The sequence below is a fragment of the Meleagris gallopavo genome, chromosome 3, assembly GCF_905368555.1.
Source record: "Meleagris gallopavo chromosome 3, MGAL_WU_HG_1.1, whole genome shotgun sequence".
Lineage (NCBI taxonomy): Eukaryota > Metazoa > Chordata > Aves > Galliformes > Phasianidae > Meleagris > Meleagris gallopavo.
This window is the reverse complement of record NC_139406.1, coordinates 58,196,306-58,259,739: the sequence shown is the minus strand read 5'-3', so window position 1 is coordinate 58,259,739 and position 63,434 is coordinate 58,196,306. Positions and strand designations below refer to the sequence as shown.

General features: G+C 39.2%; 1 protein-coding gene across 1 annotated transcript; it reads left to right on the top strand.

Annotated features, from left to right (window-relative positions):
* Positions 1–8,010: 8,010 nt before the first annotated feature.
* Positions 8,011–61,425, top strand: CA8 (carbonic anhydrase 8 (inactive)). Its single transcript, XM_085221162.1, has 9 exons — positions 8,011–8,253; positions 8,474–8,665; positions 12,423–12,547; positions 33,733–33,828; positions 36,688–36,750; positions 38,100–38,148; positions 41,503–41,615; positions 46,677–46,849; positions 60,949–61,425. The coding sequence occupies exons 1-8, from the start codon at positions 8,175–8,177 to the stop codon at positions 46,809–46,811; spliced, it is 852 nt and encodes a 283-aa protein (XP_085077288.1). The 5' UTR covers positions 8,011–8,174; the 3' UTR covers positions 46,812–46,849; positions 60,949–61,425.
* The last annotated feature ends 2,009 nt before the right edge of the window (positions 61,426–63,434 follow it).

Below are 63,434 nucleotides of genomic sequence, written 5' to 3'. Positions count from 1 at the left end.
AGAGGTTAAAGCCAGATAAACTCAAATTAGAACAGAGTACCTATTAGTTAAGAGTGATGGGGATTAACTGCTGGAACAAACTGCCAAAGGAAAGTAATGAATTCTTCTTTTCTTGGAATCTTGAGGTCATGCATTTCTGGAAAATGTGCTCAAGTGGAACACAAGTTGTTATTTATTTATATCAAATAATTAACTTGATACATAAGTAACTGTGAAATGCAATCGTGTGTGATATAGGAAGCCAGATTACACTCTCAGTGCATGATTTCATAGCTTTACCAGAACTGGGCACGTGAGCACTTTGTCAGCCACAGATGTTTACATATTGATAAGCAAAAGCGAGTAGAATAAATGAAAAATTGACTCTCCTTTTGCCGTAATTTCACAGAATCAAATACACTGTTATACCCCTGTACTCGATCCTGCTCAATGCTTCCATATGCTCATGCACTTCCCAGATGAAGAGCCAACACTTCTAAGTCAACATCTGCCTCTGCTCCTACAGTGAAAAACTGTTCAGGCTCATTATTTAGCTCATTTTCTTCTTTTATTTTGAAGAGTAGAACAGTATTATGCATTTCCCTGATTCATGTTCCGTGCTTCCTTTTTAATCATGTAATTTTCAGGTAGTGGATTCAACACCTACCAGTTTCACTGACAAAAAGCCACTCAAATAAGTATTAAATGAAACTCATAATCCTTTAGGAATCTCATCTAATGATAAAGATCTGAAACGACTACAGTTAGGTAAATAAATATTTAGCATTTTCCTACTGCAGATTTTCCCTCTGAGCATTTCATCTTCTTCCTTGAATTTTGTCTGTGTATATCTTTAGTTCTACTTCCTTCCTAAAGGAATAACAAACTATTTACAAAGGAGTTCTGCCATCTCAGGGCCTTTAATTATTATTTCTTATACTGCGTTTCAGAGATATTCTATTTCTATTCTATTATTTTTTTAGTCCTTAGAAGTATGTTCTTATTTCTTGAGTTTTCTTTAAGGAACTGGAAAATATCCTGTTGTAGATTTATTGCCTTCTGGATGTATGTGTGAATTCTCATTGGCAGCCATAGTAGCCTTGGTTTACACATTTGAATACTGAAAAAATATATGCTAATTATGCCCATTAGTTTAGCAGTATTGGCTTTCACTTCTTGTGCACTCCAACAGATGCAGTTTTACACTTAGAGGTTTCGTACCTATGCTGTAATGTGTACTTGAGTACAGACTTTCATCTCATCTCATCTCATCTCATCTCATCTCATCTCATCTCATCTCATCTCATCTCATCTCAGATCTTATAATTCCAAAGAAATCATGTATACTGTAAAGTTAAATGTGTAAAGTGTGTGCAGGACTAGCCTGCCATTCCATTAGATGGTAAACTCAAGAAGCACAAATTTATGCTTGCAGACCATAAAATGTGTATAGCCACTGAAATGGTACTTGGTGTGGATTTAAAAGTAAACTAGAATCCAGCTGCCACATTTTGCAATGTTTGCAGAACAGATTTTGCCAATATAAACCTGACTTGCAAACACTTGGAGTCTTTCACCTTAAATTGTTTCTCTTTGCTATAAATGAGCTCTATTGAAAACGGTTTCTCTTTACCTTGTCATCTCGCACTTTTTATACTACTTAGCCATCCTTTTTCCTTTTTGTTACATAACACTCCAGCTTAGAAAATAATGATAAGCAAATAATATTATTCCAGTCCAGGAAAGCTGAAATATTCTTCCTTGTGGTGAATAAGCTCCTTCAAAAACTGGAGAGAAATTTTCAATTTTGTTATATGTATGTCTGTACTCTAATGGGCAAACGTAGAAACTTTCAGTTTCCACTTCTGAGCACGGAAAAGCATCAAACTTATCTGAAAGAGTGACCTAGCAAGAATAAAGATATAAACAAGATCATGTGAGTGATAATTGCTGGCCAACCTTGTGGTTAAACACAGGAAGCACAATCTGAAAGAGCTAGGTGCTCCTGGTCCTTTAGTTGCCTATGCTTCTGTATGGGTACAGTCTTTTCTTTCAGGACAACTTGACAAGAATTTGAGAGTCGGCTTAGAGAAACATAACTGTGTTCTAAATTGTCTCAAACTGAACACTCAAATGTCCCATGGAATAATTATCTCCTTATACTATTAAGTCCTGCTTACCCTCAAATACTCTTCACAGCAAGATAATGAAGAGAAAACTGGCTAACAAAGGAAATATGGTCATCTTATAATCTCAGTTACTTATTCTTGCATCGGAGAAATAACTATCAACTCTGCAGATGATCACATCACATCAAATCAGGCCTGCAGAGAATCCTGCAGGTAAGACTGTACAGTTCAATATAACTTGTATGGAATTCTGTTTTTAGTTTTCCTACCAATTTCTTATAATCTTAGTAACCTTATTCTCGGCACTGAGCTCTCAGTGTAGTGAAAGCTATTAGTAAAAATGGTTGAACTTTACTTCAAAAAAAAAAAAATGTTTATAGTCATTAATGTTGATTTATGGATACTAATTTCACAAAGTGTTTGGATACAGAATTTTGGTCCAGACCTGTTTTTCCTGGTATATACATTGTAAGATGCTAAGAGGAGCTATAGTGGCTATTTCTGATATTCATAAGTTAGTACAGTGCTAATGATAAGAAAAAAGAAATCAGTAACTATCTATTAATAATAATATCTTGATACAGGAAATACAAGAATAATTATTCACAATCTCATTAGGATTAAGCAGTATACTGAAGATGATTCGAAATGCTATTTTATGACAGGGAATGCTGGAAACTGAGTCACTTCTGAACTGCTGTCTTCTGAGTTCAAAGAGGAACTGTTGAAACAGTGGATCTCAGCCTAAGCGGTTTTTTTTCTTTTCTGCTTTTTTCTTCCCGTTATCATCAAAGGCTCTGATCATTAACCCTGGGCATAAGCAAGAAGTCAGAACGCTTCATTGGATCAACGGGTGAACTGGGGTACAGGAAGGATGTTCCCTTCTCCTGCTTCTGTTCATATGTTGTCATATGAAGTCTAGCTTGTGATTCTTTCATATGTTTTGCCCATCAATTTGATATTTGCTATGGCTTAAAGGGCCGTAACAGTGCCTACCTATGGATTTTTCAGCATGCTGAACCAATGGCGCAAAAGTTACTACAATGAGTAATTCCACAAGCAGTGAAATTTTACAGAATAAATACTGCATTTAAGTGTATTATATTACCTAGTAATCAAGTCTTTGTAGTGAAGTCAACTGTAACCTTATGTGCAAACTTAACAACATGGACCAATAGAGTCCAACAATTTCAAGAGTGCCCATCATTAAAAGAGAGCAAATCCCACTGATCTCAAGCAAGGCTTTCATTATGTCATTATTTCCATTTGATTCTGCGTGATTCAGTGCCTTTACTTGAAAATGAGTTGGTTTGTGCAGAGATTGCTCAGGTCAGTTGTGGTTGGAGTTAAATGAGAAATATCTGTCCTGTGAACCCTTTCATTGTAGAGATATAACCTTGAAATCCCTTGTTACTCACACACTTTACCAATTCATAGCGATCTTTAGCAGAATCTAATCTACTGATTAGATCATTCTATGCCAGACATCTATACCAGACAACTATGGAAAAAATACAGTATTTGCACAGAGAGTAACTGAACAGACATAGAGAAATAAATAAGCTTTTACCTGCTGTGTCTAAGATAAGGAAAGAATGAAAAGGTTAAAAGGAAGGGCAACAAATATAAGCAGTTTAGCACCTAACCAGTTATGAATGGAAGCCATGAAAACTATGAAAAGCCATTAAAAGTATTTATTACAAAACAGGAAATCACAGGTCTGATTATGTTGCCACTCATAAGTGTGAAATTCTAGAACAGACATCCCACAGGAAAGCTACCACAGGAAAGAACTTAATAGAGGGCATGAATGAAGTACTGTGCTTCAAGGGCCATTGGAATGAACCCAGCCTCCTAAACCTGTTTTTTCTTCAAATTATGAGACTGCTTAAAGAGGAAAAGGCATTTCCAGTCAGATGGGCCAGAATCAATGATAATTTAGAGCAGTGTTTTTTTCCTCCTTGTGGATCAGCAATAATTCAAAGGTACTGACTTTAATAAGAATACCTAGTGTGCGTTTAAAACGGATTTAGAGGATAAAATTTGCCAAACAAACAAATTCAGCATAGGAGAAAAATATGTATATTCATCATGTTATCGTGTGAAAAAGTTCATGCCAGAAAACTTGCATGTTCTGTTTGTAAGGATATCAGGTATTCAACATAAGAGAAAAAAGCAAATTTGCTTCCTTTTTCCTTTTTTTTTTTCCCCACAAGAAGCTGCATACTGATGTAGTTTGTTCATGTACAATGTATTCCTTTTAAGTCATCAGTAGTGAAGACAGTAACTGAAGATCATGAAGAAAGAAACGTATTTTTGTTCTGATGCTGTTCAAATAACCCAGTTCTTCTCCCCCCCCAAAATGAAACAAAACAAAAAAGCACACAAGAAAACCCAACACATATTTTTGTTTTGATTTCTTTCCACCTTGCACACAACTCATGAACCAATGCTCCCTTGCTTCATTAAAAAAATTTCTAGCTCACTGCTTCCTCTTTTTCTCTCTTGTCAGTCCTAAACAGGAATCACAGGTACTACTGCTGAGCTGGGGAACACAGGTCCACAGAGTAGACCAACAGCAAAAGGTCAGGATATTATTCTGTCAGGAAGACCTGGATGGTAAGGAAAGGACACTTCCAATTACTATTGTAGCATCTCTATTTGATGGTTTCTGTTGCCTCTCTTAGTTGCTTGCAGGCAGTGCAGACTGTCATTGCTGGGTTTCCAGTTGTCTTCCCCCCAAAAAAACTTACGTAAGTTTTTGGGACACCACACTAGGGGAGAGCCAACTGCAAAAGTCTGACTTTTTTCCCTTGACAGAACAAATGTTCTCTAGATCCACACATATCAGTGGTATAGGAAGAGAACTCTGATATCCTTGAATTGGAGCATGCCTTTGTTTAGTTTTGTAGAATCATAGAATATTCTGAGTTAGAAGGGACCCACAAGGATCAGCAAGTCCAACTCCTGTCTCCACAAAGCACCATCCAAATTCTAAACCCATTACTGAAACATGGTGGAATTGCTCTCATGACTGGAGTGCTGCAGTGAATGGCTATAAGCTCTTCAGAAGGGATAAACAAGGAAGGAGGGGTGATGGCACGGCTCTCTGTGTTAGAGAGTGTTTTGAAGTTGCTGAGCTCAGGACTCAGGGAATTACAAGGTTGAATCTCTGTGGTACAAGGTAAGAATCGAGGGGAAGGCCAACAAGGTGGACATTGTGGTGGGGGTCTGTAATAGAAATCCTAACCAGGATGAAGAGATGGATAAAGCATTCTATGAGCAGCTGGCAGGAGTTGTGCAGTCGTTAGCCCCTGTTTTCAGCTTCCCTGATGTATGCTGGAAAACCAGACAGCACAGAAGAAGCATTCTAGGAAATTTCTAGAGTGTATGGAAGATAACTTCCTGACACAGCTGGTAAACAAGCCTACCAAGAGATATGCCCTGTTAGACCTGCTGCTCACAAACAGAGAAGGACTGGTGGGAGGTGTGGACACCAGGAGCTGTCTTGGAAAGAGTGACCACAAAATGGTAGAGTTCTCAATTCTTGGTGATGTCGGAAGGCAGAGTAGCAAAACTGCTACCTTGGACTTCCAGAAGATAGACTTGGAACTGTTCAGGACACTGGCAGGGAGTCCTTTGTCATTTAGTCTTGAAAAGCAAAGAGATCCAGGAAGGCTGGTTGCTCCTCAAGAAGGAAGTCCTCAAGGCACAGAAGCAGGCTATTCCTTTGTGCCACAAGATGAGTTGGCAGAGAAGACCGACGTGGATGAAAAGGAAACATTTCCTGAGGTTCCAGGAGAGAAAAAAAATTACTACCTCCCGTGGAAGAAGGGATGGGCAACTCGAGGAGGGTACAAAGAAGTTGTTAGGATATGCAGGGAGAAAATTAAAAAGGCAAGAGACCAGCTTGAACTCAACTTGGCCACTGGGGTAAAGAACAAAAAACATTATTACAAATATATTAACAGTAAGTAGAGGGCTAAGGAGAATCTCCATCCTTTACTGGATGCGGTGGGGAATGTGACCACTGAGGATAATGAAAAGGCTGAGGTTCTCAATGCCTATTTTACGTCTGTCTTTAAAAGTCAGGCTAATTATCCTCAGGGTACTCTACCCTGTGACTTTGAAATCTGGATTGGGGAGCAGAATAAACTCCCCACAATTTAGGTGCAAACAGTTAGAAACCTACTCCTCCACTGGACAGTACAAGTCCATGGGGCTGGATGGGATCCACCCAAGGGTGCTGAGGGAGCTGGTTCAGGTGATTGCCAAGCCACTATTCACCACCTACCAGTGTTCCTGGTCAACCAAAGAAGTCCCAGAGGATTGGAGACTTGCTAATATGACTCTAATCTACAAGAAAGGTCATAAGGAGGACCTGGGTACAGGCCCAGCAGCCTCACCTTGATGCCAAGAAAGGTTATGGAGATCTTGAGTGAGATTACACAGCATGTGTGGGACAACCAGGGGACCAGGTCCAGATAGCATGGGTTCATGAAAGGCAGGTCCTACTTGACCAACCTCATCTCCTTCTTTGATTTAGTGAGCCATCTGGTGGATAAGAAAAAGACTGTTGATGTAGTCTACCTAGACTTCAGCAAAGCCTTCAACACTGTCTCCCACAGTGTCCGTGGCTTGGACAGGTACAATCTTGGCTGGGTAAGGAACTGGCTAGAGGGCCAGGTCCAGAGAGTAGTGGTGAATGGAGTTAATCTATCTGGTGACCAGTCACAAATGATGTTCCCCAAGGGCTGATATTGGGGCCTGTCCTGTTCAATATCTTTACTGATGACCTGGACGAGGGCATTGAGTGTACCCTCAGTAAGTTTGCAGATGACACCAAGTTGGGAGGAAGCATCAATCTGCCTGAGGATAGAAAAACCCTATAGAGCAATCTGGACAGGCTGGATCACTGGGCTGAAGCCAATGTGATGAAGTTTAACAAGACCACGTGCTGGGTCCTGAACTTTGGCTGCAGCAACCCCAGGCAGTGCTACAGGCTTGGGGCAGAGTGGCTGAAAGACTGTAGAGGAAACAGACCTGGAGGTATTGGTTGACACTCAGCTGAGCATGAGCCAGCAGTGGCCAAGAAGACCAATGGCATCCTGGCTTGTGTCAGAAATAGCATTGCTAGCAGGAGCAGGGAAGTAATTGTCCCCCTGTACTCAGCACTGGTGAGGCCACACCTTGAGTACTATGTTCAGTTTTGGGCACCTCAGTACAAGAAAGACATTGAGGTCCTGGAGCGTGTTCAGAGAAGGGCAACGAAGCTGGTGAGGGGTCTGGAGCACAAGTCTTATGAAGAGCAACTGAGGGAATTGGGATTGTTTAGCCTGGAAGAGGTTCAGGGAATGCCTTATTGCTCTCAGTAACTCCTTGAAAGGAAGTTATGCTGAGGTGGGGTCAACCTCTTCTCCTGTGTAACTAGTGACAGGATTGGAGGGGATGTATCAAGTAGCAGCACAGAGACTCAGAATCGTGCCTCTTGACTTGTTGAAAACAACCTCCTAATGCAGCAAAGAATACTGGAAGCCATCCCAGCACCAAGGGCACACAGCTGACTTATTCGATGTGGTGTCCACAAGGACCCCTTGGTCCTTTCGTACAGGGCCTCTTTCCAGCTGCTTGCCACTGTCCTGTCCGAAGCCTGAGGAGCTTCCTCCGCAGGCGCAAACAGACTTCGCACTTGTAGATCAAGCTCTCCCTGTCCATACGCTACACACACGGGGGTGCTGCCAAAGCGAATCGCCGGCACATCGAGGCACCACGGCGGGAAGCCGAGGCGAACGGCGTTGTACGGGGAAGCCCAGCCGGGCTGTAGAGCCGCGACCGCCTTCACACCCTCCGCCGGGGGCGGTCGTCCGTGCCCGGCCCCGCGGCGGCGTGATGCAGCGCTCGGCCCTCGCGCACGGCTCCCTCCGCCCCCAGCCCCAGCCCCTGCCCGTCGCCGCACAACGCCAGCCACCCGCGGGGCGGAGGCAGGGCCCGAGCACGACGCAGCGCCGCGAGGCAGCCTCGCCCGTCAGCCGCGCAGCCAGCCCCGGCCCGAGGGGAGCAGCCCCCATGGCTGACCGGAGCCTGATCGAGGGAGCCGAGCCCTTCCCGCGCAGGGAGGAGGCTCCGGAGTGGGGCTACGAGGAAGGTGAGGAGCGTGTGCCGGGCTGCGGCGGGGGAAACTTTCCCCACGGGCAGAGGAGGAGGTGGAGGTGGTGGTGGAGGATTTACATCGCGGCGCAGTGGGGAGGACGATCGCGGGGGAGCCGGGGAGCTCCGGGGGCGTCCGATAACGGCCACGTATTTGGCGGGGGCGAGGCGGGGGTTCCGGGGGTGGATCGCCACGTAACGACTTCTCCTCGCTTCAGGGGTCGAGTGGGGACTGATTTTTCCCGATGCCAACGGGGAATACCAGTCACCCATCAACTTGAACTCGAGAGAAGCGAAATACGACCCCTCGCTCCTGGAAGTGCGCCTGTCTCCCAACTACGTCGTGTGTCGTGACTGCGAAGTGATTAACGACGGGCATTCCATTCAGATCGCACTCAAGTCCAAATCAGGTATGCCCTGGCTTCTCCGGCAGCGTTCCCTGGGCACTCGCTGCCTCTCGGGTTGCTGTGCGCCCATAGGAGGGGCTGCTTCAGCGCTGGCTGCGGCTCGGAGGAGGGGTGGGTGCTGCTGTCTCGAGACCGGCTTGAAGGGAGCGTGTCAGCGCCAAGCTGGATGGGCAATGAGGCTGCTCCAGAGCATGTTCGGGGACTTTCAGATCAAGAGTTGGACCCTGTTGTGGTGCTGTCATTGAGTGTGCTGACAGCTGTCTGCTATTATATTGCTAGCACAGTGTGATGCCAAACTGGCAAAATCTGTCCATTTTCTGAAGTCCGTGTAAGTTAAACTAAACTTTTCCCATTAATTTGAGTAAACTGTGAATACTAACTAATCAGTTAACACAGTTACTCCGGTTATACGTACCTACAATATTGATGAAGAGCAGGTAGCAAAGCAGTCCTCATTTCTTAAAGGGTTTTTCAGGTTAATTCATCAAATAAGAACTAGAAGCTGATAAGCAATTTCAAGTTTAGTGAAATGACAGTATCTCGTTCAGACCTTTCATGTGGATAAACTATTCTCTACAAAGGAGACAACTGTCAGGGAACTTGGCAGAGAAAGCTCTTTGTGTTTTCCACCTCTGTGGTAGTTCTTGCCATGTGTTTTGAAGAGTGTCCAAGTTATTATAACCAGTCTTAGCTAGCAGCTGCCTTCTGGGGGCATTTAAACAGCTGAAGGTTGTCAAACCACAAGACAGTCCAACTTTTGTTTCCTTCTGAGATCCCAGTAGTCCTGTGAGCTGCAGCTGTGTTGGTGGTGAGGGAGTCAGTTCAGTTTTAGGCTAATTTTTTTAAACAGAAGCGTTTGTTCTTTTAATAATTATGTTTTCCTTTATGATATCCCTTCCATGGTAAATTTCATATTCTATTAAAAAACAGAACACTTCTTTCCACAGATTTTTGCGGATTTCCAATAGAACAGAAATTCTGTACTTTCTGTCAGTTTTATTGCCTTCATCAGAAGCAGGGCTCTTTTCCCAGAGAGTAAGGTTCTCTCTACTAGATCAGGAAGGTCGCTGAATTCTCCTCCTCCGGAGCAAGGCTGACTGCAAACAACGTTGCCACTTGCATGCCAAAGTGCAACTCATTAAATCCTCCTTTCTTCAGACAGCTTGTAACTTCGTAGCAATAATTAGTAAAATGGGACTAACGCACCTATATGTGTGTTCAAAAGCATTCGAGATTCAGGAAAAGAAAAATACTTTCTAAATCGGAATGCAGAATTGATATCAGACTGATGAGTGCTGAAATGTAAGAAATTAAGTGAAATAGAATGAAACTTTATGAGTGACATATGGGATTAGGATTTAGGAATTCCTGATTTACTTTCAATTTCTTAGTTTCGTATTACCTAATTTTCCATTTTTAAACGGGACAATTTTTCCACGTTTGAAGGGAGACATTACTTACCCCTATGAAGGGAAGAAAAGAGTTAATAAGCTGTGTTTGACCTAGTATTCTGGCTGATTTTCAGGGATTGCGGAAACTCCTGCAGATTCTCTTCCTCACAGGGGATCTCTGATGACAAATCCATTTAGCCAGATTGTTTTAATGGGAACTGTTGAGCACTAAGTGCTTTTGAAACTTTGTCCAGTTGATGTGCAAGAGAGTCGCATCTACTGTAATGCTGTCAGTCAAAGAACAACTTCTTTGTGGAAAACATAAACAGATTAAGTACATATTAAAAGTCAATTTGTTCTTTTTGGTGAATTATTTTATCCTTCAGTTCAAGACACGCTCCATCTGGAATTCTCCAATCCTTTTTATTATTTAATTGTAAACATTTATACAGGCTGCTTTCAATTTGATCATCATACATATGTTATACATTAGGTGGAATAAGCATGACCAACTGTGTTGTGGAATTGGATATTGAAAATTGCTTTGGAGGGTCCATATAACGGAGAGAATTCTCTTAAGCCATCAGTAGATTGCAATTCAGATGATTTGTTTTCTAGAAAGGATCAAAAATTGCTGGAAAGTATGGTTAAACATTTCATGCATTTACAAGGATCAGAATTTGATGAAAGACAAAGAAAGATAAACATGCTTCATCCACTGAAATGCTTTTATCATGGGATCAGTGTATACATTAAGCTTCAAAAACGAAGTCTTAGAAGCTCCTGTACAGAACTACTTCATATAGAAGACATTTAGTCTAGTTACACTTTTTAGGAACAGTATTTTAAAACAGGAAATGCTCTACTTTCCGAAGAAGTAAACCTAATTATCATGTAACTTCATTCGTCTAGATTTTCCTAAGTACTTCAATTGGTTGTTTTCCCAAATATTCACTAGATTTGCAGATTTTTCCCAACAGATATAGGTATGAGTAGAATATAGATAAAGAAAGTTTAAGAAGCAAGTTTGAATTCATAATCACATTTAGGACATTTCATCAGAGGAACCCTTATAGCTATTAGATTAATTATGACAAATCATTAAAAGAGAACTAATCTGAATATTTCTTCAGCACTAGTGACTGAGAACTGTAATTGATCAGGTTTCTTTCTTTTCTTTCTTTCTTTTTTTTTTTGATCAATATGTTTGCTTTTGTGCAGTTGCAGTATGATTCAGTTGCTGAATTGTTTTACTACTACAGTATATCTTATGGTCCAAACTTGGAGCAAGGCTACTTAGTTCGGACATCAAAATAACTTTTTTATTATGGAACTGCTGTTCTCTAAAGCTGTACATTATCCAATTAAATAATCCTTATCAATTATCAAAGATTGTAAAAATTTCAAAGTCAATGAAATGTAAGCCAGAATGTAATGGATTATGAGGAAGACTATGAGTGACCTTAAATAAAACCCAGCCCTATAGAGAAGCCGGGACTCAAATGATTTTAGCATAAAGTTACCTACAGCATGCAGAATAGTAATTGGTGTGAAGCCAGTTCACAAATCCCTGGGCCAAATGTTTCCACTGATTAATTCCGAAGTAGGCTGGAACTCAAAAAGGTCCAAGCAAAATTGCTTGCTTTTAGTACTTAGGGTAGAAGGCTCATTAATGCAAAAGACTCAAGCTATTATGTGAAGCGGTTGCTTCGTGCAGTAAATATGGATAGATACTTTTAAGAAATTCTGGATTCTGTAAAGAAAAAAAATGTTAGGAAAAAACTATGGCTGTTTAGAAGCTGTTTTTAAGGAAATAAGCACATGCATGATTATATATATTGATTATATTTGGCTATGGAGGCATTCTGTATCTCAAAGGCTGACAGGTGGTGTATGACTTACTACCTTTAACTTACTACCTTTAACTTGGCAAATATTGGCAACAAAAATTTTCTGTCAGCTTCTGTGGTACATAGCTAATATAGGTGATGAAAATTAAGCATTTGGACTAGTTGAAAGTAGTGACCAGTTCAATTCACAACCTCTGCCATCTGTTTAGAGCATGTGGTTACTGTCTTGATAACAGCAATAAACTTATTCACTCTTCTGATAAAGGTACAGTGTTTTTATTTTGTGTTATGAACCAGCTGTTCTGGCTCATAAAACTAAGACTGCAGCATGACAATGTTTTCACTGTTGTTTATAACTGCCTAAATTCTGTACTGCACGGAAGTTCTAAAGTAAAGATCTCACCTCTGTCAACTTCCCTTTCTAACTCAGTTGAGAATAAGCTTGCAGCAATGTCCTCATTGTATTTAGAGAATATATCTACTGGCTATTGGTGTATTAACATTTGTGTTCTTTCCCAGTGTTAATAGGTGGGCCGTTACCTCGAGGACATGAGTTTGAACTACACGATGTTCGATTTCACTGGGGGAGAGAAAACCAGCGTGGTTCTGAGCACACGGTTAATTTTAAAGCCTTTCCCATGGAGGTAAGAGTGACGCTGCATTGCATAAAACCATTTAAATCCAAAAGATTTCGATTCTTAGCTTGACTTTGTGGAAGTTCAAAAGAGATTTTCTTCTAGCTTAGCATTTTAGTGCTTTGTATTTCACCTGCAAAACTGTCTTCCTGAGGTGTGCAGTGGGGATGGTAAATTAGGATATACATCTGGAATAGAATGCCTCCAGCACTCACCCCATGTGATTAATTGGTCATAAAGTTAACTTTCAGAATTATTAACTTCTGTCTTAACAACATTAGTGTTCTAACAAGATCTGCTGTTTCAACACTTCCTATGTCACCTTGACTAGTAGCTCTATATTGGGAGAACTCGCCACTGGAAATGTTACCTTGGTGAATAATAACAATTTAGGAACATTTGGAGGAAACGTATAGTAATTTGTTAAGGAAACAGCTTTACATATCTGAAATATGAAGGTTATGTGATACTCTTAGATATGTTCTTTAATATCTCAGTTAATTTCAAAATTTTGAAACACAAACAAAGTAATTGGAGTCTGAAAAAATTCAGCTCTTCACAAGATGCCAGTTTTGCATTCCCAGGCTCCCCAAATACTAGGGCTAATGTCTTCTTCCCTCCAGCAGCCTTTCATCATTCACTTTCCACTTTCCCATTGCTTACACTTTTCAAGGAATGTCTTGGAGTATTGCTTAGACCATGGACTACAACACTAATGTATCAGATACCAAACTTGATGTTTAATGACTTAAGTTTTGCAATTTTTATTTCATTTACTGTACTCTGTATTAGTTTTAAATAAACTGTCAAGATTTTTTTTCAGATTTCTTTATTTTTGCCTTAAATATCTATCATAATTCCTTAGGAGCCTGAAGCAATTTTTTTTTTTTTTCCTGTTTTCAGTGCTAAGAAATTTATGGCAATGTTATTTGTGAGTTCAGGCAGTGGGAATAGAACTGCTTTATGATAAAGGCTATAAAAAGTATTAGAGTACCTACAGCAGAACTCATTGTAAAAGGCATGTTGGCTTACACCCTCAATCTAACTTTTAGGGTTGTTTAGATACTTTCTTTGGGGTCAAATATAAGTTTCTGGTGTTGATGTTGCACTGGTCTACCACAAAAGCCAGGCAGATATAAAGTCACTTAATGGACTATATAGGTTTGTTTCAGGCAGATCCTGGCAATTCAGGAGAATTAATTGAGTGGGGAAGACTCAACAACCGAAAGGAAAGCAGAGAAATCACCTTTGCATCCTGGTTACCCGGCTTAATATAGTTTGTATGGGCAATAACTTCATGCTACTACAGTGTTCCTATGATGCAGGAAATAGTTTGTTCATTGTGAAGCAGCTCTGCCTGGTGCTGTTCCTCAGGACGGATTCAGCATTGGTGGTCAAGAAATGTTGACATAAATTATGTCGAGAATTGTTCTTGGGTATCCAGTTTCCAGTCTCCTCTTTATCAAGGATCACTCTGCAAACAGTCTTAGTGGCATGTAGAAACACACTAATAATATCTGCAAGACTTACAATACGCTTTAAATATAGCATTAATGTTGAATTTTGCAAACAGATCCCTATGCAGATTAATTTTGGCAGAAAGTGACAGTGTAGTTGATACCATCATATCCAAGATCTGTTGTGCACGGGTGTATTGTTTGAGTCAGTTCATTATCTTCTGCTTCATGTTGCAAAAAAAAAAAAAAAAGCAGTCTGTCTGACAGATGAGTTACATGCACTTCATTTCCTGTATCTGTGAAGAGCAGTTGTATTAAATCCAGCTCAAATTGCTGAAATTAAATATTGGACTTGAGGTGCTTGTAACCATTAATGAGAGTCCAGAATGGATGATTTTCTTTTTGTGTCCCAGGGATTCCCCCACCTAGTTGGTTTTGTGGACAACAAACATTTGGACTAGGGGACTGAGAAATTTATTTTCTTAACTCTTAACATCAGCATTATTTTATGCAGCTGAGGGAAATCAACATACTCTGAACACATACTGGGCTTGAATTTCACTGGGCCTCTTAGTTACTGAACATAAATGGTGATAGATGCCTATTTTTCAGATGCATGAGCACTCTGGGGGAGTTTATGGTTTCTTACTATACTAAGTGGTATTTGTTTCTTTGAACACAAATACATGGCTATAAATATAAATATTTAAATACATCGAGCACCCAGCACGTAGTTTTGTTCAGCTGCTAGTGGGGCAAATCTAGCAGGAATGTTTTCATAACAAACTAGAGATGAATTTACAAAGCATTTTAAAGAATTTTAAACTCTCCTCCCTTTGCAAAAGGAAGACAAGCCAAGCAGATAAGCAGTAATATGCAAGAGCTTGATTTAACTGAGTATGTTTACAACACAACAAAGTAGGTGCAGATTGCATGCTTCATTAAACTATTAGCAAATTGGAGCAGTTCTATAAAAAACAATGTAGAAACTTTGAGTTTAAACAGATCTATCTGAACTAACTATTTATTATCTGGAGCAGCCCTTTGGTTTTTAGGACTGAAGAATGTAATGCTTATTATTTATTGGACCAGGTAGTTGTAGAAGCTTCAGATTATCAGTGTGATGATCTTTGTAAAGGATGACTTTAAAAAGTATTATTTTCAAGTCTGGAAGAAAATTCTTCACTTACTTCTTAAATCTCTTAATTATAGAATCATAGAATTATAGAATGACTAGGGTTGGAAGGGACCCCAAGGATCATCAAGTTCCAGACCCCCTGCCGCAGGCAGGGCCACCAACCTCCGGATCTGGTACTAGACCAAGTTGCCTAGGGCCCCATCCAACCTGGCCTTGAACACCTCCAGGGATGGAGCATCCACACCCTCTCTGGGCAGCCTGTTCCAGCACCTCACCACTCTCTCTGTGAAGAACTTCCCCCTGACATCCAATCTAAACCTTCCCTCCTTGAGCTAAAACCATTCCTCCTTGTCCTGTTACTGTCTACTCAAGTAAAAAGTTGATTCACCTCCTTTTTATAATCCACTTTTAAATACTGGAAGACTATTGTGAGGTTTCCTTGCAGCCTTCTCCAGACTGAACAAGCCCAGCTCCCTCAGCCTGTTTTCCAGCCCTCTGATCATCTTTGTGGCCCTGCTCTGGACCCTCTCCAACATCTCTACATCTTCCCTGTATTGGGACCCCAGACCTGGATGCAGTACTCCAGATGGGCCTCATGAAGGCAGAGTAGAGAGGGATAATCACCTCCCTGACCCTGCTGGCCACCCCTCTTCTGATGGAGCCCAAAATACCATTTGCTTTCCAAGCTGCAAGAGCACAGTGCTGGCTTGTGTTCAGTTTTTCATCCACCAGAACCCCCAGGTCCTTCTCCACAGGGCTGCTCTCAAGGAGTTCTTCTCCCAGTCTGTACGTAACTGGGATTACTCTGACCCAAGTACAAAACCTTGCACTTTACTGTGTTGAACCTCATTAAGTTCACGTAGGCCCACATTTCGAGTCTGTGGAGGTCTCTCTGTATGCCACCCCTTCCATCTAACATGTCAGTGCACCACTCAGCTTGGTGTCATCAGCAGACTTGCAGAGGGTGCACTCGAGCTCATTGAGGGTGCACTCAAGTCCATTAATCTTCAATCTCTGCTTTTATAGAAATTTAGCAATATCTCATATGAGTTAGGTAATATCCTGTGTCTCTTCATGCAACAATCTATTATTTCTTACTCGACAGCTGGACCTTTGCACATGGTTAAGATATATAGGTTCATGGTGAGGTAGGTGTGACTCCTAAACTTAAGAACTTTTGAAACAGCTTGAAATTGTTCACACTGGAGAAGAACATTATTTATGTGAGTTGGAGGCTGAGTGCATCGTTATGTTTATTACTGTTTGAAGTTCAGCAAAGATGTGTTTTCCACCTTTCTTGACTGAAGAAGTCAGAATGTTGGCAATAATATACAAGCACTAAAACATCTGTGCTTGCAATCAGTCAGGAAAATAAGACAAAAGAATAAATAGTTGTCAAAGGTGAATACTATAAAACTTTTTAATTCCTTTTTAATCAAAGGAATACTCCTCTCTTTGTTTCATAAAAAGCAGATCAGAAGGGCTGCTCTTGCTTTTTGGACAGAAACTGGAAGGAGACATGCAACTTTCTCCAGAAACTGTTCTCACTAAGTACTTCTACTGCACATAAATAGTGTTACTTGACCTTTGACCACCAGTTGTGTCATGTTTTCAGTAACTGTCTTAACACTGAGAGACTGTTTCTTGTCAGTAAGTGGAACAAGGTACCAAAAGTCAGGTCATGCTTTGCAGTACGCATTTTCACAGAGCAGTAAAACTCATGCTTTTGCCCTCATGTATGTTACCTGAACCTGATTTAGGTTTAAATGAGAAATTATTCCATATATTTCTCTCTTTCATGCCAAGAGTATGGATTATCAAACTCTAATGAGGCTCTGCCTCTCCTCCTTATCTTTGCTGTGTAAGGGGGAGATAGATGGAGACAGAAGTAGAAACTGACTGCTCATGTTAGCCATGAGCATTTATTATTATTTTTAACAGAATGGCTATAGGGGTACCTAAAAATGGACTACCACTGTACCTGATCTTTGTATCGACATGGCATATTATGATGCCAGGCCTAACCAATTTATAGTCCAAAAAGGACAGGAGAGAGCAGGAGAAAATGAACCATGGGATGGCATTAATACCTTTTTATGTAAAAATTTAATATGTTTTAACAGCTTCTGAAATGAAGGAAAATGTAGGGAAAATTATTCCTTAAAGGTGTCTCCTGCTTGTATTTACTCAAGTGTTGGTGTAACCAAAGCCATAATCTGAACATAAAGAAACTGTTGTTTCTAGGCGGCTGTTCTGAAATAAGACTGTAACTAAGGAATAAAAAGGCTCCTTTCAATGCTTGTATATGACCAGGAACATAATTCCCTGTAATCCAACCTCTTTAAAATGTAGGATTGTATTAGCTGTGAACCATATTAAAACTCTCAATAGAAAAGGATTGGCAGAAAACCATTTAAAAAATGTTTCAGAGATATGCAGGAAGGTTAAAACTTGTATTATTATCTGTTTTGGAACAGATGAAAATCCGGTTGCCTGAAGGACCAGAATCAGTTCTGCACAGGAAAATCAGTGTTCCTTTCTGTTGTGTAATGAAGAGCAGAGCAATTCATTCTGTAATCTCTTTCAGAGTTACTGAAATATCTGCTAGAATGTGCTTATGTATAATTAAACATACCCTCTGTCCAGTTTAAGTCATTAAATTTCCCTCTGATCTCATGAAATGGTGCCTGCCTGTGGATTGCATCACTGTTATGGTTTTCAAGTGTCAGACTAGGCTGTCAACGTTACAATTCTCAGCTCTCAAATCTTTACAGTCTGTGTGTGAGGATTTCTCTGTGTTGAGATCTGTAGTCACAAACTTGCACAGAATGCATCTCCTTCCTGCCATTTCTTGAGAGGAAGTGATGTACTTTCAACATAGATGTTTATTCTTTGCCAACCTTAGGCATTCTTTGCCATTTTCTTTAGTTTTGCTGTCTGTTTTGTTCAGTTACTTATTAGCTTGTTAGCAAATTATTTTTTTTAAAAGGATAAAATATTATTTGTAGCTGAAATAGAAGGCATATGCTTCCCTGTCAGTTCCTCATGACATGGAAATGTATAAATTTCAGTGAGATGGGGTAGGTGGGAATGGCAAGCAGAACTTAATGCGTAATGACAGCAGTTTCTGATACGTGAGCTTAGTTTTGAAACCTGTGGATTTTTGATGGTAGTTTTAATGGGACTATAATCCTAGTCATAAACTATAACAGAAAACGTTTTAAACTGAGGAATAAATCCTATTACCTGAGTAATGTAAGACCTAGGAGTGAAGAACATCCAGCTTAGGCAGTCTTGATTTAAGAGGAGGCAAACAGAGCAGACTCCGGAATGATTTACATACCTTCATGCTGAGGTTTGGAACACTGCTTAGAAATTTTCCACGTTTTCTAATGGAAGAGTAGTTTGTCACTCAGTGGCTTGGAACATTTTCTAAATTTTGAAATCATTGCAGAATAATACAGTGGTCCATGATTAAAGCAGTTCTTCTTATAAGAAAATGATTTCATTCATGTAATTACTATGATAATGAATGAGATGCTCACAACAACATTCCAAACAAACCAATCAACATTCTAAGAGATATTATTAAACATTTAATTGTTTAAATAAATAAATAAATAAATAGCTGCAATCCTGCAGTGCCTTTGTTAAAAGTTGTAATATACACAACTGAAACCTAAAAAAGCTGTTCAGAGAGAAGGAGAGGAATGAAGAGAAGAGAGTTGGAAAGGATCTTCAAAGATCAAGTCAAACTTTCTGACCACTTCAGGGCTAAACAAATGTTAAAGCATATTACTGAGGGCATTATCCAAGTGCCTCTTGAATATTGACAGGCATGGGACATCAACCACCTCTCTATGTCTCTTTGAAGCCTCTTCCAGTGTTTGACCACTCTCATGATAAAAAAGTATTTCCTAATGCCCATCTGTCTGGCATAGGTTTGTGCCTTTCCCATCCTGCTATTGGATCCCAGGGAGAAGAGACTGGCATTGCCTTCTGCACTTCCACTTCTCAGGAAGCTGCAGCGAGCTGTGAAGCTGAATCTTTGAAAGTTATGAATAAAAGATCAATTAAAGTAGACATGGCCATTGAGCATTATCTAATTCTTGAGAACAAAATTGTGGAAAAACTCAGGAAAAACAGACCAATATATATAAGCATATATTTTCAGTTTTGATTTCCAAATCTGCATTGATTTATAGAGATACAGAATCTTCTACGCATTATGTCTACACGTTTTGCCTTTTAGAAACATAATAATAATTAGTATTACACAGCACTCCATGGGCAAAATCAGTTCTAGGACTAATTTCAGAGCTGTCAGTGAATTGTATTATTTGTGTGTTAGCCTCATATGTGCAGGTGTTTTAAGTATTTTTCTGTATTATTCTATACATCTTACACTCATTGGTCCTCTAATTCATGTATCTTCTCTATGTTGTTACTGTTTTTCTTTTTTTTTTTTTTTTGTTAGTGGTATAAAGCTGGGAGGTCTTTGTTCCCTCCCAGTATACTAAATGAAAACTGGCAGGAAGATAAAAACAAAATTACCATCATTGTAAAAGCACACAGAGGCAGCTTATGACTCAGGATTGCTAGTTGCTAAGCTCTTTCAGTATTACATTTTTATCATGGTTGAAGGATAATTTAACTTAAATAGGCACATGCAGTCTCTGAAGTATACTTTGTTTCTAGGTAATTTGTCAACATGATTGGCTCTTGTATTGCTCACTCTCGTATAGTTTTCATTTATCATGGAATATGATCTATGAGCTTTGTAATGTGGATTCATGGTTCAGATACATGCAGAAATGGGCTGTTGTGCTAGAAACATACATTTAGCTTGACTAGCATCTGAGAAATATCCATGTTAAGCTCTGTGGAAGAACTATACACATATTCAGAGGTAGTGTTATTTCCTCCATCTGTACAAAATCTGTGATTTATTCATTGAATAAATAAAGACATACAAGCTGCCAGACACCAAGTCAAAGAGTGGCATTAATTGTTAGTACTGATGTTTCTTTATTATTCAGTTTCTCTTTTAAGAGTTATCTTTCTTCCAGCTAGTCATGTGCTTGAGGCTTCATGGATTGCACACATCTGAAAACTTTTGCGGTGGCAGTTGCAGTAGTCTGTGATTTGTGACTTCTGCCAGAATGGAGAATTTCAGTACTCTTCTGAGATATGAATGGTCCAAACTACAAATGATTGAGTGAAATAGGAATAACTTTTCTAAGGAGAACATCTCAGATGAAGGAAGTTTGCTGAAGGAAATTTCCTTGAGGCTTTTAAAATACATGTAGATATGACGCTTAGGGATGTGTTTTGGTGAGTGTGGTGCTGATGGGTTGATTGTTGGACTAGATGATGTTAGAGATCTTTTCTGATCTTATTAATTCAATGATTCAATGAAATGATGAGAAGAAAGTGAGAAGTGAATCAAGAGGAAATAAATTCTCTGTGCTCCTTGTTCTGGAGCTTACTGGTTTAGTGCTGCCAGAAGTTGAGTCTTTGCATTTTGCCAGTAATAGACATTTTGCACCAAATTTTCTTGCTGTCATGCTGGGTGCAGTGTTCAGTCAAAGATTATAGTCTTGGTCGCAGTACTTGTAGTCATGAATATAGAGGCTGCTATTATGACATCCCTTACTGAAAAGCCCATTCTGAACTTTAACAAGATGGCTACTTATGTTTTCACTGTGCTATAAACGGGAGAAGAGCTTGTGTAGTCACTTAGAAGATGAGACCTCTGAGGAGGATTTAAGCCCCAATTTGAGCATGCAGGTGTATTCCCTGTTGTTTTTTTTTTTTTTCATGGCTGTCTGCCCTTGACTGGTTTTGCCTTGGTTGTACATAGTTTTCTAATTTCTGCTATGGTCATTGCTAAATCTTGTGTCAGTTTCCTGGCATCTTGAAACTTTGCCCTCACTACTGTGCCTAAGTCTTTCTGCCCAAGACCTGTCAGTTCTGAAAGAAGTTAGGAAAGAAGATTACCTATTTACTCCCTTTCCATGCTGAATACTTGCATCAAGACCAATTTGTAGGTTAGCCTCAGGATATGAGTGAAAGAGAGAAACAACAGATCTTTGATGAAAACCTAAATATCCTTTTTTTTTTAGTTATTTGTGTTAATGGTAGACATATGGCTCTTAAGAGGTGAAGGATAAAACTTGAAGCTTACCTAAGAGCTGAAGAGCTTTGAAGGCTTCCACAAGTATGGACTGTCATGCCTGAGTGCCTCATAAGAACAAATAATGTAATCTTTGCCTCCATCTGTGCAAGTGAGACAAATTCTTGTATTGCCAATGAACTGGTAGAAAACAAGTTCAGGGGGATTATTTGGCCATCATCACACATACCTTTTTCAGAACTGTCAGAGAACTGATTCATAATTCCTATATGCTTAAGTTCTAGAAAGATTTTCAGACACTGTAGTACCAAAATAGCTAATTTAGGTTGTAAATCTCAGTTCAGCAGTTTAACCATAGGGGCTGTCTGATGCCTTGCTATGCAGGCCACGCAGTTGCCAGTAGGACAGTCTCACTGTTTATTTCTACCTTCCCACTGTGCCAGCATTAAGCCATGTAATGAACTGGACTGAGGCACAATTACAGTTCAACAAAATTTTGGAAGTCCATGCATCTAGGGGAATGGAGAGAAGTATAATACTATTATGCAATGTGCAGAAGCACAATTCATGGGGCAGCTGTTGGATATGCATTGCAAGGTTTATTATTCTGATGAAAACACAGCCAACATTACAGAAAATAAATGGTCTCAGTTTCCTTCAGGAGTATAGGATGGATGAACAACTGCTTGCTGGAGAGTACTTGAGATTATGACTTAAAAAGATAATATGCAGCTGCAGATTGTCATCTTTTTAGAGAGACCTTTAGCTTGCACACACAAAACTATGAGATTCAAATAAGTTATTAATCAATCTTAATAAATTTGGAGGGTTTGGTATTTTTTTTTTTTCTGCCTTTATTAAAGATTCTATTGTTGAGAATGAAGTTGTTGATTTAAATCTCTCCATATACAAACAATCCGGTTCTAAGTCCAGGGCAGCATGTTGCAGCCAACACTTTGTGGAACTGGACATGTTTATATTAAATACCTAGTTGTACAAATAGCACTTCCAGTGTTAACCATGTAACCTCACCACTTCGTGTTTTCTGTGTTGATGGCATTGCTAGCCTGTAATGTCATCAGCTATTCATCAAGGTCCAGTCCTTTTAGAAGAGATTCACACTTTGCAGATATGAAGATAAAAAAGCATGTGCAGACATACACATACAACCATGCAGACTGGCCACAATCCAGAGTAACAGCAGGATGGAGAGTTCTGCACTGAAATCCTTGTTTTTTCCTTTCTTGGCTTTCAGAGTTCAGGGGAAGGAAAAATAAAGGCTTGAATATGAATGTGCTCCTCTTAGCACAGGTAAATGCAGACCCAGGGAACCACAGTCTGCATGTTTTCTGAGGCCAGATGAAGGTATCAGGGAACAATATTCTGCTCTGTGTTGCTCCTTTCTTCACATTCTGAGCAGAAACTTGGCACAGTGAAGAGCTCTACTTAAGAATTTGACTGTAAGAACTATGTAGCTTTTCTTTCTGAGTATTGAAAGTCAGCAAAATAGAGTCAAAGATGTTTTGCCTTTTTCATTCCTTTACTTAGCCAGTATAATTTTACTGAGGTTGGAAAAGTGTACATTTTTTATTAATTCTTGTTTTGCTTTTATCTCCTAGGCATGCCAGTAGAAATAAGCACTGCTTGTGCTTTCAAACAGGAAGAAAAAATAAATACAGATGAATTACAAATTATTGTGTCCTCAGTTTCTCCTACACCCATTGATGCCTTGCTAGTAGTTTTTTAAGATGAAAACAAGCTAATGACACATGTCAGTAGCCTCTGTGAGCTGCTGTGGTGAAGGTTTGACCTTCTGTTCAAGTCCTGGGTGAAAAGGGTCTAGGTAGGGTTTGCAGAGCTTTCTGGTGATTGGTCTCCTTCAATCTTCTCCCACATTGGCATTGTGGTTGCATTAATCATACATTTTATGCCTGTATCTTGCATCCCTGTTAGTGCTGAGAGACTGCAGTGGTGTTTGCCTTTGTGTCAGCCTCCTTGTGCCACTTTCTTGTTTCCTAATATTGGAAATGAAGCTTCCCTGTGACAAGTTGGCCCACCTTTAGTTAGAAGAGGGACGCAAGATTTGACCCATTTTTTGTTTTTCTTCTTAACAAGGTTAAATCATTTTCTTTTATTAGCCTTTTATCTTCCTTTGCCAAAACAGAAAGAAGAGCACTCGGACGGATTATTTATTTATTTATTTATTTATTTATTTATTTATGGCTTCCTTTTCTTTTTAGCTTAATACTTGTAGCTGTAGTCTTTTGATTTTCTCAAAAGTTGTAATTACTGATATTAATTTGTTTTTTTCAGTGGACCAGGAGTTCTTTTTCTTATGTGAAGTGAGACTACTGCAAGATACTAGATTATTCAGTGGGAACACAGAAGTCTGGTTAATGTTAGATGTTGCAATATTTTCATTACTCTTTTTATGGTTTACCAATATGGTAAATACTTCTATAGCACAAGGAACTTGCCACAGTGACTGCTAGAACATTTCTGTTGATTTAACAGATAATTCAGTAGTCCCACTATTCCTTGTCCTTCCAGTGACACGCCTGAAGGCATGTTGCACAGTTGCCTAGAATTTCTTCTGTAGTCTATTCTTTTAGTTTAGGCAATTGCTTCATGGCTGATTTTGTGGAAAGAATAGATTTTGGAATCTGCAACAATTCCTTATACAATCTAACTAAAATAATTTCCTTTACAACCACATTACAGTTCAACCCTCTTTGAAAGGTCCATGGAGAGGAGAGCTGACAGTCAGGTTTTTTTCTGGATGATATCTTGATATCACAAATGAGCATTTATTCTGAAAGTTTTAGCTGTGAATTTAGGTTTTGGCCTGAGACACTTTTTATCTCATGCTGTGATGCAAAGTTGTCTAAACAGCTCTGTACTCTACTCCATTCTGCTTCCACCAAATTTGACTGATTTTAGATTACAGGTTACTTTGTTCAAGGAATGTCATCTTGTTAATTACATACTCAAGAGCTTGACAGTTAAATGATGGACTAGGCCTAGATCTTTAGAGTTTCAATAAATTATAACAAGCGAGATTGAGCAGAAGTTGTGTTCTCCCTTCTCCCACGTTATACTACTTGGGAGATTTTTTACTCTTAAGTGTTATCTGTGTTTCTTGGCACTGCTTCCAGCCTGTCTTATCATTGATCTCAGCACTGCTCTCAAAGATAGGCACAGAATTCCCTTCGTGTCTTTGTTTTGACAATAATCTATGTGTGAAATGTTAAAGATTATTTAATTCCCATTGAAATTCAGTGGCATTTTGGCACCTATCTACAAGAGAAGCTTTGAAAAATTCAAGTCTACAAGCAAAAAAAAGTTCACTGATCAACACTCTAAGTCTCTTGGCTACTGATTCCTACTCTTCTTCATACTACTTTTACGCAGAGTTCATAATAGAATCATTTGTTTTTATTTGCATTTGCATTTTAAAAAGAGTATATTTTTCTTGACTGAACCATGCAGGCTTTGTACTTTATGGGTTTTTGCTTCTTTCTTATGTTATGAAGTATGGAGATGTACTCTTGCTTCTCATAAGACATTTTCCAACAGCCTCTGTATCAATTCCATGAACTTTAATTTCCTAAACCTCTCCTTCAGGCTGTTAATAACTAACTCTACTTTTTTAATCACTTTTCTTGAACCTGTGTGCCCTGGTCATATCCTTGGTTTGGTCCCCTTGTGAGGCTTTGAAGCTTAATTACTGTATGTTATGGTCACTGCCAGCAGCTTAGTCAATTGCTTCCTGAAGCAATTCAGTGCCAAGTCAAGTATCAACTCATAAATTCTTGTGCACATGTATAATAGTAAGGGATATTTTTTTCCACATTTTGTCCTTGTGTGATATTGTTGATGGAATGTTTGGTTTGTTGAAATTATGCAACATTACCGTATGGCTAGGCTGTGTTGGCATCCATTATTACTAGCTGAAATTCTCAGCTTCATTTCAACCTTCTTTAACCAGGAGAAAGACTATATGCCAGCTCTCGTTAGGCATATGGAGTTTTCCATTCGTACGATTCCCTCCTCAGCTTTTATGGCATGTTGTGGATGAAGTGGGAATGTACTGGTCTTTAACAAAACGGGGTGAGTCCAGGAGAACAGTTGTTAAGTTCTACAATAGTTAGCAGAGCAGTTGTTTTTATGTCAACCATATAAAATCTAACAGGAACAAGTGCCGGACTCTGCACTTGAGAAAGGGCAATGCTGGATATACAAACGGACTGGGAGACAAGAGCCCTTCAGAAAAGAATGTGGGGTTGCTGGTTGACAGCATGTTGAATCTAAGTCAGCAGTGTGCCCTGGCAGCCCAAGGGCCAACCATACCCTGGCACTGTGCTGCCACTGGGAGAGGGGAGGGGCTGCCTTCTCTGCTCTGTGCTCTGCAGCCTCACCTCAAGCACAGGGTGTTGTTTGGGTGCCATAATATAAGAAGGACAAAAAATGATTAGAGAGCATCCAGAGAACAGCTACAAAGATGATGTCTGGACGGCAAAGTGTATGAGAAGAGGCTGAGCAAGTGCAAATTAAGAATACAGTAAGGCCAGCAACAGATCTTAAAAGATTGGTTTTGTTCCCTGCAAAGATCCACAGAGCAGCCAGTGCCATAGAAGAAAAACGTGCATGTTCTTGTAATACATTTTTATTGATAGAAGTTGGCTTCCAGAACTAATAAATGTACAAGGTCAGATAGAGTGACTTCGATTCTTGCCAGCATTCATCATCCCAGTGACTTATTCTGTGTAAAAGGCCTTTTTGTATTGATATAAGAAATGTTTTCCATGATAGAGAAAGGAATTCACTGAAGTGTGAGGTTTTCATTTGTTTATTGCTTTTGAAGGCCCAAACTCAGGTCCTTATTCAGTTTTGAATTTGAGAATTCAGTGTTGATTTGAGATAGGTAACTAGTTCTAGCATCTGTTTTTCCTGGGCAAGGACATCAGGACTAGGATCAAAAATCTTTTGATTGAGTGGGAACCAGATGAAAATTAAGAGGATCCTCAAAATTTGTTCTATACCAAATAATCCTTCTTTGGAGTTCATTTTGCTGCCTAGAATAATTCCTTAATCTTTCCTGGAAGGGAGAATCTCTCCAGCTGTTCTTGAAACAAATCAGCTCTATCAGTACTTGGTTATTGTTTGTCTTTATGAATTTTCAGTTCATCCAACTTCAAGGATTTTAAGTTTCTGCTACAATTATTTTATTTACAGCTGGAATATTAAAAGGCTCCAAATAATTCTGGATTTTGGAATGCTAAGGAGTTTCTCACATTCTTCTGATATTTCTGTAAAAGTACACTGTCTAGCATTCGAAGTCAGCTATGACAATCAGCAGCACAGCTCACTCATTCTGGTTGTATAGAAACAACCTGATTACTGATTATCAACGTGTTAGCTGGCAACTTTTACAGCATCTCTCCTGCTTTAGTTTGTTTGTACCTACAACGAAGCTCACGCTGGTGAGCTGCCAATATACTGAGCTGGTTATTTAAAAAACCTATATAATTGTGTTCGCATCAGAGGCTGGCAACCACCACTTGTGAGCAGGCACTCTCAAATCAATGTCTCAAATCAATATAGCTGTCAAATCAATGTAAAACTGAAGATTTTACCAAAACACAGATCACTGATCTAGTAAGTTGCCCTGGCTGCTATGAAGTTGTCAGTGTATGCAGACATTATATTGATAGTTTCAAGACTTGTAAAAGCACTGAGTTCTTTCCTCTGTGCTCATCTGATTCCCATTAATATTTTCAAAAGTTACAGGCCTTGTTGTTTGTGCACTATCCTCTTTAGCAAATTCTATGTTTGTAGTCTTTTTGCTGTCATTTTTTCTTCTACTGTTATCTGATTTTTTTTTCTGTTTTTTTTCTGATGTCATATTGCAAAAAATCAAATAAACAGAAGACAAAGAGCTCTAGAAAGTCACACAAATACATAGGAAAAACCACAATTTGGAAGGAACATTTTTCAAAGGACACTGAGGACATTTAGTTCTTACAACTTTCTTACTAATATTCCCCTTTCTGAATCCCTTGTTCATTAAATTATCCAGCCTCTGAGCTACATTTTTCCTGTTCTGTAGAAGAATAATTTTGATTTGACTTCCATGTATTTAAACAGATGTTGACATCTATTTAAATGTGTGCGCTCAGGATTATTGGAAAGCAGAAGATGTGAGGCCTAATGGCTTGTTGTTAGGATGTATTTTGGCATTATTAATTTTCATTGGTTTTCCTGTCTAATTTCATCTCATATATCCCTAATAACAGAACATTTTCTGTGAAGAGTTATTTCAAACATTACCTAGATTCAAAACATGGAAACGTAATCACAGAATCACAGAATCACAGTAGAGGTTGGAAGGGACCTCCAGAGATCATCGAGTCCAACCAACCCAATTGAATACCATGCGGAATCAGACCAGTGTTCCATCCAGTATTCCATCTGTAGCTGTGGCAGTAAGAGATGCTGTCTGAGGAGCACCTCAGCCTTACCGCTTCGTGTGTTGTACTCAGTCTTCTGTGAGTTGTTGGACCTAAGGCTATATCTCTGCCTGTTCTTTTATCTGTTTGTGGACATAATTCATCCAACCCATTTATGAACCTGCTGGTACTGTGTGACTCCACAAGTGTTTATGGCAGCAAGTTTACAACCTACTGTGTAATAAACAAAGTGCTAATCTACTGTAATTATCACTGCCTCTAAGGCAATAATGCAGAAGCATTTTTAACACTGACCAGAAATTTGTTCTACACTGAGCTACAGAAACCCAGCAGAAAGCGGTGATTCTTGTTCCAAGGAGACTAACAGTTATTTAAAGCATTCTTGAGCAGAACCTCAAAGTTACAGAAACCTTCAGACCAGAAGATGAAGAACATTTTAGTACCTTTAGTAATGTTGATTACTAAATGTGGACTTTGTCAAGTCGTGCCTACATTAGCCTTAAGCACATTTATTTTTACACTTTGCATTATTTTCTTTTTGTAGTAGACCATCCTGACTTCCACTGAGTTGGTGGGGAGGAAAGAGGCTCTGAGGGTCTGCAGAGAATCTTCTTTCCCCAAGTAAATGGCAAGGCCTAAAGATACCCTTATAATGGGTAGCTCATACTTAACTTTTCTCATGTCTCAGGAGATGTGGGAAGAGGTATATATATATATATTTATATAAAATGATATATACTGGCTAGGTATATATACAGATATACACCTATATATTATTAGTATAGGAACTGGTCTCTGCCCTGATAAGCCTGATGTCTGAGACAGGACAACAACCTGTTTCTGGATGCACTGGGGTTATTGCTGGTACAGTATGAAGTGCTTGTTCATTTTCTTCTCTCTGAGGCTGTTTGCCTTTCAAATCTTCAGAAGCAAGCAATTGTCAGAACATGGAAAAACATCAGATTACAGACTTAACCTCCAAAGGAGCGCAGCAAGTTGCTGAATGTCATGGCAGCCCTAGCCAGGACCTGCCTGTTGACATTGTTGAAGTAATGCTCTTTTTAAATTTGGCTATCGCTCTCAGCTCTATTGTTCCAGTCACCGAAGGAAAAGCTTGCTTTGACATTTCAAACAAAATGAATAGCGTTGCCATGTAGCATTGTTCTCCACAGCACCAAGGACGTTGCCATCAGGATTGCAGTCACTGCAACCTTTTTCTTTCCTGTGTGCGCTCCGCCTGCCCGCAGCTGGCTCACATTCCCTCCTGAATGTCAGGGGTTGGTTGGGGTGATGGGACTGATGGCATGAGCCCCCTCTGGCGGATGGCTCCTGCACACTCCAGGCTCTCTCCGGAAAATGCAGTGCTCTGTCTTCTTGAGTGGCGGCCGTTCTGTGTTGAGTGAAGTGAGCTTTAGGGGTTGGATTGTTATTGTTTGGTCCTTTGTTTTTATTCCTTTAAAAGCCAAAGGCAAATTAAATGTATAGAAAAGCTTGTAATGTACAATAAAATATGACACCAAGTACATTCAAAATTAGTTCTAACAGAGAGCATTTGGTCTAGAAATTCTGTAGTCAAGAACATATATATTAGTGTTTTCATGTACAAATTTTTTTAAAAAAAGTTTCCTTTCTTAGTACAACAAATGCCTTTAATTGACATAAGTAGAATTATTTGCAATGATAGTTCGAAATTCAATTTGATTTATGATAGATTCATTTGGGCTAGGGACTGGGGCAGGGGGATGCTGGGGGTACTGGTGTTCTAGAGGATCCTAGATCCTCTATAAAGGCGGTGAGAGGGAAAGCCCAGCTGAAGTGCCTTTATACCAATGCACACAGCCTGGGAAATAAGCAGGACGAGTTGGAAACAGTGATGTGCTTGGAAAGTTATGACCTTTTTGCTATCACAGAAACATGGTGGAATGACTCCCATAACTGGAATACCACCACTGAGGGATATCACCTCTTTAAAACGGATAGGCAAAGTAGGAAGGGTGGGGAGTTGCCCTCTATGTAAAAGAGTGGATAGACTATGAGGAGCTCCTTCTGAGAAAGTCAGGAACAGGTTGAGAGCCTGTGGATTAGAATTAGGGACTGGACTAACAAAGGCCATCTGGTGATAGGCACATACTACAGACCACCTGATCAAGGGGAGACTGTTGACGAAGTTTTCTTGCTTCAGACGCGGGAAGCATCATGCTCACAGGCTCTCATCCTGATGGGGGACTTCAACCATCTGGATATCTATTGGAAAGATCACACGGAGAGCTGCAATAGGTCCAGGAGGCTCCTGGAATCCATTGATGATAACTTTCTGGTGCAGGTATTGGACAGACCGACCAGAGGTGAAGCGTTTCTGGACCTGCTGCTCACCAATGCAGAGGAGATCATTAAAGGTGTTAAGGTTGGAGGCAGCTTGGGCTGCAGTGACCATGCCCTAGTTGAGTTCATGATCTCGAGGGATGGGGGCCTGGCAAAGAGTGGCATCAAGATCCTGAACTTTGGAAGAGCAAACTTTAAGCTGTTCAATGGACTGTTGGCTAAGATCCTTGGGATGCTGTCTTTAAAAACAAAGATGTTGAGGAGAGCTGGCTTCTCTTCAAGGATGCCTTCCTGAGAGCACAAGAGCTCTCCATCCCTCTGAATAAGAAAGTAGGTGGAGGAGGTAGGAAACTGGCATGGCTCAGCAAGAGCCTGCTGGGCAGGCGAAGGGCAAAGAGAGGTGCGTGCAAGCTCTGGAAACAAGGGTGTGTCACATGGGAAGAATGCAGAGATGCCACCCGGACTTGCAGACGTGAGATCAGGAAAGCCAAGGCACAGGCAGAACTGAACTTGGCGAGGGATGTAAAAAACAATAGGAAGACTTTCTACAGGTACATTGGCCAGAATAGACAGGCCAAAGCAAGTGTACCTCCTTTGGTAAACGCAAAAGGAGAACTAGCTTCAACGGATGGAGAGAAGGCTGAGGTACTGAATGAGTTCTTTGCCTCGGTCTTCTCTGGCAGCCAGGATTCTAGTATTTCTCACGTCCCTGAGCCCTGGATCCCTAAACCTGTAGGTGGGAACCAGGGCGGTAAATCCCCCCCCCCTATAAGGGCAGAGCAAGTCTGAGACCGCCTCATGAGACTGAATGTGTACAAGTCTATAGGGCTGGATGGCGTGCATCCCAGGGTTCTGAAGGAGCTGGCCAAGGTGGTTGCTGAGCCGCTCTCCATCATATTTAAAAAGTCATGGCTGTCAGGTGAGGTCCTGGATGACTGGAGGAAGGGTTATGTCACTCCCATTTACAAGAAAGGGAGCAAGGAGGACCTGGGGAACTACAGACCAGTGAGTCTCACCTCTGCGCCTGGGAAGATCATGGAACAGATCCTCCTGGACGACATGCTTGATCACATGAGGAATGAGCATGTGATCTGAGACAGCCAGCATGGCTTCACCTCGGGAAGGTCATGTTTGATCAATCTGGTGGCCTTCTATGATGGAGTGACAGCATTGGTGGACAAGGGAAAGGTGACCGATGTCATTTACCTGGACTTGAGCAAGGCCTTTGACATGGTCCCCCACTGCATCCTTATCTCCAAATTGGAGGGATGTGGATTTGATGGGTGGACTGCTCAATGGACAAGAAATTGGTTGAAAGGCCGCAGACAGAGGGTGGTCATCAATGACTCTATGTCCAGATGGAGGCCAGTAATGAGCGGCGTCCTCCAGGGATCTGTCTTGCGACCAGTGCTCTTTAACATCTTTATCAGTGACATCAACGATGGAATCGAGTGCACCCTCAGCAAGTTTGCTGATGACACCAAACTGAGTGGTGTGGTTGACACTGTGGAAGGAAGGGATGCCATTCAGAGGGACCTCAACAGACTTGAATGGTGGGCCTGGGTGAACCTAATGAGGTTCAACACAGCAAAGTGCAGAGTTTTGCACATGGGCCGGAGGAATCCCAGGCATCTATTCAGACTGGAAGGAGCAGTCCTTGAGAGCAGCCCTGTAGAGAAGCCTTGGTGGTCCTGATGGATGAAAAATTTAATATGAGCCAGCAGTGTGCTCTTGCAGCTCGGAAAGCAAATGGTATCCTGGGCTCCATCAGAAGAGAGGTGGCCAGCAGGGACAAGGAGGTGATTGTCTGCCTCTACTTTGCACTTGTGAGGCCCCATCTGGAGTACTGTGTCCAGGCCTGGAGCCCCCAATACTAGAAAGACAGGGAGCTGTTGGAGAGGGTCCAGAGGAGAGCCACGCAGATGATCAAGGGGATGGAGCACCTGCCCTACAAAGACATCCTGAGGGAGCTGGGCTTGAGCTGGGAGCTGGAGAAAAGAAGGCTGCGGGATGACCTGATTGCAGCCTTTCAGTACCTAAAGGGAATCTATAAACAAGAGGAGAGTCAACTCTTTGAAAGGGTAGATAACAGCAGGACAAGGAGAAATGGTTTTAAGTTGAGGGAGGGAAGATTTAGGTTGGATGTCAGGGGGAAGTTCTTTACAGAGAGAGTGGTGAGGTGCTGGAATAGGCTGCCCAGAGAGGTTGTGGATGCCCCGTCCCTGGAGGTGTTCAATGCCAGGTTGGATGGGGCCCTGGGCAGCCTGGGGAGGTTGGTGGCTGTGGATGTGGCAGGGCGTTGGAGATTCGTGATTCTTGAGGTCCGTTCCAATCCTGGCCATTCTGTGATTCTGTGATTCATTTAAAAGTTCATATTGAGAAAGGCTTTTAAAATTGCAATAATCTGGAGTAGTGCCTCAGAGGTGAAATAAGGGGAGAGGAACTGATCTTCTGAAACGTGCAGTTCCTCAGTTAATTCCTGCTCTGTCAGAAGCCTTTCACAGTGGTAGTTACTGGGCAAAACTGAAACATCAAATAGAAAGATACTCTATCTATTTTAAAAACTGGTGTCCCTGAATGTGGAAATGATGTTAAGTAAGAGAATTACACTAACTTCCTACACACGTCTAATCAAAATATTGATCACTTGATTTTACTACAGGAGTTCAATTTAAGAATGCACACTTTTTTAAGCTGTTTTATGTTTTTGGAGTGTGCAGAAGTCGTTAGCAAATAAACTTAAAAGCAGTTGTGCTTAGGATGCCTAAGCTCTGCAATGTTACCAAATCCAGATGCAGAGAATACTTTTTAGCATCAGTACTGGAAAAACTTGTGCTTGCAATGCATATTAGCTCACAGCAGATGGTAGTGTCTCTCTCTCCCTGCCTCCCCCCCTTTTCCTTCCTTCTATCCTTCCTTACACCCTTTTGTCCTTCCTTCCTGTCTGTTAGTCAGTTTTATAGCACTTTTCTCAAACATCACTTCCCAAATCATGCCAGACAGTTCTGACATCTCACTAGAACAGACTTCATGTTTACCATCCGGTGTCTCCTGCCTGACCTGTATCCATTCATTAAATCCTATAGAGAAAAAAGGCAGTTGAGGGCCCTCATTTTCCTCTTTAGCATCTCTTTCTCTCCTGTCCTGAAGGTGCTTCTCCAGCCATTTTTTCTGCTTAACCTCTTCTGTGTTTAACCTCTCCTGATATCACTTCACTACTTTTACTACTGAGATTTGAATGACTCGTCTTATAAGATGATGTTTGAGACAAGTATCACTGAGATAGAACAGTCAGCCAGTCAAGTACATATCTGGACAGCCTATGTCCATAATCATGGCAGACTAAGAGGCAGCACTGGCAGGCTGGATTAGCAACGTTGGTTATTTCAGTATTCAAAGTAGGAGAGTTACTGTTATCTACAGCTTTGTTATAGACATTTGGTAACTGACCATAAATAATTTCTTCTGCAGTTTTTTTTTTTTTTTCCCTTGGAATACCTGATGTTTTTAATAGAAATGCATTTATATATACATGCATAGACACAGGCGTGTACATGCATGCATATGCTCAAGGACGTGGAGGCCTTGTTAATTGAAATTAATTTCTGGTGTTTTTTTTTTTTTAATGCAAAACTTTTCTGTACTGATCTGTTTATACTTCTTTGTTTTAGCTTCATCTAATGCACTGGAACTCCACACTGTACAGCAGCATTGACGAAGCGGTAGGGAAGAAGCACGGCATAGCTATCATTGCTTTATTTGTACAGGTAAGTTTCCTGTGCTGCATGTGTTAGCGTGCGATGTCATTTGTGTGAGGAAAATGAGTTCCTTTACATTTTCTTTCATTTTTAGTAATTTCATAAAATAAAATAATGTATAACTTGTGGGATTCTACTCAAAAGATAGTTCTCTTTCCTTTTCTCTATGCGTATGCTAAATGAGTAAATCTTGCTTAAATGGTATATTTAATGTACATTAGTTAAAGAAGAGTTGATACGTAATCAAGCCATCTGACTGTAATTAGGCATCCGCTCACCATGCCTATGAGGGGACTGTCAGAAGGTGGAGGTGCTTCAATATCTCTCTGATGTGTTCTTCTCCATTCCTGCTCCAGCCTGCTGTGCAGGAATTGGGGAAATACACAGAAGAGAGGAGGAAAGACGAAAAGAAAGTCTAATGACCCATTGACCCAAAAACCAGTAGTAGAATGGTGTCTTTTTAAATACAGGGGCAAGCATATTACTTCACATGGGAGAAATGTGAGATAGGATCACATTACTTCAGAGACATCAGACTGGGGCTGTAATGAATATTCTGCAGACTCTCAGAAGAGCCAGAGACACAGAGATTTGAGGCTTACTGGGGAGAAAATGTGCAAGCTGGGAAGTTAGGCCCATAATCTAATTGCTGTTGAAAATTTTTCAAGGGCTTCACACTATAAAGAAGACTATCAATTTCTCATAGTCCTCATGAGAAGTGGCAAACTTTTTTATTTAAATGGGTTGGTAGGAAGAAGTTTAGAACTCATGCTTAGATCAAATAGTTTTTCTTTCACAGTGATACTATTAATTTGTCATTTTTCATTACAAGTTTATGAATGCCTTTGAGCTTTACCTCTGTTGGAATGTAAAGGTACATTGGTTATGTCTCCAACACTGAGATAGAACTGCTAAAAATGGAAGTTAGAAAGTTTTTATTCTCTCAGTTTTGTATCCTGGAGGGCTGTGTCATAATTGCTTCTGTAAGTCACCTTCTAATTCCAGCAGAGGTAACCTTGAAGATGGTTAGAAAGTTATATGTAAGTTCTTAAACAAACATAAATGATACATTTTCTGTTTCTGGACTCCCACTTTAATCTGAGTTTTTAAGCATTCCAAAGTGCTTTTTCATTTGCAACGAGGCCCCATCCAACCTGGCCTTGAACACCTCCAGGGATGGGGCATCCACAACCTCTCTGGGCAGCCTGTTCCAGCACCTCACCACTCTCTCTGTAAAGAACTTCCCCCTGACATCCAACCTAAATCTTCCCTCCCTCAACTTAAAAACATTTCCGCCTTGTCCTGCTGTTATCTACCCTTTCAAAGAGTTGACTCCCCTCTTGTTTATAGATTCCCTTTAGGTACTGAAAGGCTGCAGTGAGGTCACCCCACAGCCTTCTTTTCTCCAGGCTGAACAAGCCCAGCTCCCTCAGCCTGTCTTTGTAGGGGAGATGCTCCAGCCCTCTGATCATCTTTTTGGCCCTCCTCTGGATCCTCTCCAACAGCTCTCTGTCCTTCTTGTATTGGGGGCTCCAGACATGTTTGAAATTATTTTAATATCTTTTATCAATTTGAAGGTTTTAAATTGAAATTCCACTTTTTTGAGAAAAAAGAAAATTCTCTTAATTTTCTAAAAATAAAAGTTACATTTTATTGATGTTCAATTATCTCCTTCCAATAACAATTATATCATTTATAAGGGCATGTAGTGACAGGATGAGGGGAAATGGTTTTAAACTGAAAGAGGGTAGATTTAGATTAGGTATTAGGAAGAAATTCTTTACTGTGGAGGTGGTGAGACACTGGAACAGGTTGCCCAGTGAGGTTGTGGATGCCCCATCCCTGGAAGCATTCAAGGCCTGGCTGGATAAGACCTTGAGCAACCTGGTCTGGATGGAGGTGTCCCTGCCTAGAGCAGGGGGGTTGGAACTAGGTGATCTTAAAGGTTCCTTCCAACCCAAACCATTCTATGATTCCATGCTTCAATGATTCTTTGATTCTACTCCAAAAAGTCCCAAGAAATGAACAGATTTCATCCAGTTTTTCTGTTCTCACTCATGCCCATTTCATTCCTCACCTCCTATGTGTATGCACTGGCAAAGAAGTCAAGCAGAAGGCCATTCTGAATCTTTCTATTTAGCCAGAGTTGTTATGAAGGTAAAAGCTAGGTCTTTGGATGGTGATGTAGATCAGAAGCAGCTGAAATCAGCATGCAGAGTGAACAACATTCGTGGAAACTGGTTTATTTTGAAAACCCCATCTTCCACACCTTGAAGACATTCAGTCTTTAAGGACAGTGCTGCTGAGAGCCAGGCTTTTGCCTGCAGAAGCCCAGAGGTGCATGGAGGGGGAGGATCTGCTATTCTGCACTCTGCAGGCAGGGAAGAAACAATCCCTTGAGCCTCAGAACCAGATTAGCAGCACCATGGGAGCAAATTCAAAAAGTGTACATCATGTTTGTTCATTCAGTTCCTTTCTATGTGCTTTTCTGACAAAAAACTGGTAGGGACAAATTGTATTCTTGGCATTTATGTGTCACAGTGCTGCATGATTTTGAATTTACTTACAGTATATGCTACAAAACAGGCTTAGTCAAAACTTACCAGATTTAAGTGTGGCTCTTTTTCTTGTTCTGCCAGTTCCTGTCTTCATGTTGAAGTTTTTAAAATCCTGTTTAATTTTGGCTGATGCCCGTATAGAAACTTCATTGTTTGGAATTGCTGTGTATCAGTATATTTGATTAACATGAGGTTGGGTAGCTTAATTCAAAGCAATTTCAGAACTTAGTGTTCTGGTTGACTTCTGTCTTGCCTTATAGGTTCAGAAACAACAAAAGACTGAATTTAATCTTTGTTTATTTTATGTCAGATAGGAAAAGAGCATGTAGGCCTAAAGGCTGTAACTGAAATTCTGCAGGACATCCAGTACAAGGTAAGACATAGTCTGAAGAGATGCTTCCCTCACAAACAAGAGATGAATTAAGTGTGTGAAAAGTGTGTATGAAACACTGAAACCAAAAGAATGTTTTCAAACTCCTTTATAGTAAAACCATGTGTGAAAGCCGTAGTTCAGTGGCCTACATCAGAAGTTCAGTATTTCACAGTGTTTTCAGGTAATGTGCAGTCTTTGTAGTTAAATTCCTTTTTGTGATGTCTAGAAAATTTGATCTGTCTTATTGGTAACTGATTTCAAGTACCACCTTTCCAGTGATTATCAGTATGGAGTCAGTATGAATGTAAGCATTGTGACAAAATGCTTTGTGAACACTAGTAACAGCTTTTCCGAACTTGTGTGGATTTTATTTGTAGAGGAAAAAAAACGATGCATTGAATACACTTATTAACTTGCAGTGGGAAATCAACAAAGACACAGTGCTGCCTTGTTGTATGGATTATATGTGGGGATACTGAAGGACAGATAAAAAGCATTGCTGTATTTAGAAGCCTTGAGCACTCTCCAGAATGCTAACACTATTACCTTGGGAAAGTTATTTCCATCTCTCTGTCTATAAAACAGAAATAATCATGTTTACCTTTGATTTTAAAGTATTTTGTGCTATATTAATGAGCAGTTCTATTTTGGCTTGGAGAGACAAGTCATTATCACTTCAGAGGATGGTGAAGTAGAGAAAAATGAGAGACTTACTAAAAGAGAGTTTAAGATCTTTTAGGCAAATAATATATGGTAAACAGTAATTATATGTAATATTACAACTCATTGTTTATTAAGGCAACTGTGGAAACATTAGTCCACAGAACTTTGTAGTTTCATCATTAAAGGCAAAGCTAAGTAGAGGAAGATGGTGAATAGCTTTGTCATTACAAGCAATTTGTGCTAGTGACTTTTGGAGGGTCAGCATCAAACATCCTCCTGCATACATAAAATTTTATTGCATTGAATTAGTGGAATGAGTATTTAATAAGTGTTTTCTGTCAGTCAAGGAAGTGATCATTTTGTCCCTTGTTTTTTAAACTCATTTTGTATGGAAGTCCTGAATTTCATGTAGAGAAAGTGTTTTTAAGGCTGGGGCCTGGAGAAGAGCCCAACTATTAAAGGCAGTAAGTTAGCAAATGTCTGCGATAATCTTAGAAGTAAAATACATAAAAAATCAAAAAGACAAAACCACAACTATTGTGTGGTTGCAAGGACAAACACAATGATGATTAAATGATGGTAGTGTTTTCACAGGAAATCAAGGTTTCATTTTAGAAAACACACAGTATTTTACCTTTCCATTCATCGTAGCTAGAGATGAGATTCATTTGTATTCATTTTTTCAGGGAAAGTCCAAAACTATACCCTGTTTTAATCCCAACTCTTTATTACCAGGTAGGTGCCTTTACTTACTTTTATATGGGTTGATTACTAGGTAATTGCAAAGGCTGAAACAGTCCTGAACTAAAGAACAGTCTAACTGCAATGTTGAGAATATGTCCCATCAAGTGATAATACAGTTTTCCATGTAATGGTGCTAATAGCAGTAGGGTAGAAGTCCCTGTTGAACTTGGGATAAATTCACACCTTTCTCATTTGAGTGGAATGTGATATTGCAGCCCGTACACTGCTGGCAACACTGTGTCTAGATTTCTTGATGATTTATTATCTCACCTACAGAGGTAGTGATGTGTAATCTTTTCTCTACTGTTACATGAAATAGGGAGATGATTTATTTAAACAGAGGCCTGCTTTCACTTAAAAATGTAGAAGGTTACCCACTTAACAAGTTAGTGTTTTGGAAGCAGTGACAATGCCATAATGCAATGGTAGTTGTATAGGATACAAAGGGTAGTGTAAGTGGCAGGCAAATTCAAATTCATATAGCTGAGAATAACAATAATAAACACTCTACCTTGCCTTGAAAAAAAACTTCTTTAAAAAAAAAAAGCTATGAAATAAATACTTCTTCAAGATAACTTCTGAACTAAATTCCATGCCACAGTAATAAGGTATTTAAACAATTTTTCAAAATAACCCCATTATTTATTAACCTATATTAATTTTATCAAAGGAGTATTATTTAGGTTACAAGGTTAAGTACTCAGCATTTAGAAATTGCAAGAACTAAGGCTGCCTGTGCCCTTTCATAAACATGTATTATAAAACATGCTTTACCAGAAGTTATTTTCACAGAACCCATGCTTCACAGTTCCTGGTTTGATGCTGATCAAGTCACATAAACCAAAATTTTCATAAGTGATCTCTAACTCTGTATTCCTCATTTTCTAGGTGCCCATCTTGAGATCAAGGGATCTGATTTACAGAAGTGCTGAGTACTTATACCAGCAACTGAAGTCAATGGGAGCAGTGCTCTGACTCCATTAAATGCTATAGAAAGTTAACTACTCTGAGAAATCAGGTTCTAAGCATCTCATCTTGAACACTTCAAATGAATAGATGCATTTCAACTTTATCTCTCCGTACCTCAATTCCCCAGCTTTAAAAATTGGGGTTAATCTGTCCTTCCTCACCTCACTGAGGTTATGGAAGGATGAACTGATGTATGTGAAGCACTTGGACACTGAAGAAATGAGTGCACTAGAAAAATAAAAAATAAAAAAGAACAGTCCTTGTAAAAATCAGGATTTGAATAGACCTAGGACCGCATATGGTACTAAAAAAGCCAAACGTTAGCTGTTGCTTTTAAAGATAGAGTCATCTATCTTTGCAAGTAAATGATGTATATGATCATGTGATGAGACAGTGCTACAATGCATGCAGATGGTGGGCTGAATTAATTCTTGCAGTTCTTAATTTTTGAGTGCTTGACAGTGCAACTTCTTGCTATGAAATTCTGTAACTGAAAAAGAAAATGAGACCAACAAACCAAATTCATTCACTGAGGAGCACAGGTTTCATTAGTAAGATTTAATTCTACTGATAGATAGATATCACACCATTCTGTCTGATATCTATTTAATATCACGCTATTCTGTGTGATATTCCTCTTATCTGGTACCAAATGGCAGTAACAGGTTAGGTCAACCAAAAAAGTTTATTTCAGTTTCCAACCTCCCATCCTGTCCTTGTCAAGTTAGTCACAACTTTCCTTCAGGTCTCCCATGTCATGAGTGTCCAGTTCCTCTCCAGATTTGTTTGTTTTTACCCTCTTTTATGATCAGGCAATATATTCTATTTCTTCAGCTGGGTCAGGAAGTCATTTGTGAGTGTGGCCTACACTCATGGAGCAGCAAAGGACAGCTCTGCGTGTTATGTTTTCATGAGAAACTGAGTGATTTCTTAAGCTTTTTTTTTCTTTCTATGAAGTTAAACTCACTTTCCAGAGCTAGGAGACAGTAGTGCATCTCGAAAAATATGGCACCTGAATTATGAACAGAAAAGTTTCGTTTGGATGTAGAATTTAGTCACTGCTTGATCACCATAGCCTTTCTACTTTCAAAATGGGATGTCTTTTCACAATAAAATTGTCTGCCTGTCTTGGAGATAAGAAATTTCAATTCAGTTATGAACTTTAAGCTCCATGGAGTAGTAAGCTTGAGGTTCTACTTGACCAGATCGGCAAGAAGAGCTCTCATTCCTCCATTCCTTTTTCAAATGTGGAGCTAGGCCCAAATGAGAGCAAGTCTAACAACAATTACTGCAGTAGAGAATGTGGAATCAGGAAATATAGAGACTTCTTCCCAGCATATTATTTATTTATTCTATTAGTTTAAGGGATTGGGCTTATGTTATTTGCCATTTCTATAAAGTGGCATTTTGATCTTTAAAATAATAACCTCAGGCAACCCTATAGTCTTGAGGAGGTGTGGCTGGAAAGGGACCTTGGTGTACTGATGGACAGCAGGCTGAATATGAGCCAGCAATGTCCCCAGTTGACCAAGAAGGCCAATGGCATCCTGGCTTATGTCAGGAATGGTGAGGTGAGCAGGACTAGGAAAGTCATTCTGCCCCTGTACTTGGTATTGGTGAGGCCTCACCTTAAGTACTGTGTTCAGTTTTGGGCACTTCAGTACAGAAGGGACATTGAGGTGCTGGAGCAGGTCCAAAGAAGGGCAACGAGGCTGGTAAAGGGCTTGGAAGATATGGCCTACGAGGAGACACTGAAGGAACTGGGGCTGTTCAGTCTGGGGAAAAAGAGGCTGAGGGGGGACCTTATTGCTCTCTTCCAGTACCTGAAAGGTGATTGCAGCTAGAGCGGGGTTGGTCTTTTCTAACTGATGACAGGTGACAGGACGAGGGGAAATGGCCTCAAGTTGCACCAGGGTAGGTTTAGGTTGGATATCAGGAAAAACTTTACAGAAAGGGTTGTTAAGCACTGGAATAGGCTCTCCAGGGAGGTGGTTGAGTCACCATCCCTGGATGTGTTTAAAAACCGTTTGGATGTGGTGCTCAGGGACATGATTTAGCAGAGGGTTGTTAGAGTTAGGGTAGTATGGTTAGGTTGCAATTGGATTCGATGACCTTTAAGGTCTTTTCCAACCTGAGCAATTCTATGATTCTATAATCAATCTACAAGAAGAAGTTACTGTTATGTAGTAAGTGTGTGTTTATGTGTGTTCACATGAGAAAGGAGTTAACAGTACTTAGCAGGTCATAAATTCACACCTTAGATTTCTGAATACTAACTTCATCATATGAGAAATTGTGACAATGGCTGTCATAAGCCATCATAATTAAAAGGTACAATCCTCTTCCTTAATGTCATTAAAATTCTTTTAATTTCAGATCCTCTACTGCGTGACTACTGGGTGTATGAGGGCTCTCTAACAGTTCCACCCTGCAGCGAAGGTGTCACCTGGATTTTATTTCGCTATCCTTTGACTGTGTCCCAAGTGCAGGTAACAGTTCTGCTTGAAGTGACCTTGGAATATGGTTATGAGCTAAAGGTTATAGTGTGCAAATATATATATCAGGGCATTATGTCTGTTCTCCATGAAGATCCCATTAGATCAGTACATGGCTTTTCAAGTAAAGGTTAACCTTTTGAGTCACTGAAGGCAACGCAAAGGTCAGAGATGAAAAACCTTGTTATCATTTATCATCTGCATTTAAAATAATTCTTTATTTAAGTCAAAGTGAAAGAAAAGAAAGAAGTCAATGGGCAAAAGAAATTCAATTCTTTGTAATTGTAAGCTTTCAAATACTACTGCTTTTTGATGTTAAAGGAACAAAAATGCACAGGGAGACACTACATCCTGGAGAATAAAGAATGTTAACATAGTACAGGTTAGCTGTATTGAATTGAACTATACATTGCTTACCTTGCTCTTTTTTTAGTTCTATTTTGTAATAAATGTCAAATGGAAACTACTTATTTAAATTTAATTTTATATGTATGTATTTTAAAGTATATTCTTTTTAATATCTAACAGTCAAATGAAAGAAATTGCAAACCTGTCTGCAAATAAGGCGAGTAAAAACAGTGAAAGCTCCTGATAGTTATTCTCCTTCATTCTGTGAATCCTAACTTGAGAAATGTGGATATAACCTAAGTGAAACTATCTAGAATCCCTGAAGCTGAGTGCATTAATTTGTATTGCCTGTTCTGGAGGATGTGCAAACAGAAGGAAAAAAATATAAAAGATGATAAGTTCATGTTATTTCAATTTTAATAATCTAAAATTCTGCTAGTAATCCCAGCACAATGTTTTAACAACTTATCATTTTGAATTAGCACTGATTATTTTCACACAGAAAGTGAATTCTAGTTCTAATCACAGGTAAAAGTGATTGCTCCCAGTGACCTTATTTCTTTGTTAGCTAGAAGTTAAATGTATCCTGTCAGTCTTGAATCTGGTATTTCTTTGCTTACAAAAGGATAAGTTTTATGGCTGCTTACTACTGAGTAGCTGGAAACATAACTCTGTTGGTGATATTAGATTCAGAATAACTTTAAAGTCAATTTGTTTTGTAACACAGCAGCTAATTGCCTGGAAATGACATGGATAAATAAGAGGACTTCACTGGAAGTATGAAAACCATACTCATAAGACTAAGTCATTGTATAAAATTTGATTTCATGCTAGTTACATATTTTGTTTTCTCTATTCCTTTTTAATCTAGTCAATGGACAAAAGAGGGCAACATACAAATTCGAGGTATTTGTATGTGTTAGGAGATTGTGTGAAGGGTGAATGAGAGAGGAATTAAGCAGAAAAATGCAAATTTAATTAATGTATGTGCTCATTTACCACAAGACAAAATGTTGGAATATGATGTGAAGGGGATAGATCTCCAGAAGAGAAATATGGTGCCATTGTTATTAAAACTCATTATTTGGCATTGCCTTCTTGCTTTAATTATTGAGCACATCTTGAATACTTCTTAAACTGAGATCTTCACATTGATACATAGTTTATAGGGAAAAAAACTAGAATTTTGGACCTTACCCAGCTTTATTTGAGGAATAAATGTATTTGTGTCGCTGAAGTACATTGATTGGTATAAATTCAGTCCAGAGCTTTGCAGTGGTGAAGAGCTTACAAGTCATGGAGGGGCTCAGAGGACTTCATACTGCCACTGACATAATGTGCAGCTGAGAGGTGGCTCTGGAACAGAGAGAGATTGGATCACATTCATGCCATGAACAGCAAAATAACAAATCAGGACTGCTGCATCAGAGTGTGAATTTCTAGAGTTCATTGCTATTTCTTTAGTACAAGTGATATTCTGTGCTATGAGTCTGCACTTCCATCAGAGAGTAGTTTTTTGTAAGTAGTTTTGTGAGATCTGGATAAAATGTGTGCAGGCAACTGGAGAATAATGTTTTGCAAATACAGTTCTTGAAGAAGTTTCATTACTGAACTCTGTTGGAAAGAGATCAAGCCTTGTGCGAAAAGCTGCATCCTGCAGTGTTCTTTTTGCACATTCTTGCCTTCCTTCTGTGTTTTTTATCATCTTCATTTGTCTTACATTACAATATACGGCACAGGATTAACTGTGTTGACTACTTTTATAAGACTCCTTGCTCATGCATATACACTACTGAAATAAAACTAAAGAAAATAGAAAAATCTCTCCTATTAGGCCTGAAAAGAACAGGCAAAAAAATGGAAAAACAAAACTTGCTTATGCTTCTCTCCACTGTATATATTTTTTAAATAGGACATCATGAATTATGTGCTTTGTGGTACACCAAAGTCTAGAACAAATAGATTGTCTAAGCCAGGCAGAGTAGGGATTTAACAGAATTATGTAGTGAGGAGTTGTTGTTCTGCTGTCATTGTCAGAGTTAACTGGTTTTGTATTGAATGGCTAGGTCTCTAGTCCTTTCATCTACTTCATTCAAAGTCAAGTCCTCTTAAAGGACAGAAACAGTAGCTAGTATATGGAAATGGAGTGGGAGTTGCGCAAAATTTGTACAGCCTGTGAAATAAAACAGTCTGTGAAATGTTATTTTATTCTGGAAAGGTGTATTGGAATGTGAAATTTTCAAACAGAAGGTTGAGGCTTCTATTTGTCATGTAAAAGAAAAGTTCCTAGAGAAAACACACAAATATTCTTCAGCAAATATTTAAGTAAAACAGAATAAAGCAAAATTCAGGATCTGAATACAGGGGATTGGCATTCTTGCAAAACCTACAAAATGTAAGCTAACTTTGTTTTTAGTCAGCAGAAGTAAGAATGTTAACATTGTGGAATTACCTTTTCACTTTGACCCCGAGTTTCAGTATGAACAGGACTATGGCCTTCTACGTGAGAGAAAACCTTCTGTTTCTGTTGAAGGTGTGTGAATATCCAAGGAAGTTCATCTGTATGTCTCTAAAATATTTCCTCTTCAGAGTGTACTTTATAGCAGTGAAATGTAGGGGGTTGGGATAAGAAGATGAAGAGGGTATAGTGAATGATTCCATATTACCTGAAGGACTACGAGCAAAGCACAAATACTGCCTTTTTGCTTGGAAATTAAATATGAAAACTAGCATCAGCACATCTAATTGTTCTTTCCTTACAGCACCACTTCTCGAGAATGAAATAGACTACCATGTATGTAAGAAGGCCTCTGTCATTGGGATCTCAACCCTAATATGAAGAGGTCACCAGTCACTGTTGTGGGCTTAGAAACAATTATCCATCTAGAGTGAGGCTGCAATTTCTGACTTCCCTGAAGATGACATTGGGGTCAGATCAGTCCTACTTTACTGACTGGAGAAATTAGAAGATGCTTTGTGAGCAAAACCTCCTGGAGAAAGATTTCACCGTAGGAATTGGGGCAGAGCATTCATAGTTGCAGTAGATAATTCACAAATACTGGCTTTGCTGTCTGCTCTTCCCTTCATATGTGTTTAAAGTCTCTTATTTTCAAAAGATCAAACAAAAGACAAATTCCTGTAAAATGCACAGTCCAAAACAACAATTATTTCAGACTTTCCAGGGTTGATTCAGTTTAGTGATGGTGACAGACACTACCTTTAAAAAATCATTCAGTGATTTATCAGCACTTGAGTCTTGAGGACATTTTCAGTTTGGTTGCGTGCAATGAGTTTGTTTTCAGTTTGCTTTTAATAAACAATAAAAAAATCTTCCAAAATTGAGATCTGCCTCTAAAAGCACTTTGAAAGAGCTTTATAGTTCCTTCTTCTTTTCATTTTACAGTCTAAGCTATCGACTTGTATCTCAGCTGCCAGAAGCAGAACAGTTGATATCTAAGCACAGTTTTTTGTGGAAAAAGCAGCAGAGCAAAGCTAGCCTCTAAATCAACTAAATAAGTCTCTGTCTTCTGCAATAGAGTGGAACAAAACAATGAAGGCAGTTGTCTTCCAAGTTGCGTAAGAAAGTATTCTTTGTGGGCAATATAAGAACAAAAATGTCATTACCCGCTGTTCAGTACCTACCTTCCTTTAATTCTGGAATCACACTTCCCTTCTCCCTTTAATCCTTCATAAAGTGTTTTTCATGAAGAAATTCATTCTTCATAATGTCTTAGATAATAAAAAGATTAAACTTCAGGCTCCATTTTACTTTCTGTGTAAAGTTTTCAAGTTCTGTGTCGATTTCATGTTACAGCTGAGCTACATAGTGAGGCATAATAGAGACTGTACAGGTACAGAGCCTCAGCCTAAAGAAGTCAGCCTTTGATGTATCCAGCTTGACAATATGCCAAAGCAAAAACAAACAAACAAAAAACAACCAAGCAACTGTAACTATCCTGTTGAACAGTAAGGCATAATGTTGTTGATAGATGCATTGGTTTTCATAGCCTTTTATCACGTAAAACTTGATGCTGGTACAAAAGATGGAAATGGAAGCTCTGAGTATTCCTACATCAGATTAGAGTGAAAAATCTGAAAAGAGTCTGTACCCCCAAAATACATTGTTTTGGAAGATCTGAAATATTTTGTATTGATTTTGGATTTTATTTTAAAAAGTATATTGAGCACTTACATCTGCAGAACTTTTGAAGTAATATTTCATTTGTATTGTAAAAAAATATTTTTGGTATAAAATGTCAACAGACTTTCACTAAAGCTTAAAATCTTTTCAATATTCTGCTGGTTTAGCAAATAATTTTGATTTAAATGAAGCAACAGTTTTGGGTAATAAATCACTGGAAGAATAATTTCCAGTTAACTGATTTATTCCTACACTTCTTTGAAGAAGACCAGAATCATTGCTTTCATGTCACAATTGTGAGATTGATTTTGTGGGATGTAATCTACAATGAGTGAGAAGGATAAAGATCCCCAAAGAAATTATGAAAATGCAAAGGGTATGTTTTCCAAACCACATGTATAAAAGTTCTTATTTTTCTCTATTCTGTTAGTGCTGACAACTATTTTTAAATATTAGAATAGTGTCTGAAAACAGTGCTCCAGAAGTGGCAGGGAATGCTGATTTTGATCATTAGTCTCATAATGCAGAATGTACCTCGTCTTCATGTCTGCTTTTTTGCCTTTCAGATAGAGGAATTTCGTAGACTGAGGACACACGTTAAGGGTGCAGAACTTCTAGAGGGCTGTGATGGAATCCTAGGAGATAACTTCAGACCAACTCAGCCACTTAGCGACAGAGTCATCAGGGCTGCATTTCAGTAGCAGAAGAGGAAAAACAACAAAAATAAATCTTTATTAATGTAAGTAAAACTTAGGAGAAAAATCAAAATCTTGAAATAATTTTTATAGGGGAAATTTTGCCGAAGTAGAAAACTGAGTTAATTACAGCATAATGTTATGATATGTTGTCACAACTGTAAACTTTAACACTGTACTGTTCTATTTTATCCTATGGTAACAAAGTTGATTTGCCTTCCTGGCATGCTAATAATTAGATTCTTTAGTGCCTGGAATAGAGTATGTGATTTTGTGAATTGAAATCTTTAATAGACAGTGGTTCAGGCAGTTACTTCTAGCTTGACATTTCTATACTGCAATGGACAACAGCACATTATGCTTAAAGTTTTGCAGTGGATTTCTGTAGTTGTGGAAAGTACTAGTTAATTTTTTAATGTTATCATTTAAACAGAGTACTAGTTCTGGAAGAATTCCTTATTTTTTAATTTTTATTTTTTTTTATCCCTTCTCCTTTTTTTAGAATGCTGTACCAAACAGTGAATCTTTCAAAACCAGTGCAGATACAATTAATTAATTTCTCTTACGGCTAATTTTTCACATTATTTTATTCATCAAAGTAGTTGCTGCTTCTTGTCCTCGGTGTTTTAGCCTTCACTCAGGCTCAGAGAACAAGTATGACTTTGAATTCAGTGCAGAATAGCTAATGCACCTGGGAACCTGAATTATCCACACTTCAGTTAGTAAAACTGCCCATGTGATACTCCCCTGGCTTCTAGCAATTACAACATAAATTCCCTCTGAATTCAACAGTTGCACCTAAAGCTCATCGCACTTAGGTAATCAATGCTTTACCAGAATGAGAACTCTAATAATGAGATTCTTAGAGTTAAATTTAAGAAATTTTGCTATCAAGACATCTAGTTAGCTTGAAAGTAGTGAGTCAGAGACCAGCATTTATGGTTGATTTTGTAATAAATGTGGCTCCACCTTGATACCAATAGCATGAAAGCTTATCTAGGAAATGTTCAAGAAAAGTGTGAATTCTTTCACTTTCTTTAATAAGTAAGTCCTACTACATTTTATCATATTAAAAACTATATTGAAAAATACAATAAACTATATTAAAATAAAAGTACAATACACTATATAAACACAAAACTACAATAAGCTATATAAAAAAAAAGCATAATGTACTCACCCTATTTTATTGGTCGAATTAATTATATAGTGACATCACTTTTGGTATCTGCCATATACTCATAAGAGAACTAATTCACCGAGAGTTTCACCTGGAATCATGCTGCTGAAAAGTTCTTAATATACACTGTCACAGAATCACAGACCTGTAGGTGTTGAAAGGGACCTGCAGAGATCATCAAGTCCAACTCCTCTGCTAAAGCACGTTCCCTGCAGAAGATCACACAGATAGACATCCATATAGGTCTTGAGTATCTCCACAGAAGGAGACTCCACAACCTATCTGGGCAGCCTGCTGCGATGCTCCATCACTCTGACAATCACTCCTCCCTGTATTAGTGTGGAACTTCCTGTGTTCCAGTTTTTGCTCTCCACCAACAAGACTCTGCCCCCATCAACTTGACTCCTGCACTTGAGATATTTATAGACAGTTATGAGATCCCCTCTCAGCCTTCTCTTCTCCAGACTGAAGAGTCCCACCTCTCTCAGACTTTCCCTGTACAGGAGATGCTCCAGGCCCTTTTATCATCTTTGTTGCTCTCTGCTGGACTCTTTCTAGGATATAACTGTCTTTTATGAACTGAGAAGCCCAGAACTGGACACTATTTCAGATGAGGCCTCACCAGGGCAGAGTAGAGGTCCTTCGACCTGTTAGCTACACTCTTTGTAATACACCCCAAGATACCATTGGCCTTCTTGGCCACAAGGGCACACTACTGGTTCATGGTCAAACTTTTGTTCGCCAGGACACCCAAGTCCTTCTCTACAGAATTCCTCTCCTGCAGATCAGCCCCTAACCTGTACTGATGCACGAGGCTATTCCTTCCCAAGGGCAAGACTACACATGATCTTGCTGAACCTCATCAGGTTCCTCTCTGCCTAACTCGCTAGTCTGCCCAGGTCTTGTTGAATGGCAGCTTAGCCTTCTGGTATGTCAGACAGTATTATCATCAGCAAACCAGCCCCTGGGAGACACTTGCTATAGGCCTACAATGCTGCACCACTGACCACAACTCTCTGAGGTCTCTCAGCCTGTCAGCCAGTTGTCAGTTCACCTCACTGTCCGCTTATGTATCTCACACTTTCTTACTGTTCATTACAAGGATGCTGTAGGAGACAGCATCAAACGACTTGCCAAAGTCAAGGCGCACAACATCCACTGCTCTCCACTTGTCTACCCCACCAGTGACAGCATCGTATGAAGGCAACCAGGTTGGTCGAGCACGGCGTCTCCATGTTGGCTACTGGTAACCTTCTCTTCCATTTGCTTGGAGATGGCATCCAGAATAAATTGTTCATCACTTTTCCAGGGGCGGAGGTGAGGCTGACAGGCCTGTAGTTTCCCTGATCCTCCTTCCTGCCCTTTTTGAAGACTTGAGTGGTGTTGGCTATCCTCCAGTCTTCAAGCACCTCTCCCATTTGCTGAGACCTTTCAAAGATGGTAGTGGTTCAGCAGTCTGTCATCACACATGGGTGAACGTCATTGGGGTGCATGGATTTGTGTGTGTTGATTTTAGCTAGATGCTTCTGACCATCTTCTCCTCAACCATAGAGAAGACTTCAGTTCCCAAGCCTCTCTCTCTTACCTCCAGGGTCTGGAATTCCAGAGGAACAGTCTTAATAGTAAAGACTGAAGCAAAGAAGATGTTCAGTATCTCTAACTTCATAGCATCCCTTGGTATCAGGGCACTCACCTCATTGAGTAGTGGTCTTACATTCTCCCTAGTCCTCCTTTTACTATCAACATACCTAAAAAAGCCTTAGGGTACAGACAGTTATTTGCACAGCAAATTCATGCCCTACCTTGGTCAATGATGGAAGTTCCTACTTCACTTCAGGCTCTATTGTGGAGTTAAGTCTCCTCAGACTGTGCTCTGGTTCCAGCACCCAACTTCATATAAAGTTAACAAATGATCAGGTAACAGATAACCCCTAAAAGAGATTAATAATTCAGTACTTCCAAAAATGGATCCATTAATGCCTAGTGGGAGTATTATCTTTCCTCCTGCATGTGACAAACCATTAAATGGTCTGGGACAGTGGCCAACAATTTCACGATCTTTTGGTATAACATAAGCATTCAATATAATATTTAGTATCAGCAAACCAGAAGTTAAGCAAAGAAAGCAAAATGCTAGTCCTTTTATTAATAGTGTTTTCTCATTCACGTATTTGATTTTGGGCATATCCCTAAGCTCAATTCTCAATTAAATGGTTCTCTACAGTCAGAGAATGTCATCACTTTAATCTTGAAATGGATGATTCAGATTCATCCAGGCTTCTGCATTAAAATTATTTCGGAAAATCATAGCAATATTAAAGTACAATTTTTCTCAGAGAATGAATAATGCCCTCAGGCCAGTGCAGGTAATTCAAGTCTGTAACAGTGAAATTACTTGACACGCTGTCTTTGAATTTTAAGCATGAAATAGTTTCCCTTTACAGTGTTGGTACTGAAATGTGAAATATTTTTCACGTTTGAAATTTTATTACATTTGTTGATACTTATAAAGAATTGTTTTAAAAAACAAGTTTTATCTTGGCCATGCTTCACAAAATAATCTGAAGCTTTAATTCCCAAATGATGGAATTGTTAATGTGAAGTAGTAGTATTTGCTGTTGGGCTTTGCTAATTATAGACTTTTGAAAACTGAGAAGGAACTGTGAATCTGGTCATTGTGTACCCAGCATAAATGGCCACTTGGCTCTCTACACCTGATTGAATTGTTTATCAGAAATTAATTTGGCCAGCGCTTCCTTTTAGTTTTGGTACATCAGTCGAAAACAGTAGCAAACTAATTAAAGGCTGGCAATACATCCCTGCTATTGATTTTGCCTCTGGGAAGGTAGAAGCTAGAAAAGTGAAGTCCAAAAGGAAATTGTGTGGCCTTTATCACCTCTCCTTTAAAAAAAGAGGGAGAGAATGAAATACTTTTACCTATTTTTTAGTACTTTCCTCACGCTGTTCTCTCCAGGGAGAAGGTGTTGAGGAACGATAGGTCCCCATGTGAACCTCAGACATTCTCAGAGAAGATACACTCCCTCTTTCCTAGGGATGAATAATGATCCTTCAGCTGAAGCTTCTAACATGGACTGAATATTCCTGTGAAGATCCAGTAGCAGATAGGGAAGTAATAGTTAGCAGTGTGGGATGTGCGTGATAATCCAAGAGAGAGTATTTTTTGTTTTCAAAGAGGAGATTACCTTTTATTTGAAATCTCTGGTATGTCTTAATTATTGCAAAACCAAACATACTGGTGGACTTCTTTTCTGACATGATACCCCTCTGCCAAGGCTGCTGGACCATCTGTCTGAAGAGATTTCAGTATTTTCTCTTTCATTCCAAATCATTGTGGTGCAGCCTCTTGAAGAACCTTGAGAAACATTCGTTTTCTGTGACTTCCTCACTCTGTCAAGGAAAGGAGACAAATGTTTCCATATAGGTGGTGTACACACAAGAGTAGAGAAAGGCCGTGTAATAGGTCTAATTAGTTTTGACTAAATCAGAATGCAGACTTTATGAATGCCATGATCATAAATCTTCAGCCTTGATTGAAACCTTGAAAGGATTGAAATCTTTGTGGCTTATGATCAGATAGCATGTGTTGATATTTGTGCAATTTGTGGTAGCTTGTTGAATTGAAGGCAGAGATGACACAATCGTATATCACAGCATGTAATCTCAGGTAAAGAGTTTTTTTTTTTTTTTTTTTTTTTTTTTTTTTTTTTTTTTTACTGTTCCTTTATCATAAGAGAGACCAGGTTTCAAAATAACTTCCTCTAGTTCTGGAGAAAAATTTGGGCTCAAATGGGAGTATTAAGAAGCAGGACACTGCAGGTAGAACTTTATAGCTCCATTACTTTTTTTTAACCTGATTGACATTAGGATTAGGTTGTTGCTGTTCACTTTGCCTCCTCTGACTACTTTTCTACTGAAAAAGCCTGGGGTTAATGAATCAGTGGGATCTGTTTTGCGGATGTTTTTGAAATACATTCTTTACAGGATAGCCTTTACATCCTTTTTTTACTTCAATTATTGAAAAATTCATTTCTGTTTCCATAGGAAAAAAAAAGGAAGAACTTTTTTTTTCTTGCTTATAACCTATTTTAATCATATCCACTAATGACAGAGCCAGTCAGGTGGTAAGAAATTTGGTGGGAAAGCTTGGTGCTGATTTGCTTTCAGGCATGGAAAGTGAAAAAACTGATTTTAATTTTAGGCTGACGAACAGTATAGAAGCACAGAAAGGTTGTTGTTGGAAGGGGCCTCTGAAGGTATACTAGTCTGATCCACTGCTCAAAGTGTCAGCTACAGTGTACTTCTCAGGGCCATGTCCAGTTGGGTTTTAAATATTTCTGTGGATAGAAATCTCACAACATTTTTGGGAAACCTGTTCTTTTATTTGACAAAAAAAGATTTTTTCTGTGCTTAAATGAAATTTTCTGCGTTTAAATTTGTGTCCGCTGCCTCATGCATTCACTGGATAACACTGAAAAGCCTGATGCCATCTTTTGTACTTTATCTCTTAGGGTAGAGATAAGATCTGTCTTGATAAGATCTGTCTTGAGACATTTCTTCCTGAGGCTAACCAGTACCAGCCCACTTACCCTCTTTTATGACAGGAATCCCATAATCATCTTTGTGGCCTTTTGCTGGACTGTCACCAGTATGTCCATATTTCTCTTGAGCTAAGGGAACCTAGAACTGGACCCAGCACTCCAGATTTCTCACCAGGGCAGAGTAAACATGAAGTATCACTTCTCTTAACTTGCTGGAAGTGTACTTGCTAGTGCATCTCAAGAGGCTGTTGCCCTTCTTTGCTGCATGGGTGCACTGTTGGCTTATGTTCAACTTGTTGTCTAGCAGAACTCGCAGATCCTTTTCTAAAAGAAAAGAGAAAGGATAGTGCTATGACTTCTCAGTATAACCACTAGATTTTACTTCATTCGTAGTCCTTGATATGGGTGTCAAGCTATTTCTTGATAATCTCATGTGATACTGGAAAAAGGTTTGCCATTCCTACTATTATACCAAAAAGCTTAAAAATGGGACAACAAATGCAACTACTTCTAGAAATCAAAACCTAAATCTACCATTTTATTAAAGGTAACTTGGATTCTGATGCACTGTTTTAAAGTATGTGAATTGTCAGTATTTTCAAAATTTCTTGTATTTTGGGACATTAGGTAGGTACCTTTTCTGTAATGTATTTTTTCACTGAAGTATTATTTGTGATTTCCAGTAGTTTTATTACCCTTTTTATAATCCTTGTTGCTTTATATGTAATGGATTTGATAGACATGCTTCCATTGCATCAGCAAAACAGCTTAATCTGTGAATGAACAACATGTCTGTTTTCAAATAGCTGAACATCAGCTTGAGTTGACTGTGAATTCATTGTGGCATTTATCTATGTCTATATCACTTCTTTGCAAACCAGGCTATGTAAGCATGATTCCATAGGCATTATAATTAGATGGTTTTGCTCTCATTTACTAAGATAAGTCAGATAAGTGCCCAGTACCAAAGTCATAGAAATCAAGAAGATTCTTTGAACAGAACGTAGTAAGACCTAATTCTAAAAAATAATCTGCTAAAACTATATGGAAATAATATTTTCTCTTGAAAGTGATAATCTTTATTATCAACTGAGCATAACCAGTAAACAAAGTAATTTAATCGCCAATTAAATTGAAGATTTAGACAGATTGGCTATCTTGAACTGACATGTCCCAGATACAGCTCATTTTATTTTCTATCCATAAATTAAAAGTTGTATTCCAGCTACCTATCTACATTACTTTGTTCTCCTGAACATTTTTTTTGTCCATCTGATTTAGAAACTCCTGAAAAAGAATGTGTACACATATACCTCTAGTAGACCACAGACTGACAGTAGCTGCCAGTTTGTTCAACATCTTGTAAATGATGGTTGTAGAAATGACTTTGGATAAAAGGCTATTCTTAATATAATTGCTGTTTTCCTAGTAGTACATTCAAAATTAGAAGAAAAAATAAATAAATATCATTAAAATACCAAAACTGTGGTAGGTCTGAAGTACAGGAAGGATTTATTTAGGGTGGGACAGAGACTGCATGCCTGATACTGTATAATATTGTGAGGTACGAGCAGACAAGCAGAAATTGGCACACGATTATGTTCACAGTGTAAAGTAAGGAGGGAGAATAGTGTGGTGACTTCATCCAGTGGATTCTATGAGTGAATAGTATGAACTGCTCCCTTCCGCAGGGCACTGAACAAGGGATCAGGCTGGCCAGTTTGGAATGAGCTATTATTAAAAAAGTAGTGGTACATTCCCCCATTGCAGCATTGTACACTGTATCATGGTAGTAGAATACACAATATGAATGAGCATTCAAATAGTAATTGAGCTGTGGAGATGTGCCTTGTCTTTGAAAAATGGAGTTATGAGAGGCTTGATGTTCATATTTCTTTGCCTAAGCAGATGTCAGTGAACTTCACATTTGAAAGGAGGTTCTCATTACCAATCAGTATGTCTTCACTCTCTTACCACTAGCTTTTGCAGTTCCTGAAGTTCACGAGCAAGTTTCTGTGAGGAAGTTCCAACACTTAGGAGTTTTATGCTTTCCTGTTGCACTGATCCAGAACTGGAGTGAGCTTTCAGCAGCCATGCATCATTATGGTCTTGTGGCCATTCTTTTCTTTTTCCTGATTTAGAAGAAAACAAAAACAAAACGTCCAGAAATTATCAACACAAATTCCTTAGAAATACAAATACTGATTTCCTAGATGTGATGATATGTAAATATTTATGCTGCTTTTCAGCAAGTGATTTTTCATTTGTCATTATTTGTCTCCGTGAGTTTAAATTTGGTGCTTAAAAGCACTGGTCTAATTGTTGAGTTTCAGTCTTTGAAAGTTACACAGCACACACGGAGTCATGGGCTATCAACAATACCAACTATTGTTCTTAGGTAGCATGTCCAGCAAATTGCTGCCACTTCAGAGTACTTGAGAATGTACTTACATTGGAGTGCATGACTGCAGGACTGAGGGCCAAACACCTTTGGCTTGTGAGCCACTCACCGTAATCAGAGAGCTACTGGATGCCAAAAACTTTAGAACATTCAGGAGATGAAGAGCTTTGGGAGTGGCTGAAAGCCACCTACCTTTTCAGGTGGCTTCCCACTGCTTCATTGTAATAGAAGGAAATGGAGTGTAGATTGACACTGCAGGTGAAAGCTGTAATGTCAGCCTAACTTGTTTTGCCATTGCTAGGAATTCTAATTCATAAGCAGCATAATGCTTTTGATGCCTGTGTGGCATGCCTTTGACACAAGAGAAACAATTCAGTAGCAACAAGCAGTCCATCATGGCAATGATCATTGTTGTAGTAGAAATATATGTCGTTTCCAGCCCAGAGCATCAGTAAAAGGAGTGACTAAGCCATAGATGAGGAATAAAATAATGTTGAGATGTGCCTGTTTCCAGAGCAAGTACCATATTGGAATGGTCCTTGTTAAGTTACTTTTTAGAAATACATAATTATTAGTGGAGGAATGGAAAAGAGTTGACATCTGTTAATGCACAAAAAGAAACAAGATATTGTGCTTCCTTTTCAAAACTAAACGGAGTCATAGGTTAGCCTAGCTATGGGCTACCTCTGCTATATGCTTCAGATAAGATACTCCACACTGACAGAGACTCCCAAAATTTTTGGTATGCAGTTCTCTATCAACACCACACATTCATTGCTATCCACAATGCTCTGTTTTCAGCCTTTTTATGAAAAACATTCTGATAGTATAGTTTCCAGCTGCTTCCCATAACTCATGTATGGTTTATTCACTACTATTTGGAAACCGATAATGTAGCCAGGAGCTCCTGTCATAAAAAAAACTTCCTCACAGAATAATTATTGCCAATTTGAGCACAAAAGCTTGGGTCTGAAAGTACACACACACAGAAACTATGCCATGTTGTATTCACTTACAGAGAAAATGCTGGAGATTGTATTGAGGCAAAGTGGTGAAAAGCATGAATCATTTCTATTTAAACTGCGCCTGATTTTTAAAGTGTGGAGATTCTAGATTATTATGTAACAGCTCTCAGATGTTAAGGATATTAGGACATGTGTATGACTACAGACATAAAGAAGAAAGCCTACAATGTATATTCTTTCTTCTATAATGTTGTACAACGTTGTGAAGTGGGGGTACACTTTGTTTTGCCTTAATGAAATCACAAAGGAAGTTCTAATGAGAATATTTTTATTCTACTGAAACTGAGAATGCAGGTGTTTACAGATCATTATTCTTACTGGACTTCGTAATTCTAATCCCATATGGATGAAAACAGTGCAGTGAACACGTGCATACAAACTCATGCTTAACAGACAACAGTATTTTGGAATAAATACAAAACCTGAACAAGTTGCTTGGGTTACTGAAAATATTTTTGTAACTGATAATTCTCGCTCAAAGAGTGAGACGTGTACCAGAAGTGATTGTTATTAGCTGTATTTTACCACTAACTCCAGATTTTGTGGCAAAGCAGAGCTACAAAGCAGAACTTTCTGTAATTTTTAAAACCTTTTTATCCATCCCCTGAGCTCAAAAGAAGCAAAGATACTTTTGTTAGCATGATACTGTTAGACACCCGCAAAGCTAGAAGTACACTCAGTAAATTTTGAACTTCATGGAAAGAATTACAAATTGTTGGAAGAGACATAAGGGTTTATAAGGTAGTGCAATTTCCTTTCTGAGATGCTCTGAATCCATGCCTGATAATACTTTCAGGTGCTGATTTTAGGAAGGTGTAGAATAATGGTAATGTGTAGTCAGTGTTCAAAGTGATTTTGCTACTCATGTCCATTGAAGCTTTTTTAACTCTTAATGAACTTTTTAGTTGAGCTGTTTTTAAGAAGTAGAAGACAAGATGCTTCTAAGAAAAAAGCAAACACCATGGAGACACTGTGTAAGACAAGAGTGGTAAGGAAAATGGTAAGACAAAGGAAGATGAAAAGCTCTCCAGAAAGTACATCGACTACTTTTAAGGAGCAGAAGAAAGTTTTTGATCTCATATAATGATTTTGGCCTAAGGCTGCTCCATGTGGTATCTTATTTCCTCCCTATCAGATGAAAAGGCATATTATCATGCCCATCCTATTTCATTTTTTCGTATTTCATTTATATGCACTTTTCCTACACTTTCAAAAGTCTAAAAAGTAATCTTTGTTGCTGAAGTTTTCTTCTATCTCTTCTCCTTCCTAAAATATGTTGTATTACTATGGGAACCTTGGGACCTTCAGTTCTTAGAAGTATACCAAGCTTGGCCCTGATCTTTGCTCCTCCTCTGCTCCCTGATTTTGAGATAGTTACTGTATTGCATTTATTCCAGTTTTCTTCAAGAGAATAATTTCTCTGTGAGAAGTTTAAGTATGTAAAATTGACAAATGAAAAAATTAAAGTAAGCATTCTTAGAACCATGTATATATTTATATTTACATTCTCAGGATGATTTGTGGATTTGTTTCTACCTTGTTAATGTTTCTTTGCTTTAAATCATGAGTATTCTGATGATAGACCTCAGGTTTTCCAACACTTTATGCGTTAGAGGATTCCATCAGAAGCATTGGAGCTCTGTTTGTTTGTAGCACTCAACCCAAGCAAAGGAGATTTAAGAGGCAGAAATACTCTCTATAAACAAGTAAGTAATCTAGGCAGTTTTCTGATTATAATATACAGGCACATTTGTGCAATTTTGGACTAAGTATTACATAGGTTGCTCCAAACATAATGCCTCCTTTTTATATCTATGGAAACTACAACATATAAAAAGCACAGTAACACTATTTGATAGAGCACATTGCTAGGTATAAAAACTGTTTTACAGCATAGTCACCACCATTATCTATGCATTTTCACCAATGATGAACAAAGCCTTCATGCTGCTCTAGTAAAAATCTGAATAAGTGGAGGTGACACAGTGTTTAACAGCTGCTATGATGACATAATTGCTAGGAAAATATTGCCCATGCAGTGCGTCTTTCATTGACCTGAACAGATGAAAGTCAGAAGGTGCCAAACAGGACTATGCAGTGCATCGAGTAGGACACTCAAGCCAGAGTTAATGATGTGTTCCACAGTCTTCAGACTGGTATGGAGCTTGGCATTATCATGTTGCAAGAGAAAAGTTGTCTTCTTCTCTGACCCAGCTCTGGAAGTTTGAGCCTTCAGCTTAGTTATCATCATGTTGTAGTGGTCAGAGTTGATGGTATGTCCGGGTTTCCAGAAATCCAGAAGCACCACCCCTTTCCTATTCCAAAAGGCACATCACTTTACCTGATTAGGGTTGTGTCTTGAACTTTTCCTTCAATGAGGAATTCACACATTGCCACTCTATGGATTGCTGTTTTGACTCTGGCTTGGAGTGGTAACATCACCCCACATCAACAGTAATGATGCGATCCTGGAAACTGTCACCTTCAAGCTCGTATTCACTAGATCCTGGTGAAACTGCAAACAATGTTCTTTCTATTCCTGGGTGAGCATTCATGGGATTCACCTGGCACAAACTTAGCAATATTCCAACTTTGCTGTCCTTGTTTCTAATGCAGTGAAGCCGATGTTTGAATGTGTACAGTTCGCTGGTCATAATCTGCTGATTTGTGTGGATGAGTTGATTGATACACTCTTCATTTTGTAGTGGGACAGCTGCGTATGGCCATCTGGAATGTGGCTTGTCTTCCTCTTTGCTGCTGTCACTGCTGAAATGCACCACCCACCACATCACTGTGCTCACATCTGTTGTTTGGTCTCCATAAATGTTCAGCAAATGTCTGTTGATGAATGTCAGTGGGTACCATTTTTTTCTACATGGAGGATTTCAGTGACTCTTCTTTGCTTCCTAAACTCTTCCATATCAGATGCCATTTTTGTCAGACTGCTCTTCTACTACTGTCTGACACAGAGTAACAAAATGTAATGGAATATTGGCAGGGAGGTTAAACCTCTACCATCATAACACCAACACTGCTTCTGATGTTGTGGGCTAACATCTTAAAATAGGAGGCGTTACTTTCAGAGCAACCCTCACACATTTCTATAAACGCTTCAGAAGAGTAAGAGAAGCAGGTACCTTCATGTCTGCAGAGTAGATAATAGTTTGTTACTTGGTTATATGTGTTGTGGAACAGTGCTATTAATTTAGCATGGTAGAAAAATTAGTCTTAAATGTGAATTAAGGGTAAACATGAATAACACCACCATCAATATATACAATTAGTCTTTTGTTAGATTATACATTAGGTATTTTTGTAACAAACACAACTGAAATCCTCAGATTGGTTTGTAATTAGGCTCCTTTCCAAAAGTAATCCAGTAATAACAATAGCTGCCGAAGTTGCAGTTTCTTTCACTGACTTTGATTTTTGGACCAAAAGCATTAAGCTTGAACTAGTGAAAAACGTACAAAGTGTGCATTCAATTACGGAGTAATTAGATACTCAATCACCCTTATATCACACTAGGGATTCTCCAAGAAAGGAGATACTACTTACTGCAGTGTATAAAACTGCTTTGTTAATTAGTTTAGCACTAATGGAGATTAAGAAAGTGTCACTTTGTCAAAGCATTAGTTTGCCTATGTAGAACCTTAAGAATGCAGAGTTTTGGTTTCTTCTGAGCTCTTTGAGCTTCTGAGCTTCCTCAGATTGTTCATCTGATCGAGTATCTTTTGTCCAGAAGAGAAACCTTCCTTTTCAGGCAGGCTTGCACCGTCTTCAGTAGCTCACTGAAAAACACATCAGAGTCTGAGAATAACTTGCTGTCATTATGTGTGTTTTTTTTTTTTTTTTTAAGTTGCACCTTTATGCTAAGCCCCAGGTAGAACTGACAATCCTCTGTGCTATTGCAGAAAGTATAACTATGGCTAAAATCAGCTGCTCTGTGAAGGACCTACAGTTTCCTTTAGAATGTAGCCACTAGAAGTGGCTAAAAGTTCCTCATGTTGATCATCAAATGATCCTGCTGCCAAATCTCATGGCTTTGGGGGGCGTGTTGTCTATGTAGGGAGAATACAGAAATCATTGCACAGTTTGTCCTGCATATAGACATCTACTCCTTGACATTGTTGTAGGTGACTGACAGCCTTTACACTCCTGTTCTCCTGAAGGAAAAGAGTAGAAACTCTCAAGAAATGTCCTGACTATTCCTGCAAGTAGTTGTAGCTCCAGGTAATCTATTGCACCCAAGCACATATGGATTCCTTGTGTATACATTCTGAGTGCTAAAATAACTTCAGGAAAGATGAGATTGCTAGTGCAACAGGATGAAATGATTTGTCCTTCTCATACCTATCACTTCTGAAGTGAGGTAACCCAGCAGCTGGTTTCCTAAGGTTGTGCTGTAGCACATAAGTATGTGTTTGCATGAAGCCAAATATTAATTTATCTCTACTGCTGATGAATATGAAAATTACTGCTATTAGGAGGAACAAAATGGGCCACTGTTTTCAATCTGAGCCCATCTGAGACACCCATGAGGGCTATGTACTCAGCACTTTTCTTGGTAGTGCCCCTAGGATGGTAAATGGTAAAAAAAGAAAAAAAAAAAAAAAAACTTCTGTTTTTTTTTTTCCTTTATTTTCCTTTCTATTTAAAACTATGCTCTCCACATTAAAATCAATTACCTGATTGATTCAGAAAGCCAATAAAGCTTTGTTTCAAGTTTACTCCTGCACTTGGCATTTTTTATTGCCATTTCCTCCATTGCTATTAAATCTTCCAGTGCTGGCTTTACCCTAAAGGAGAAGAATCAGGACCATTATGTCCATGAGGTATATACCCTGAAACTGCCCCCACCTGCTGTCCATGGAACCCCTGCTTTTAGTTTCTCCTGTCTCCTTGGCTGGACCTAAACATTCTTTCAGACCTACTGTGGAGGAATTTCAGTAACATAATTGTTCCATTCTCTTTTCAGAGAGGGGGAAGACAATGCTCCCACAGTGCCCTTGGATGAGAAGTGGAAACTTTTGAGGCTGCTGCTTCAGTTGAATCACAAAGCCCGTATTGTTTGTCTTCATCTAATTTAACTTTGATAGACAGCTGTGACAGTTGTTCTGTCCACACAGTTCAGTGAAATTCTGGAAATGGGGCTGTACATTAAAAGAAGAAAGCATTAAATCTTCCAATTTACACTGTTAGCTATTTTTAAATGGTAACTATCATTGCTTATGTAATTTCTTTTTTTGCAGTAGCATTCAATAGTGGTCTGTGATCCAAATAATACTAATTTTAAGCTTGATATAAATGTTAATATATATAGAAATACTCATTGTTTTGAATGTTACATTTAATTTTATTCTGTAGCATCTCTTTTGCTGTCAGTAACCATCTTTTCTGTAGAGGGGAGGTGTGTTCTGTAAAGCTAATAAAACCATTGGTTGTTCACAAAGTATTATACTAATTCAGAATTCATTTTTGAGCAGAAATGAACACTTCTCTGCCAAGCACTTAACATGGCCTATCAGAATAAAGCTGAATGACATTTGCATTATTAGGAACCTTATTTGAATAAAAAACAACTTTGGAATAAGGAAAATTAATTGGTATAACAGCAAACAGAGTCATGGAATTTTACAAAGAAATTATCATTTCAGGCAGAAAATTATCAGCCTTTGTTCTCCTGTGAATTATGATAGTTCCATTTGTTTCTGCACATGGCTGAGGATGGTGGTCTGCGGCCCTTCTCTGCACGTCCTGAGCTGCTACGCAGCATGGGGACTGCCATTCTAGGCCACACATGACACAGCTCTGACAGGGCAAAAGAGAGAGAAGTAGACCAAGCCTGCAAGACAAGCTCTTAACTTACAGTTCCTTCTAAACACATAGCACTGAAAAACAATGTCACATGGTGGGAATAGGTTTGGTCTCCAGGGCTTTCAGTGCAGTCCATTTTTCTAGCACGTTTATGGTGAGACCTGTGTGAGTGCAAGAATGCAGAGGCACAGATGGCAAGCTCCAGGCAGGGCACAATGGAGATGCAAACAGAGGTTCACAAAGCAGAGGTTACTCCCTGGGAGCAGATGGGTGAATCATCAATCACAAAGTCATCATCGTGCAGTGGTAAATGTAGTGTCACAAGGCATGCTTACTCCATCTCTGGAAGGGCTGCTCCTGAATAATGAGTTGCAAATTCTCATAGTCATAAATGTGTGTATTAGGGGCAGGAGAAACAATAGGAGAAACCCATACACTTGTGAGAGGGAGTGGATGCTGCTCACCAGTTCATGTGGTCGTAACTATGTGTATTGCAGGAATGTGTGGAGAGACACACAGCTGACCTTGGTATTGCAATAAAAGCATGTGAGTCCATCATTAAGTCATCTCTTCATGAGGATTATTGGAGTTGTCGTTAATAAATTACTCCTTGAGCCTATGAAAACTCATATTTTTTAGAGTTATGTCTGAGGATTTTCCTATCTTCTGCCCAAATTTAAAAAAAGTTTACATGCCTTACTAGTCAAAGGCTGAAGATAGCAGTGCTGACCGAAAATATGCTTTCTATCTGCAGTAGCCCAGCATTTACATCAAAGTAACAGACTCAGTGGATGCTGCCCCTCTTCCATCTGCAGGGGCTCGGTGGTCCTTATGTCCCCCATCCAACTTGGAATATTCAATGGTTCTACAGCTCCTCAGACAATTGCAACAATAACTCAACCCCAGAGCCTGGCCTCCTTCATATTTTGCCATTAGGGCAGGCAGGAGTCTCTGCATAAAGATTGCTGTACGTAGTATCTGGTCTGCAAAGGCTTGGCCAGGTTGTTTGTAGATATTGGCAGTTACCTGATAATTTGTAGTTGTCAGGTGCAGCTCTGAAATCTCTAAAAAGAAAGAAAAAAAAGAAGAAAAATATCTGCCTATCAAGGGCATCTTTTCTATCTCCTTGCACCAAGTAAGGAAAAGCCTCCAAAACTGGAGTTAACTAGACTATGAACCTGCTGGTTCTTGGCATGTACATCTAACTCATTCAGAAGATCTTTTCCCTTTGCACGTGATATATTATTAACTATTGGGTATTAACTGAAAGGAACTGTAATATTAATATGGCAAATATTGACGTTATGATGAAATCTGAAATAGTTTATTCTCTGAATAAATGTGTTCCTTATCTTGGAGCTGGCTGATATTATTCTGGCTGTGAAATACAGATACGTTGCAAAACAAATGATGTAATGTCTCCACCGAAAAATTGAAGTCCATTACTTTCCTTTCCTGTGCTCCCTTCCTGTGTTTGCTGTTCTTTCCTGCATTGTCGTGGACTTTGAAGCTTGAATCATATAAATCCTACCACTGAGGAACTGAGGCTTGTAAACTTGTCTCAACATTTGTGTATTTTTTTTGAAGGCTTGGCTTATAAAGAAACAAACAAAAAAAAAATGCAGGTAAAAATACTTACAACTGTAT

Bases quoted from the DNA above. Each gene is read 5' to 3' on its own strand.
- CA8 (XM_085221162.1), top strand. From the start codon at position 8,175: ATGGCTGACCGGAGCCTGATCGAGGGAGCCGAGCCCTTCCCGCGCAGG. The intron at 12,548-33,732 runs GTAAGAGTGACG...TCTTTGTTTTAG, and splicing joins TTAAAGCCTTTCCCATGGAG to CTTCATCTAATGCACTGGAA. The intron at 41,616-46,676 runs GTAACAGTTCTG...TTTGCCTTTCAG, and splicing joins TGACTGTGTCCCAAGTGCAG to ATAGAGGAATTTCGTAGACT.